This window comes from Triticum urartu, chromosome 2A (assembly GCF_056163025.1).
Source record: "Triticum urartu cultivar PI428250 chromosome 2A, HENAU_Tu73, whole genome shotgun sequence".
In the NCBI taxonomy this organism is placed as follows: Eukaryota; Viridiplantae; Streptophyta; class Magnoliopsida; order Poales; family Poaceae; genus Triticum; species Triticum urartu.
Genome location: NC_141874.1, coordinates 234,040,445 through 234,112,085, shown reverse-complemented (window position 1 = coordinate 234,112,085; position 71,641 = coordinate 234,040,445). Strand labels below are relative to the sequence as shown.

The 71,641-nt window shown below is 48.7% G+C and overlaps 2 protein-coding genes and 1 pseudogene across 3 annotated transcripts; 2 read left to right on the top strand and 1 right to left on the bottom strand.

Moving 5' to 3' along the window:
- The first annotated feature begins 41,959 nt into the window (after positions 1 to 41,959).
- On the top strand, positions 41,960 to 43,743 carry LOC147984676 (ribosomal RNA small subunit methyltransferase, mitochondrial-like). The gene is made up of 2 exons (XM_087543687.1): positions 41,960 to 42,400; positions 42,490 to 43,743. Exons 1-2 carry the CDS (start codon positions 41,960 to 41,962, stop codon positions 43,201 to 43,203), a joined length of 1,155 nt encoding a protein of 384 aa, XP_087399813.1. The 3' UTR covers positions 43,204 to 43,743.
- A 2,222-nt stretch (positions 43,744 to 45,965) lies between these two features.
- LOC125537070 (uncharacterized) lies at positions 45,966 to 58,150 on the top strand (annotated as a pseudogene). Its single transcript, XR_015615396.1, has 6 exons — positions 45,966 to 46,064; positions 46,540 to 46,618; positions 47,684 to 47,971; positions 48,049 to 48,353; positions 56,880 to 57,021; positions 57,086 to 58,150. The product of XR_015615396.1 is annotated as an uncharacterized LOC125537070 (transcript).
- Positions 58,151 to 58,751: 601 nt separating this feature from the next.
- Positions 58,752 to 59,911, bottom strand: LOC125537069 (uncharacterized). The gene has a single exon (XM_048700361.2). The coding sequence runs from the start codon at positions 59,869 to 59,871 to the stop codon at positions 59,011 to 59,013; it is 861 nt and encodes a 286-aa protein (XP_048556318.2). The 5' UTR covers positions 59,872 to 59,911; the 3' UTR covers positions 58,752 to 59,010.
- Positions 59,912 to 71,641: the final 11,730 nt, after the last annotated feature.

The window sequence follows — 71,641 nt, the reverse complement described above, 5'->3', positions numbered from 1 at the left end:
AGCATGATATCAATGAGTCTCTCAAAGCCATGAGAATTTCCATTTATGAGTGCAAGGAAAGAACCGCTAGGATGCGTGCTTCCAAAGATGCCTTTATTAAAGCGTGTTCTTCCAATATCTATGAAAATCAAGATGAAGATCTAAAAGTATTGATGTGTCCCCTATTAAATCTTTGTTTTGCAATATGAATCCTGATGAAACTGAATATGATCTTCCTTTACCTAGAAGGCGTTCTAAAAATTCGGAGTATTTAGATCTTAATGATGAAATTGATGAAAGTGGGATTGAAAGAAATACAAATCTAGATGTTGTTAAACCCACTATATTGGATTTCAAGGAATTTAATTATGAAAGTTGCTCTTTAATTGATTGTATTTCCTTGTTGCAATCCGTGCTAAATTCTCCACATGCTTATAGTCAAAATAAAGCCTTCACCGAACATATTGTTGATGCCTTGATGCAATTTTATGAAGAAAAACTTGAGTTGAAAGTTTCTATCCCTAGAAAACTCTATGATGAGTGGGAACCAACTATTAAAATTAAAATTAAAGATCATGAGTTTTATGCTTTGTGTGATTTGGGTGCTAGTGTCTCTACTATTCCCAAGACTTTGTGTGATTTACTAGATTTCTGTGATTTTGTTGATTGCTCTCTAAACTTGCATCTTGCGGATTCCACTATTAAGAAACCTATGGGAAGGATTAATGATGTTCTTATTGTTGCAAATACGAATTATGTGCCTGTAGATTTCATTGTTCTTGATATAGATTGCAATCCTTCATGCCCTATTATTCTTGGTAGACCTTTCCTTAGAACGGTTGGTGCGATTATTGATATGAAGGAAGGGAATATTAGATTTAAATTTCCATTAAAAAGGGCATGGAACACTTTCCAAGAAAGAAAATAAAATTACCATATAAAACTATCATGAGAGCCACTTATGGATTGCCTACCAAAGATGGCAATACCTAGATCTATCCTCACTTTTATGCCTAGCTAGGGGCGTTAAACGATAGCGCTTGTTGGGAGGCAACCAATTTTATTTTTATTCCTTGCTTTTTGCTCCTGATTAGTAATAAATAAATTATTTAGCCTCTGTTTTGGTTGTGTTTTTTGTATTTAATTAGTGTTTGTGCCAAGTAGAACCGTTGGGAAGACTTGGGGAAAGTCTTGTTGAACTTGCTGTAAAAAACAGAAACTTTAGCGCTCACGAGAACTGCTGTCATTTTTATTTGAAGAGTGCTATTTAGTTAATTATTTTTGCAGATGATTAATAGATAAATTCCTCACGTCCAGCAAGTTATTTTTTTGGGGGTTCCATATTTTGCGCTAGCTACAGATTACTATAGACTGTTCTGTTTTTGACAGATTCTGTTTTTCGTGTGTTGTTTACTTATTTTGATGAATCTATGGCTAGTAAAATAGTTTATAATCCATAGAGAAGTTGGAATACAGTAGGTTTAACACCAATATAAATAAAGAATGAGTTAATTACAGTACCTTGAAGTGGTCTTTTGTTTTCTTTCGCTAACGGAGCTCGCGAGTAGCAATCGCTTTGTGCAGGTACGAGAGACTTGAGCGTGGCCTCCTACTGGATTGATACCTTGGTTCTCAAAAAATGAGGGAAATACTTACGCTACCCTGCTGCATCATCCCTTCCTCTTCGGGGAAAATCAACGCAAGCTCAAGACGTAGCAGTACATAACGAGATCGAACTAAATAATGGAATGTGGTGTTTTGTCAATATGCATCCTGATGCATATTGAGCTCCACTTAACTTGTAGTGTTGTTTGTGCACTTTGCCATGCCATGCCTCATTAAACCAGACATGCATCATACTTAATTGTGCATCATGCCATGTTCATGTGGTGGTTGTTTACCATGTTCTTTGTTTCTTTCTGGTGTTGCTTCTTCGGGTTAGTTCCGATAACGTCGCGTTTGTGAGGATCCGTTCGACTACGTCCGTTTGTCTTCTTCATGGAATCGTTCTTCTTCCTTGCGGGATCTCAGGCAAGATGACCATACCCTCGAAATCACTTCTATCTTTGCTTGCTAGTTGTTCGCTCTTTTTCTATGCCGCGATACCTGCCACTTGCTATATCATGCCTCCCATATTGCCATGTCAAGCCTCTAACCCACCTTTTCCTAGCAAACCGTTGTTTGGCTATGTTACCGCTTTTGCTCAGCCCCTCTTATAGCGTTTCTAGTTGCAGGTGAAGATGAAGTTTGTTCCATGTTGGAACATGGATATGTTGGGATATCACAATATCTATTATTTTAATTAATGCATCTATACACTTGGTAAAGGGTGGAAGACCCGGCCTTATGCCTGGTGTTTTGTTCCACTCTTGCCGCCCTAGTTTCCGTCATACCGGTGTTATGTTCCTTGATTTTGTGTTCCTTACGTGGTTGGGTGTTATGGGAACCCCTTGACAGTTCGCTTTGAATAAAACTCCTCCAGCAAGGCTCAACCTTGGTTTTACCATTTGCCTCACCACCACCTACCCTTCCCTCGGGTCATCTTTATTTTAACCCCCCCCCCGGGGGGGGCAGTGCTTGTCTAAGTATTGGTCCGAACCGGGCAGCCTGTGGGGACACCTCGGGGCAACTCGAGGGCTGGTTTTACTCATAGCTTGACCTATCTGGTGTTACCCTGAGAACGAGATATGTGCAGCTCCTATCGGGACTGTCGGCACATCGGGCGGCTTTGCTGGTCTTGTTTACCATTGTCGAAATGTCTTTTAACCGGGATTCCGAGTCTGATCGGGTCTTCCTGGGAGAAGGAATATCCTTCGTTGACTGTGAGAGCTTGTGATGGGCTAAGTTGGGACACCCCTGCAGGGTTTTGAACTTTCGAAAGCCATGCCCGCGGTTATGGGCAGATGGGAATTTGTTAATGTCTGGTTGTAGAGAACTTGACACTTAACTTAATTAAAATGAATCAACCGCGTGTGTTGCCGTGATGGTCTCTTCTCGGCGGGGTCCGGGAAGTGAACACGGTTCTTGTGTTATCCTTGAACGTAGGTTGTTTCAGGATCACTTCTTGATCACTTATAGTTTCTAGACCGCTGCGTTGCTTCTCTTCTCGCTCTTATTTGCGTATGTTAGCCACCATATATGCTTAGTGCTACAGCTCCACCTCACTACCCTTTCCTACCCATAAGCTTAAATAGTTTTGATCTCGCGGGTGTGAGATTGCTGAGTCCTCGTGACTCACGGATACTTCCAAACAGTTGCAGGTGCCGATGATACCAGTGCAGATGATGCAACCGAGCTCAAGTGGGAGTTCGATGAAGATCTTGTTCGTTCTGTTGTTTCGTTTCCTGTTGATCAGTAGTGGAGCCCAGTTGGAACGATCGGGGATCTAGCTTTTGGGGTTGTCTTTCTTTTGGTTCTGTAGTCGGACCTTGATTGTATTCTGGATGATGTATGCTATATATTTGTATTGTGTGAAGTGGCGATTGTAAGCCAACTCTTTATCCCTTTCTTTTTCAATACATGGGATGCATAAATATTACCCCTCTTGCGACATGCCTACCATGCGGTTATGCCTCTAAGTCGTGCCCCGACACGTGGGAGATATAGCCGCATCGTGGGTGTTACATTGTCGCAGTAGACCACCGTGGCACGGTCAATAAGGCAAGAGAGCTCCTGAAGCAGCTGGCGAAGCCACGAACACTTGGCGACGGTGTTGGCCACCGCACGATACTCAGCCTCAGCACTGGAACGAGAGACCGTAGCTGCCGCTTGGATGACCACGAGATAAGTGAGAGTCCAAGGTAGACACAATATCTCGAAGTGGAGCGATGAGTGTCAGGGCAGCCCGCCCAGTCTGCATCGGAGTAGGCGGTGAGGGCGGTGTTGGCAGAGGCATGAAGCATGACGCCAAGATCCATAGTGCCACAGATATAGCGGAGAATCCGCTTGACAGCAGCCCAGTGAACGTCTCGAGGAGCATGCATATGAAGACACACCTGCTGCACGTCATACTGAATCTCCGGGTGAGTCGGAGTGAGGTACTGGAAAGCACCGACGATAGACCGATAGAAAGCAGCATCCGAAGCAGGAGAACCATCCGTGGCAGAAAGCTTGGCCTTCGTATCAACAGGCGTGGCTTGTAGTTAAGCATGCCGGCGCGCTCCAGGAGCTCGTGAGCGTACTTCCACTAATGAAGGAAGAAGCCATCCGGACGGCACACCACCTCGACACAGAGGAAGTAGTGCAAAGGACCCAGGTCCTTAATGGCGAACTCAGCGCGAAGACGAGCCGTGAGCTGACTGAGAAGACCAGCCGTACATGCCGTCAGGATGATGTCGTCGACATAGAGCAGCAAGTAGGCCGTGTCAGAGCCCTGATGATAGACGAAGAGCGAGGCGTCTGAGCGGGTAGAGCGGAACCCAAGCTGGTGGAGAAACGTCGCGATGCGCTGGTGCTACCTCTTGAGCACTGCGTTGGTTTTCCCTTGAAGAGCAAAGGGTGATGCAGCAAAGTAGCGTAAGTATTTCCCTCATTTTTTGAGAACCAAGGTATCAATCCAGTAGGAGGCCACACGCAAGTCCCTCGTACCTACACAAACAAATAAGAACCTCACAACCAATGCGATAAAGGGGTTGTCAATCCCTTCACAGTCACTTACGAGAGTGAGATCTGATAGAGATAATAATAATAAGATAAATATTTTTGGTATTTTTATGATAAAGATTGAAAGTAAAGGTTGCAAAGTAAAGTAGATTGGAAACTTATATGATAAAAGATAGACCTGGGGGCCATAGGTTTCACTAGTGGCTTCTCTCAAGATAGCATAAGTATTACGGTGGGTGAACAAATTACTGTCGAGCAATTGATAGAAAAGCAAATAATTATGAGAATATCTAGGCATGATCATGTATATAGGCATCACGTCCGTGACAAATAGACCGACTCTTGGCTGCATCTACTACTATTACTCCACACATCGACCGCTATCCAGCATGCATCTAGAGTATTAAGTTCATAAGAACAGAGTAACGCATTAGGCAATATGACATGATGTAGAGGGAGAAACTCAAGAAATATGATATAAACCCCATCTTTTTGTCCTCGATAGCAACAATACAATACGTGTCGTTTCCCTTTCTGTCACTGGGATCGAGCACCACAAGATTGAACCCAAAGCTCAGCACTTCTCCCATTGCAAGAAAGATCAATCTAGTAGGCCAAACCAAACTGATAATTCAAAGAGACTTGCAAAGATAAACCAATCATACATAAAAGATTTCAGAGAAGAATCAAATATTGTTCATAGATAGACCTGATCATAAACCCACAATTCATCGGATCTCAACAAACACACCGCAAAAAGACTTACATCGAATAGATCTCCAAGAAGATCGAGGACAACTTTGTATTAAGATCCAAAGAGAGAGAAGAAGCCATCTAGCTAATAACTCTGGACCCGAAGGTCTGAAGTAAGCTACTCACACATCACCGAAGAGGCCATGGAGTTGATGTAGAGGCCCTTCGTGATCGATGCCCCCTCCGACGGAGCTCCGGAAAAGGCCCCAAGATGGGATCTCTTGGGTACAGAAGGCTGTGGCGGTGGAAATAGGGTTTTGTGGTGCTCCTGGATGTTTTGGGGGTATATGAATATATATAGGAGTAAGAAGTAGGTCGGTTGAGCCACAAGGGGCCCACGAGTGGGGAGGGCGTGCCCCCCTGCCTCGTGGACTCATCGTTTGTTTCTTGACGTCCACTCCAAGTCCTCTGGATCACGTTTGTTCCAAAAATAACTCTCCCAAAGGTTTCATTCCGTTTGGATTCCGTTTGATATTCCTTTTTTGTGAAACACTGAAATAGGCAAAAAAATAGCAATTTGCACTGGGCCTTGGGTTAGTAGGCTAGTCCCAAAAATAATATAAAAGTGTAAAATAAAGCCCATTAACATCCAAAACAGATAATATAATAGCACGGAACAATCAAAAATTATAGATACGTTGGAGACGTATCAAGCATCCCCAAGCTTAATTCTTGCTCGTCCTCGAGTAGGTAAATGATAAAAACAGAATTTTTGATGTGGAATGCTACCTAGCATAATTCTCAATGTAATTCTCTTTATTGTGGCATGAATATTCAGATCTGAGAGATTCAAGACAAAAGTCTAATATTGACATAGAAATAATAATACTTCAAGCATACTAACTAAGCAATTATGTCTTCTCAAAATAACATGACCAAAGAAAGTTATCCCTAAAAAATCATATAGTCTGGCTATTCTCTATCTTCACCACACAAAGTATTTAAATCATGCACAACCCCGATGAAAAGCCAAGCAATGGTTTCATACTTTTGATGTTCTCAAAATTTTTCAATCTTCACGCAATACATGAGCGTGAGCCATGGACATAGCACTATATGTGGAATAGAATGGTGGTTGTGGAGAAGACAAAAAGGAGAAGATAGTCTCACATCAACTAGGCATATCAATGGGCTATGGAGATGCCCATCAATAGATATCAATGTGAGTGAGTAGGGATTGCCATGCAACGGATGCACTAGAGCTATAAGTGTATGAAAGCTCAAAAAGAAAATAAGTGGGTGTGCATCCAACTTGCTCGCTCACAAAGACCTAGGGCATTTTGAGGAAGCCCATCATTGGAATATACAGGCCAAGTTTTATAATGTAAGATTCCCACTAGTATATGAAAGTGATAACATAAGAGACTCTCTATCATGAAGATCATGGTGCTATTTTGAAGCACAAGTGTGGAAAAAGGATAGTAACATTGTCCCTTCTCTGTTTTTCTCTCATCATTTTTTTTATTTGGGCCTTCTTCTCTTTTTTTGGCCTCTTTTTTTATTTTTCGTCCGGAGTCTCATCCCGACTTGTGGGGGAATCATAGTCTCCATCATCCTTTCCTCACTTGGGACAATGCTCTAATAATGATGATCATCACGCTTTATTTACTTACAACTCAAGAATTACAACTCAATTCTTAGAACAAAATATGACTCTACGTGAATGCCTCCGGCGGTGTACCGGGATATGCAATGACTCATGAGTGACATGTATGAAAGAATTATGAATGGTGGCTTTGCCACAAATACGATGTCAACTACATGATCATGCAAAGCAATATGACAATGATGAAGCGTGTCATAAACGGAATGGTGGAAAGTTGCCTGGCAATATATCTCAGAATGGCTATGGAAATGCCATAATAGGTAGCTATGGTGTTTGTTTTGAGGAAGGTATATGGTGGGTTTATGGTACCGGCGAAAGTTGCGCGGTACTAGAGAGGCTAGCAATGGTGGAAGGGTGAGAGTGTGTATAATCCATGGACTCAACATTAGTCATAAAGAACTCACATACTTATTGCAAAAATCTATTAGTTATCGAAACAAAGTACTACGCGCATGCTCCTAGGGGGATAGATTGGTAGGAAAAGACCATCGCTCGTCCCTGACCGCCACTCATAAGGAAGACAATCAATAAATAAATCATGCTCCGACTTCATCACATAACGGTTCACCATACGTGCATGATACGGGAATCACAAACTTTAGAACAAGTATTTATAAAATTCACAACTACTCAACTAGCATGACTCTAATATCACCATCTCCATATCTCAAGACAAACATCAAGCATCAAACTTCTCATAGTACTCAATGCACTTTTTATGATAGTTTTTATTATACCGATCTTGGATGCCTATCATATTAGGACTAAATTCATAACCAAAGAAAATTACCATGATGTTCTAAAGGACTCTCAAAATAATATAAGTGAAGCATGAGAGATCAATAATTTATATAAAATAAAACCACCACCGTGCTCTAAAAGATATAAGCTAAGCACTAGAGCAAAATTATCTAGCTCAAAAGATATAAGTGAAGCACATAGAGTATTCTAATAAATTCCAATTCATGTGTGTCTCTCCCAAAAGGTGTGTACAGAAAGGATGATTGTGGTAAACTAAAAAGCAAAGACTCAAATCATACAAGACGCTCCAAGTAAAACACATATCATGTGGTGAATAAAAATATAGCTCCAAGTAAAGTTATCGATGGACGAAGATGAAAGAGGGGATGCCTTCCAGGGCATCCCCAAGCTTTGGCTTTTGGTTGTCCTTTGATTTTACTTTGGGGTGCCTTGGGCATCCCCAACCTTAGGCTCTTGCCACTCCTTGTTCCATAATCCATCAAATCTGTACCCAAAACTTGAAAACTTCACAACACAAAACTTAAAAGAAAATCTTGTGAGCTCCGTTAGTAAAGGAAAACAAACCACCACTTCAAGGTACTGTAATGAACTCATTTTTTACATATATTGGTGTTAGACCTACTATATTCCAACTTCTCTATGGTTCATACACTCAAAAACTAGCCATAGATTCATCAAAATAAGGAAACAACACACAAAAAACAGAATCTGTCAAAAACAGAACAGCCTGTAGTAATCTGTAGGTTTCAAATACTTCTGGAACCACAAAAATTCTAAAATAAATTGCTAGACGTGAGTAATTTATCTATGAATCATCTGTAAAAATAATTAACTAAATAGCACTCTCCAGTAAAAAAAATGGCAGCAAATCTCCAGAGCGCTAAAGTTTCTGTTTTTTACAGCAAGATCGCAAAGACTTTCCCCAAGTCTTCCCAAAGGTTCTACTTGGCACAAACACTAATTAAAAGCATAAAACCACATCTAAACAGAGGCTAGACAAATTATTTATTACTAAACAGAACCAAAAACCAAGGAACAAAAATAAAATTGGGTTGCCTCCCAACAAGCGCTATCGTTTAACGCCCCTAGCTAGGCATACAAGCAAGGATAGATCTGAAGGAAATATGCCCTAGAGGCAATAATAAAGTTATTATTTATTTCCTTATATCATGATAAATGTTTATTATTCATGCTAGAATTGTATTAACCGGAAACATAATACTTGTGTGAATACATAGACAAACAAAGTGTCACTAGTATACATCTATTTGACTAGCTCGTTAATCGAAGATGGTTATGTTTCCTAACCATAGACATGAGTTGTCATTTGATTAACGGGATCACATAATTAGGAGTATGATGTGATTGACATGACCCATTCCATTAGCTTAGCACCCTATCGTTTAGTATGTTGCTATTGCTTTCTTCATGACTTATACATGTTCCTATGACTATGAGATTATGCAACTCCCGTTTACCGGAGGAACACTTTGTGTGCTACCAAATGTCACAATGTAACGGGGTGATTATAAAGGTGCTCTACAGGTGTCTCCAAAGGTACATGTTGGGTTGGCGTATTTCGAGATTAGGATTTGTCACTCCGATTGTCGGAGAGGTATCTCTGGGCCCTCTCGGTAATGCACATCACTTAAGCCTTGCAAGCAATGCAACTAATAAGTTAGTTGAAAGATGATGTATTACAGAACGAGTAAAGAGACTTGCCGGTAATGAGATTGAACTAGGTATTGAGATACCGACGATCGAATCTCGGGCAAGTAACATACCGATGACAAAGGGAACAAATGTATGTTGTTATGCGGTCTGACCGATAAAGATCTTCATAGAATATGTAGGAGCCAATATGAGCATCCAGGTTCCGCTATTGGTTATTGACCGGAGACGTGTCTCGGTCATGTCTACATTGTTCTCGAACCCGTAGGGTCCGCACGCTTAACGTTACGATGACAGTTTCATCATGAGTTTATATATTTTGATGTACCGAAGGTTGTTCGGAGTCCCGGATGTGATCACGGACTTGACGAGGAGTCTCGAAATGGTAGAGACATAAAGATCGATATATTGGACGACTATATTTGGACACCGGAAAGGTTCCGGGTGAGATTGGGACAATACTGGATCACCGGGAGGTTATCGGAACCCCCCGGGAGGTATATGGGCCTTATTGGGCCTTAGTGGAAAGGAGGGGAAAGGAGCAAGGGAGGGGGCGCCCCCCAAGCCCAATCCGAATTGGGAGGGGGGCCGGCCCCCCCTTTCCTTCCTCCCTCCTTCCTCTTCCTTCCCTCTCCTACTCCTAATAGGAAAAAGCGGAGTCCTACTCCCTGTGGGAGTTGGACTCCCCCCTAGGGCGCGCCACCCTCCTTGGTCGGCCCCCTCCTCCACTCCTTTATATACGGGGGCAGGGGGGCACCCCATAGACACAATAGTTGATCATTGATCTCTTAGCCGTGTGCGGTGCCCCCCTCCACCATAGTCCGCGATAATATTGTAGCGGTGCTTAGGCGAAGCCCTGCGACGGTAAAACATCAAGATCGTCACCACGCCGTCGTGCTGACGGAACTCATCCCCGACACTTTCCTGGATCGGAGTCTGGGGATCGTCATCGAGCTGAACGTGTGCTAGAACTCGGAGGTGTCGTAGTTTCGGTGCTTGATCGGTCGGGCCATGAAGACGTATGATTACATCAACCGCGTTGTGCTAACGCTTCCGCTTCCGGTCTACGAGGGTACGTAGACAACACTCTCCCCTCTCGTTGCTATGCATCACCATGATCTTGCGTGTGCGTAGGAATTTTTTTGAAATTACTACGTTCCCCAACAGTGGCATCCGAGCCTAGGTTTTATGCATTGATGTTATATGCACGAGTAGAACACAAGTGAGTTGTGGGCGATATAAGTCATACTTCTTACCAACATGTCATACTTTGGTTCAGCGGTATTGTTGGATGAAGCGGCCCGGACCGACATTATGCGTACGCTTAGCGAGACTGGTTCTACCGACGTGCTTTGCACACAGGTGGCTGGCGGGTGTCAGTTTCTCCAACTTTAGTTGAACCGAGTGTGGCTACGCCCGGTCCTTGCGAAGGTTAAAACAGCACCAACTTGACAAACTATCGTTGTGGTTTTGATGCATAGGTAAGAACGGTTCTTGCTAAGCCCGTAGCAGCCACGTAAAACTTGCAACAACAAAGTAGAGGATGTCTAACTTGTTTTCGCAGGGCATGTTGTGATGTGATATGATCAAGACATGATGCTAAATTTTATTGTATGAGATGATCATGTTTTGTAACCGAGTTATCGGCAACTGGCAGGATCCGTATGGTTGTCGCTTTATTGTATGTAATTCAATCGCGTTGTAATGCTTTACTTTATCACTAAGCGGTAGCGATAGTCGTGGAAGCATAAGATTGGTGAGACGACAACGATGCTACGATGGAGATCAAGGTGTCGCGTCGGTGACGATGGTGATCATGACGATGCTTCGGAGATGGAGATCACAAGCACAAGATGATGATGGCCATATCATATCACTTATATTGATTGCATGTGATGTTTATCTTTTATGCATCTTATCTTGCTTTGATTGACGGTAGCATTATAAGATGATCTCTCACTAAATTTCAAGATAAAAGTGTTCTCCCTGAGTATGCACCGTTGCCAAAGTTCGTCGTGCCCAGACACCACGTGATGACCGGGTGTGATAAGCTCTACGTCCATCTACAACGGGTGCAAGCCAGTTTTGCACACGCAGAATACTCAGGTTAAACTTGACGAGCCTAGCATATGCAGATATGGCCTCGGAACACTGAGACCGAAAGGTCGAGCATGAATCATATAGTAGATATGATCAACATAGTGATGTTCACCATTGAAAACTACTCCATTTCACGTGATGATCGGTTATGGTTTAGTTGATTTGGATCACGTGATCACTTAGAAGATTAGAGGGATATCTTTCTAAGTGGGAGTTCTTAAGTAATATGATTAATTGAACTTAAATTTATCATGAACTTAGTACCTGATAGTATCTTGCTTGTTTATGTTTGATTGTAGATAGATGGCCCGTGCTATTGTTCCGTTGAATTTTAATGCGTTCCTTGAGAAAGCAAAGTTGAAAGATGATGGTAGCAATTATACGTACTAGGTCCGTAACTTGAGGATTATCCTCATTGCTGCACAGAAGAATTACGTCCTGGAAGCACCGCTGGGTGCCAGGCCTGCTGCTGGAGCAACACCAGATGTTATGAACGTCTGGCAGAGCAAAGCTGATGACTACTTGATAGTTCAGTGTGCCATGCTTTACGGCTTAGAATCGGGACTTCAACGACATTTTGAACATCATGGAGCATATGAGATGTTGCAGGAGTTAAAGTTAATATTTCAAGCAAATGCCCGAATTGAGAGATATGAAGTCTCCAATAAGTTCTATAGCTGCAAGATGGAGGAGAATAGTTCTGTCAGTGAAAATATACTCAGAATGTCTGGGTACCACAACCACTTGACTCAACAGGGAGTTAATCTTCCTGATGATAGTGTCATTGACAGAGTTCTTCAATCACTGCCACCAAGCTACAAAAGCTTCGTGATGAACTATAATATGCAAGGGATGGATAAGACAATTCCCGAGCTCTTCACGATGCTAAAAGCTACGGAGGTAGAAATCAAGAAGGAGCATCAAGTGTTGATGGTTAACAAGATCACTAGTTTCAAGAAAAAGGGCAAAGGGAAGAAGGGGGAACTTCAAGAAGAACAGCAAGCAAGTTGCTGCTCAGGAGAAGAAACCCAAGTCTGGACCTAAGCCTGAAACTGAGTGCTTCTACTGCAAGCAGACTGGTCACTGGAAGCGGAACTGCCCCAAGTATTTGGCGGATAAGAAGGATGGCAAAGTGAACAAAGGTATATGTGATATACATGTTATTGATGTGTACCTTACTAGAGCTCGTAGTAGCACCTGGGTATTTGATACTGGTTCTGTTGCTAATATTTGCAACTCGAAACAGGGACTACGGATTAAGCGAACACTGGTGAAGGACGAGGTGACGACGCGCGTGGGAAATGGTTCCAAAGTCGATGTGATCGTGGTCGGCACGCTACCTCTACATCTACCATCGGGATTAGTATTAGACCTAAATAATTGTTATTTGGTGCTAGCGTTGAGCATGAACATTATATCTGGATCTTGTTTGATGCGAGACGGTTATTCATTTAAATCAGAGAATAATGGTTGTTCTATTTATATGAGTAATATATTTTATGGTCATGCATCCTTGAAGAGTGGTCTATTTTTGATGAATCTCGATAGTAGTGATACACATATTCATAATGTTGAAGCCAAAAGATGCAGAGTTGATAATGATAGTGCAACTTATTTGTGGCACTGCCGTTTAGGTCATATCGGTGTAAATGCATGAAGAAACTCCATACTGATGGACTTTTGGAACCACTTGATTATGAATCACTTGGTACTTGCGAACCGTGCCTCATGGGCAAGATGACTAAAACGCCGTTCTCCGGAACTATGGAGAGAGCAACAGATTTGTTGGAAATCATACATACAGATGTATGTGGTCCAATGAATGTTGAAGCTCGTGGCGGATATCGTTATTTTCTCACCTTCACAGATGATTTAAGCATATATGGGTATATCTACTTAATGAAACATAAGTCTGAAACATTTGAAAAGTTCAAAGAATTTCAGAGTGAAGTTGAAAATCATCGTAACAAGAAAATAAAGTTTCTACGATCTGATCGTGGAGGAGAATATTTGAGTTACGAGTTTGGTTTACATTTGAAACAATGCGGAATAGTTTTGCAACTCACGCCACCCGGAACACCACAGCGTAATGGTGTGTCCGAACGTCGTAATCGTACTTTACTTGATATGGTGCAATCTATGATGTCTCTTACAGATTTACCGCTATCGTTTTGGGGTTATGCTTTAGAGACGGCCGCATTCACGTTAAATAGGGCACCATTAAAATCCGTTGAGACGACGCCTTATGAACTATGGTTTGGCAAGAAACCAAAGTTGTCGTTTTTGAAAGTTTGGGGCTGCGATGCTTATGTGAAAAAGCTTCAACCTGATAAGCTCGAACCCAAATCGGAGAAATGTGTCTTCATAGGATACCCGAAGGAGACTGTTGGGTACACCTTCTATCACAAATCCGAAGGCAAGACATTTGTTGCTAAGAATGGATCCTTTCTAGAGAAGGAGTTTCTCTCGAAAGAAGTGAGTGGGAGGAAAGTAGAACTTGATGAGGTAACTGTACCTTCTCCATTATTGGAAAGTAGTACATCACAGAAAACCGGTTTCTGTGACACCTACACCAATTAGTGAGGAAGCTAATGATGATGATCATGAAACTTCAGAACAAGTTACTACTGAACCTCGTAGATCAACCAGAGTAAGATCCGCACCAGAGTGGTACGGTAATCCTGTTCTCGAAGTCATGCTACTAGATCATGATGAACCTATGAACTATGAAGAAGCGATGGTGAGCGCAGATTCCACAAAATGGCTTGAAGCCATGAAATCTGAGATGGGATCCATGTATGAGAACAAAGTGTGGACTTTGGTTGACTTGCCCAATGATCGGCAAGCAATTGAGAATAAATGGATCTTCAAGAAGAAGACTGACGCTGACAGTAATGTTACTGTCTACAAAGCTTGACTTGTCGCAAAAGGTTTTCGACAAGTTCAAGGGATTGACTACGATGAGACCTTCTCACCCGCAGCGATGCTTAAGTCTATCTGAATCATGTTAGCAATTGCTGCATTTTATGATTATGAAATTTGGCAGATGGATGTCAAAACTGCATTCCTGAATGCATTTCTGGAAGAAGAGTTGTATATGATGCAGCCGGAAGGTTTTGTCGATCCAAAGGGAGCTAACAAAGTGTGCAAGCTCCAGCGATCCATTTATGGACTGGTGCAAGCATCTCGGAGTTGGAATAAACGCTTTGATAGTGTGATCAAAGCATTTGGTTTTATACAGACTTTTGGAGAAGCCTGTATTTAGAAGAAAGTGAGTGGGAGCTCTGTAGCATTTCTGATATTAAATGTGGATGACATATTGCTAATCGGAAATGATATAGAATTTCTGGATAGCATAAAGGGATACTTGAATAAGAGTTTTTCAGTGAAAGACCTCGGTGAAGCTGCTTACATATTGGGCATTAAGATCTATAGAGATAGATCAAGACGCTTAATTGGACTTTCACAAAGCACATACCTTGACAAAGTTTTGAAGAAGTTCAAAATGGATCAAGCAAAGAAAGGATTCTTGCCTGTGTTACAAGGTGTGAAGTTGAGTAAGACTCAATGCCCGACCACAGCAGAAGATAGAGAGAAAATGAAAGATGTTCCCTATGCTTCAGCCATAGGCTCTATCATGTATGCAATGCTGTGTACCAGACCTGATGTGTGCCTTGCTATAAGTCTAGCAGGGAGGTACCAAAGTAATCCAGGAGTGGATCACTGGACAGCGGTCAAGAACATCCTGAAATACCTGAAAAGGACCAAGGATATGTTTCTCGTATATGGAGGTGACAAAGAGCTCATCGTAAATGGTTTCGTTGATGCAAGCTTTGACACTGATCCGGACGATTCTAAATCGCAAACCGGATACGTATTTACATTAAACGGTGGAGCTGCCAGTTGGTGTAGTTCTAAACAAAGCGTCGTGGCGGGATCTACATGTGAAGTGGAATACATAGCTGCTTCGGAAGCAGCAAACGAAGGAGTCTGGATGAAGAAGTTCATATCCGATCTAGGTGTCATACCTAGTGCATCGGGTCCAATGAAAATCTTTTGTGACAATACTGGTGCAATTGCCTTAGCAAAGGAATCCAGATTTCACAAGAGAACCAAGCACATCAAGAGACGCTTCAATTCCATCCGGGATCTAGACCAGGTGGGAGACATAGAGATTTGCAAGATACATACGGATCTGAATGTAGCAGACCCATTGACTAAGCCTCTTCCACGAGAAAAACATGATCAGCACCAAGGCTCCATGGGTGTTAGAATCATTACTGTGTAATCTAGATTATTGACTCTAGTGCAAGTGGGAGACTAAAGGAAATATGCCCTAGAGGCAATAATAAAGTTATTATTTATTTCCTTATATCATGATAAATGTTTAATATTCATGCTAGAATTGTATTAACCGGAAACATAATACTTGTGTGAATACATAGACAAACAAAGTGTCACTAGTATACATCTACTTGACTAGCTCGTTAATCGAAGATGGTTATGTTTCCTAACCATAGACATGAGTTGTCATTTGATTAACGGGATCGCATCATTAGGAGAATGATGTGATTGGCATGACCCATTCCATTAGCTTAGCACCCTATCGTTTAGTATGTTGCTATTGCTTTCTTCATGACTTATACATGTTCCTATGACTATGAGATTATGCAACTCCCGTTTACCGGAGGAACACTTTGTGTGCTACCAAACGTCACAATGTAACTGGGTGATTATAAAGGTGCTCTACAGGTGTCTCCAAAGGTACATGTTGGGTTGGAATATTTCGAGATTAGGATTTGTCACTCCGATTGTCGGAGAGGTATCTCTGGGCCCTCTCGGTAATGCACATCACTTAAGCCTTGCAAGCAATGCAACTAATAAGTTAGTTGCAAGATGATGTGTTACAGAACGAGTAAAGAGACTTGCCGGTAACGAGATTGAACTAGGTATTGAGATACCGACGATCGAATCTCGGGCAAGTAACATACCGATGACAAAGGGAACAAACGTATGTTGTTATGCGGTCTGACCGATAAAGATCTTCGTAGAATATGTAGGAGCCAATATGAGCATCCAGGTTCTGCTATTGGTTATTGACCGGAGACGTGTCTCGGTCATGTCTATATTGTTCTCGAACCCGTAGGGTCCGCACGCTTAACGTTACGATGACAGTTTCATTATGAGTTTATATATTTTGATGTACCGAAGGTTGTTCGGAGTCCCGGATGTGATCACGGACTTGACGAGGAGTCTCGAAATGGTAGAGGCATAAAGATTGATATATTGGACGACTATATTTGGACACCAGAAAGGTTCCGGGTGAGATTGGGACAATACTGGATCACCGGGAAGTTATCGGAACCCCCCAGGAGGTATACGGGCCTTATTGGGCCTTAGTGGAAAGGAGGGGAAAGGAGCAAGGGAGGGGGCGCCCCCCCCCAAGCCCAATCCGAGTTGGGAGGGGGGCTGGGCCCCCCTTTCCTTCCTCCCTCCTTCCTCTTCCTTCCCTCTCCTACTCCTAATAGGAAAAAGGGGACTCCTACTCCCTGTGGGAGTTGGACACCCCCCTAGGGCGCGCCACCCTCCTTGGTCGGCCCCCTCCTCCACTCCTTTATATACGGGGGCAGGGGGCACCCCATAGACACAACAGTTGATCATTGATCTCTTAGCCGTGTGCGGTGCCCCCCTCCACCATAGTCCTCGATAATATTGTAGCGGTGCTTAGACGAAGCCCTGCGACGATAAAACATCAAGATCGTCACCACGCTGTCGTGCTGACGGAACTCATCCCCGACATTTTGCTGGATCGGAGTCCGGGGATCGTCATCGAGCTGAACATGTGCTAGAACTCGGAGGTGCCGTAGTTTCGGTGCTTGATCGGTCGGGCCGTGAAGACGTACGACTACATCAACCGCGTTGTGCTAACGCTTCCACTTCCGGTCTACGAGGGTACGTAGACAACACTCTCCCCTCTCGTTGCTATGCATCACCATGATCTTGCGTGTGTGTAGGAATTTTTTTGAAATTACTACGTTCCCCAACAAGATCTAGGTATTACCATATTTGGTATTGGGAAACAAAAGAGAAAATTTCTTTTCTATAGCATTTATCTTTTTATTTTGAGAGAGGACGTGGCCATTAATGGTGGAAGAAAGATTAAACATGTTACGGAAATTTGTATCTAAACTAGCTCTCATTTCTTTGATCCCCCTCAAGAAAACCTTCCTCAAAAATAGAATCTAGAACTTGTTTGAACGAAGAGGGTAAACCAATATAAAAGCTTTTCAGGTATATCTCAATTTGATATTGGGGCACATAACTAGCCTGGATCCTTAATAGCCTATCCCAAGCATCTTTCAAAGATTCATCAAATAAATAACGAAAAATTCTGAGATCATCTTCATCAAAATTATTCAAACTCTCATTGATAACCCCGGTAGGTCTTTCCATAGCATCATTATTTATGAGCTTAGAGAGGACAGAGGGACTATCCAGAGTAAAACCCGGGAGAGGACCCTTAGCCCTTTTTGAATCGGCCATGGCACAAGAGAAATAAATGGGGAAAAGGCGAATAAAACGGCAAGGTTGAAGTGGGGGAGAGGAAAATGAGAGGCAAATGACAAATAATGTAATGCGAGGGATAAGAGTTTGTGATGGGTACTTCGTATGTCTTGACTTGTGTGTAGTGTCCCTGGCAACGGCGCCAGAAATCCTTCTTGCTACCTCTTGAGCACTGCGTTGGTTTTCCCTTGAAGAGCAAAGGGTGATGCAGCAAAGTAGCGTAAGTATTTCCCTCAGTTTTTGAGAACCAAGGTATCAATCCAGTAGGAGGCCACACGCAAGTCCCTCGTACCTACACAAACAAATAAGAACCTCGCAACCAATGTGATAAAGGGGTTGTCAATCCCTTCACGGTCACTTACGAGAGTGAGATCTGATAGAGATAATAATAATAAGATAAATATTTTTGGTATTTTTATGAGAAAGATTGAAAGTAAAGATTGCAAAGTAAAGTAGATTGGAAACTTATATGATAAAAGATAGACCTGGGGCTCGTAGGTTTCACTAGTGGCTTCTCTCAAGATAGCATAAGTATTACGGTGGGTGAACAAATTACTGTCGAGCAATTGATAGAAAAGCGAATAATTATGAGAATATCTAGGCATGATCATGTATATAGGCATCATGTCCGTGACAAGTAGACCGACTCCTGCCTGCATCTACTACTATTACTCCACACATCGACCGCTATCCACCATGCATCTAGAGTATTAAGTTCATGAGAATAGAGTAACGCATTAGGCAAGATGATATGATGTAGAGGGATAAAATCAAGGAATATGATATAAACCCCATCTTTTTATCCTCGATGGCAACAATACAATACGTGTCGTTTCCCTTTCTGTCACTGGGATCGAGCACCGCAAGATCGAACCCAAAGCTAAGCACTTCTCCCATTGCAAGAAAGATCAATCTAGTAGGCCAAACCAAACTGATAATTCGAAGAGACTTGCAAAGATAAACCAATCATACATAAAATATTTCAGAGAAGAATCAAATATTGTTCATAGATAGTGTCGAATTTCGGGTTCCGGCAGACCCTTGAGGTTCGAACACTGGGGTGCGCGCAGAGATTTCACCTCCTACCTACCTGCACCCCTCCGCCTCGCTAGGATCTAAGCAATGGAAAGAACAACACGAATGACACATGGTTTATACTGGTTCGGGCCACCGTTGTGGTGTAATACCCTACTCCAGTGTGTGGTGTGGTGGATTGCCTCTTGAACTGATGATGATGAACAATACAAGGGAGAACAGCCTCGCGAGGGTCTGCTCTTGGCTGGGGCGATGAACTGCTGGGAGGAGTTCAGTCACCCTTCTCTCTCTCTCCTTCCTTCTCTTTTCCTTCTCTCGTCTTTTTCCTCTTCCCCCGTCTCTCTCTCGTTCTGTGGGTGGTTGGTCCTATTTATAGAGGCCCTGGTCCTCTTCCCAAATATCAAGCGGGAAGGGAGCCAACAATGGTGGGCTAATTTGAAGGGGGGCAGCTAGTACCAGCTATCCTGACAAAAGTAGTCTTCGCCTGCACAAAGCTCTAGTGGTGACGCCGTCTTGGGCCCCACAATGACCTCCGTCTTGCAGTCCTCCTGGTCTTGGTCTTGTTGCACCGAAATGGCAACCTTTGCCTGATGCCTCGGTACTCCGCGGCTGCGCTTGCTCCCTTTGCACCAAAGAGGAGAGGAGGACACTGCGCGGACTGGCACCCGCCTGGCGCCTTTGGTCGTCATGGCTTGCGTCACGGGCACCTCGTGAGGTACCCCGCCTTGCTCTCTCCGCCTCCTCATGAGCCAGCCTGATGAGGCCGTGCCTGAGGAAGCTCCGCGTCGTCCGCCCCGCGAGGCTTGGCCCCTCGCGAGGGTCTTGGGTCTGTGTTGGTGAAGATGGGCCATGCTGGGCCCCCCTTTGAGCCACGCCGCAGGCCGCAGGCAGGCAAGTCTGGGGACCCCCATTCCCAGAACGCCGACAGTAGCCCCCGGGCCCAAGGCGCGCCCGGACCTGGCCGTGCAGGGAGGCGGAAGGGCAAGAGCGAAGCGCCGCGGGCCCTAACAGCCTGCGGCCTTGGGCGCCGCGTGGCGGTTGATTGGACGTGGGCGTCTCCATTTCCCCATGGCGCCTCAGCAACTGCACGGATTGGACAAGTCCCTGCATGCAAAGCGGGTCATGATTACCTGCGATCGTGGAGGTCGACGGTTGGCCTTCACCGGCTATAAGTACGGAACGGCGTGCGCCCTTCCAGTTCATCCCCCCTTGCTTCTCCTTCTTCTTCATGGCCCCGTCGAGGAGGTTCTCGGCCGCAGAGAAGGGGATGGCTCACCAGGTTGAGCCTGCATCTCCCCCGCCTAAGCGCGGCCGAGGGCGCCCTCGCAAACATCCTGTGGCCACCACGGCAGCTCCCCGCGGCCGTGGAGACGATTTCCAGCGCGGCGACGGGCGGATCACTGCGGTCGGGGGGCGCGGTCCGGTCGCGCGTCCCCCTAGGCCGCGCTTTCACGCTGCAGAGGTGCTACCGGAGTTCGTTGTGTGGTCGGCGGAGCCGACTAGCACCCGGCTTCCGCTTCCTCGCTTCCTCCTCGGCGAGCTCCCGGCCGGCGCTCCGGGCGGCCTCTGGCTTCAGGCCGACGGCTGCTGCAGCCAGGCCTCATGGGCTTCACTGGAGGTCTCCGCAGCCGGGAGCCTGGCCCTGGCCTGCGGTTGGCAGACGTTTGCCCGCGCGCGTGGCCTGAGCCGTCGTTGCACCCTGCACTTCAAGTTTGACGGTGATGCCACCCTCTACGTGAGGGTGTTTGGGGAAGATGGTCGCCGCGCAGGGTGCTGCCCCGAGGACGACGACCGCGGCCGGGAGCCTAGCTCCGGCGACAATGGAGAAGACAGCGCTCGCGTGACTGGCGGCGCTCAGGGTTCCCCAAGCTTCTCCGGTTCTTCTTCAGGTGGCGACTCTTCCAGCGGTGGCCGCGGTCAGCCTCCACGCCGTCGCATCTGCTTGGGGGGTGGTAGCGTGTCCGCCCGTCGTCGTGCCCCGGTGAAGCGCGAGAGGGAGTCTGCCTGAGCCCCGGAGGCAGCTCGAGTCTTCCCTGCAGGCCGGTGTGAGGCGAGCTGCGCCTGATCTGTTCTTTCTTTTCCTTTTTTCATGCGTAAAAAAGACAGTAGTGTGGAGCCCCGCGGGGGCGTGTTTGGGTTATTGCTGTTAATCATCGTTTTGCTTCCGTTATCATGCCTTCCGGCTACGTGCCCGCGTGTGGATAGTTCCTGGCCCCAGCCGTAGGGGGGGCGACCGACCCAGGCCCTGTGTTCGTGTCTCGATGCCCGTGGGGCACGGACTGGAGGGGTGCTCCTGTAATGGACCCAGGTCGCGAATCCTTTGAACGACTAGGACGGGAACACTCACGAGGGCGCTCGGCAGTCCCCCCCCCCCTCGTGAGGCCTTGCATAAGAGAAATCGAGGCAGGAGAGTGAAAAGTCGAAGAACCACAAGCCAAAGACGGCAACAACTTCAATAAAACTTCGAATGAGAAGGAACAAGCCAACTGCGGAAAGCAAATGAAAAGCCGCGTCCGGCACCTAATCTAGTCTTCGACGTCTTCTCACCAGCGCGGAGCTAAGTGCTGCCACTGGGCGTGGGAGGGAGCCCCAGGGCCTGAGGCCGGCGCTCCTGAGACTTCGGGGCGTGTACAGCCCCAACTCATTATTACGTGAGAGTGTCACGGGCGGCGAGCTTCACAGGTGTTGGCCTTCTTCACAGGCTCCCGGCCTTTTCCAAAACGCGACAGCTTCACAGGCATTCGCCTTCTTCACAGGCTCTGGGCCTTTTCCAAAACGCGACAGCTTCACAGGCATTCGCCTTCTTCACAGGCTCTGGGCCTTTTCCAAAATGCGACAGCTTCACAGGCATTCGCCTTCTTCACAGGCTCTGGGCCTTTTCCCAAACGCGACAGCTTCACAGGCATTCGCCTTCTTCACAGGCTCTGGGCCTTTTTAGGGGTAGAACCTCCGGAGGTGCTGGATGTTCCATGCATTCTGGACCGGCACCCCCTCCTGAGTCTCCAAGCGCGCGGAGCCGGGCCTGGAAACATGAACAACTTTGAACGGGCCCTCCCACATGGGAGAGAGCTTGTGCAGCCCCTCCCTGGAGAGAACCCGCCTGAGCACGAGGTCTCCTACCTCGAGAGTTTTGGGGCGGATGTTGCGGCAGTGATATCGCCGCAGTGCCTGTTGGTACCTTGCCGCTCGCAGTGCGGCTTCTCGACGACGTTCCTCCCCCAGCACGAGGTCCATCCCCTGCATGGCGTCCTGCTGCGCCTCGTCGAACGCCAGGACCCGCGCGGAGCGACATCTGACCTCGTGAGGGAGGACCGCTTCGGCTCCGTAGACCAGGAAGAACGGGGTCTCTCCAGTCGGCTTGGTCGTGGTTGTGCGGATGGACCACAACACGGACTGAAGCTCGTCGTACCAACCTCTGCCGCAGGCCTCCAGCTTCTTCTTGAACGTCCTGGTCTTGAGGCCCCTCAGGACCTCTGCGTTGGCTCGCTCGGCCTGGCCGTTGCTTCGGGGGTGCGCCACCGAAGCGTAGCATATCTGTGTTCCAAGGTTAGCACAGTATGTTTTGAAGAGGTTACTGGTGAACTGCGAACCGTTGTCCGTGATGATGCGGTTCGGCACCCCGAACCGGCTCACGATGCCCTTGATGAACTTGACCGCGGAACCTGCGGGAATGGTGCGGACAGCCTCTACTTTAGCCCACTTGGTGAACTTGTCCACGACGACGTAGAGGTAGCGGTAGCCCCCAGGCGCCCGAGGAAACGGGCCCAAGATGTCCAGCCCCCAGACTGCGAACGGCCACGAAAGGGGTATGACGAGACGACCTTGATGGGGTGATGTAACACCCCGGATATAACTTTCCCTAATTGTACTCCAACTCTTGCCATTTCCGGCATTAAGCTATATTTATTTCTCGGGTTCGGGTCTTTGTCTCCGTGTGTTGTTTTCATTGTCATGCATCTCATATCATGTCATCATGTGCATTGCATTTGCATACGTGTTCATCTCATGCATTCGAGCTTTTTCCCCGTTGTCCGTTTTGCATTCCGACGCTTCGTTCTCCTCCGGTGGTCATTTCTAGCTTTCTTTCGTGTGTGGGGATTAAACATTTCCGGATTGGACCGAAACTTGCCATGCGGCCTTGGTTTACTACCGGTAGACCGCCTGTCAAGTTTCGTATCATTTGGACTTTGTTTGATACTCCAACGGTTAACCGAGGGACCGAAAAGGCCTCGTGTGTGTTGCAGCACAACACCCCTCCAATTTGGCCCAAAACCCACCAAACTCTGCTCCATGTCCTAGAGCGTTCGATCACGATCACGCGGCCGAAAACCGCACCTCATTTGGACTCTCCTAGCTCCACTTATGCCTATAAATAGGCCCCCCCCATTTTCGGATCTCTCTCCCCCTCTCGAAACCCTAAAAATCCCTCTCCGCCGCCGCCGGACGTGTCCGGACGAGCCGGACAACGTCTGGATTCCGCCGCCGCCACCCAGCGCCCGCCACGTGGCACTCGTCGCCACCTCGCCGCCGCGGGCCCGAGAGCCCATCGCCGGCCCGCTCCCGCGCCCGACCGGGCCACTCGCCGCCCGGTCTCCCTCGTCGCCGCGCCGCCCGGTCTCCCTCGTCGCCGGCCGCCACCCGCCTCCTCGCCGCCGTCCGCCGCGAGCCGCCACCTCACGCGGCCGCCGCCTCGCCCGGCCCCGCCTCGGGTCACCGCCGCCACAACGCCGCTGAGCCGCCCGTCGCCTCCACGCCGCCCCATCTCCGGCGACCGGGCCGGATCCGGCCGCCCCCTCACCGGCCCCGGCCTCTCCCCTCCATCTCCGGTGACCTAGGAGATTCCGGCGAGCTTCGGTGAACAGTACCTGCTACAGTGCCGCGCCAGATCCAGATCCAAAAAACCCTGACGGTTGACTTTTTCCCTCTCCCCCCTAAACTTTTATGCATACTTTGACCTGCCGTAACTTTGCATCCGTAGCTCCGATTTGGACATATAGTACATCAAAATGTTCGCCTCGACGAGTACATCATTTCATTCCATTGCATCATTTTCATTTGAGCTCATCTTGATGACCAAAATGCTGTTAGAAGGAGGCTTCGTGAGTTAATTGTCAGATCTGCTAGTTCATCTTAGACTTTTGTCATTTTTGCCATTATTATTGTGTGCATGATATGCCTGTGAGTCCTTCATATGTTTTGTTAAGCATTTTGTTTTATTTCCAGAGGTGCAACCCATGCATTTTTAGGATGTGTGTGGTGACTTGTGCAAGCTTGCAAAGTGAGGCACCCGGGAAATCTGTTTTCAGAGACTTAGTAGTTTTCACTAAGTCTGGGATTATTTAGTTCATGATGCCATATGTTCAGCTTGTTTCCTAGTGATCCGTGCCTCTTTTGAGGATGATCAGTAAAGGAGTTTTGTTAATCATGTTATTCTCTATCCATCCATATCTTTGTTTGCAATTATGGTGCAGCTTAGCTTGAGTCAATCGAGCTCTACTTTTTCTTCGTGGTGAATCTGGGCAGATCGTCAACTCGTTTGCGATTTTGCCGATGTTATTGTAGTTGATCTGTGCATGCTATGCCATTGTTCTTGCCATGTCTAGCTAGCATTTTGTGCCTTATTAATGGATGTATGATTGCCTTGCCATGACTTGCACCATGGTGAGTGCATCGAGTTCGTTTACATGCCTTCGTGAGTTATATTTCAGCATGTCTCAGTTTTCACCAAGTCTGAAGACTGATTGTGTTTTAGCTATGTTCGTGTGCCCGTTAGTATATTTTGTGAACCCTTTTGGCCCCAGGTCACTTTCGATCTTTTGTTAAGCTTGTTGAGTAGCTCCGTGCCATGTTCTTACTTGTCTTAATCAGGTCATGTATCATGTTGTTTTGCTGCTCAGAAGAGGGCTTCGTGATCTGAAATTTCAGACAAGTGTTAATTTCACTAAGTCTGGAATCTGTTTTGCTTTTGCATTTTTGCCATGCTTGTTTGAACCCCATAATGGATGAATTGGCCGTGGCTCAGTGCTAGTATTTTGTTAAGCATCTTATGTGCATCCCTTCCATGTATTTTGTTGTCATGTTTGGTGGCTGTAGCATGTTCATTTCATTGCATTTAGATGCCTACTTGCTGTAAATCGCAGACCGATATCATTTTGAAACGCTTGCCATTTCCAAACCGTAACTCCGATTCCGGTGATCTTTATATCGTTTTCAAGCGATTTCATCTCATCTTTCCAGTGGCACCCTTGGAATTCCAAGTTGAGGCCAGGTTCATGCATTTCCTGTAATATCTTGCATTTTGCATCCCGCATCGCATCCCGCATAGCATATCATCATTTCATCATATTGCTTGGTCATGCACGTGGTTGATCGTATACTTGTTGCTTGTTTGTCTTGTTGGGTAGAGCCGGGAGACGAGTTCGCTACCGAGGAGACCGTTGAGTTTGCTTGTGAGGATCCAGTCAACTCTGACAACTGTGCAGGCAAGATGATCATACCCTCGAAATCACTACTATCTTTGCTATGCTAGTTTGCTCGCTCTTGCTATGCCAATGCTACGATGCCTACCATTTGCTTGTCAGCCTCCCAATTGCCATGTTGAACCTCTAACCCACCATGTCCTAGCAAACCGTTGTTTGGCTATGTTACCGCTTTGCTCAGCCCCTCTTATAGCGTTGCTAGTTGCAGGTGAAGATTGGAGCCGTTCCTTGTTGGGACATTTATTTACTTGTTGGGATATCATTATATTGCTATGTTATCTTAATGCATCTATATACTTGGTAAAGGGTGAAAGGCTCGGCCTCTCGCCTAGTGTTTTGTTCCACTCTTGCCGTCCTAGTTTCCGTCATATCGGTGTTATGTTCCCGGATTTTTGCGTTCCTTACGCGGTTGGGTTATAATGGGAACCCCTTGATATTTCGCCTTGATTAAAGCTTGTCCAGCAATGCCCAACCTTGGTTTTACCATTTGTCACCTAGCCTTTTCTTTCCCTTGGGTTCTGCAGACTCAAGGGTCATCTTATTTTTAACCCCCCGGGCCAGTGCTCCCTCTGAGTGTTGGTCCGAACCGGGCAGCCTGCGGGGCCACCTCGGGGAAACTTGAGGGTTGGTTTTACTCGTAGCTTGACCTATCTGAGTGTGCCCTGAGAAAGAGATATGTGCAGCTCCTATCGGGATTTGTCGGCACATTCGGGCGGTGTTGCTGGTCTTGTTTTAACCTGTCGAAGTGTCTTGAGTTACCGAGATACCGAGTCTGATCGGAACGTCTTGGGAGGAGGTCTATTCCTTCGTTGACCGTGAGAGCTTGTCTTGGGCTAAGTTGGGACTCCCCTGCAGGGATTGAACTTTCGAAAGCCGTGCCCGCGGTTATGGGTGGATGGGAATTTGTTAATGTCCGGTTGTAGATAACTTAAACCTTATTTAATTAAAATAAATCAACTGAGTGTGTTGCCGTGATGGCCTCTTCTCGGCGGGTCCGGGAAGTGGACACGGTGTTGGAGTAATGCTTGCGCAGGTTGTTCCTCTAGATTCTCGCTCGCGCTTTGCCTCCTCTTCTCGCTCTCTTTCGCGTATAAGTTAGCCACCATATATGCTAGTCGCTTGATGCAGCTCCACTTATATAAGCCTTACCCTTCCTATAAGCTTAAATAGTGTTGATTGCGAGGGTGCGAGATTGCTGAGTCCCTGTGGCTCACAGATACTATAACTCCAGATGCAGGTCCAGGTGATTCCGCTCCAGGTGACGAGTACGAGCTCAAGTGGGAGTTCGACGAGGACTCTCAGCGTTACTACATGTCTTTTCCTGATGATCAGTAGTGGTGCCTAGTTGGGGTTCGATTCAGGGCCTTGTCGCATGTTGGGTTATTTTCCATTTTGGCGCCGTAGTCGGGCCATGAGTGTTTGTATGATGCATGTTATTTATGTACTTTGATGTGACGTGGCGAGTGTAAGCCAACTATGTATCTCCCCCTTTTATTATATATGTTACACGGGATGTTGTAATGATTGCCTGACTTGCGACATTGCTTTCAATGCGGTTATATCTCTAAGTCGTGCCTCGACACGTGGGAGCTATAGCCGCATCGAGGGCGTTACAAGTTGGTAATCAGAGCCTTCCCCGACCTTAGGAGCCCCATTGCTTGATCGTTTTTAGCAGCCGAGTTGTGTCTAGAAAAATGTTTTGAGTCTTTAGGAATTATATATCGGAGAGCTTAGGAATTCTTTTTACTTCCCAGTCTCCTCATCGCTCTGGTAAGGCATCCTGACGTAGAGTTTTGACTCTTCTCTTCTCAAATTTCACTAAAAAAAATTTAGGATCACGCGAGTATTATGGAATCGTTCCGATGGCTTATGATGAGAACACTGACTTGGTGCCTCCTGTTAGGGGTTTAGTGGAAGTGTCCCGGGGAGTTGAGCTCTGAGGTGTTGTCAGATCTGCTAGTTCATCTTAGACTTTTGTCATTTTTGCCATTATTATTGTGTGCATGATATGCCTGTGAGTCCTTCATATGTTTTGTTAAGCATTTTGTTTTATTTCCAGAGGTGCAACCCATGCATTTTTAGGATGTGTGTGGTGACTTGTGCAAGCTTGCAAAGTGAGGCACCCGGGAAATCTGTTTTCAGAGACTTAGTAGTTTTCACTAAGTCTGGGATTATTTAGTTCATGATGCCATATGTTCAGCTTGTTTCCTAGTGATCCGTGCCTCTTTTGAGGATGATCAGTAAAGGAGTTTTGTTAATCATGTTATTCTCTATCCATCCATATCTTTGTTTGCAATTATGGTGCAGCTTAGCTTGAGTCAATCGAGCTCTACTTTTTCTTCGTGGTGAATCTGGGCAGATCGTCAACTCGTTTGCGATTTTGCCGATGTTATTGTAGTTGATCTGTGCATGCTATGCCATTGTTCTTGCCATGTCTAGCTAGCATTTTGTGCCTTATTAATGGATGTATGATTGCCTTGCCATGACTTGCACCATGGTGAGTGCATCGAGTTCGTTTACATGCCTTCGTGAGTTATATTTCAGCATGTCTCAGTTTTCACCAAGTCTGAAGACTGATTGTGTTTTAGCTATGTTCGTGTGCCCGTTAGTATATTTTGTGAACCCTTTTGGCCCCAGGTCACTTTCGATCTTTTGTTAAGCTTGTTGAGTAGCTCCGTGCCATGTTCTTACTTGTCTTAATCAGGTCATGTATCATGTTGTTTTGCTGCTCAGAAGAGGGCTTCGTGATCTGAAATTTCAGACAAGTGTTAATTTCACTAAGTCTGGAATCTGTTTTGCTTTTGCATTTTTGCCATGCTTGTTTGAACCCCATAATGGATGAATTGGCCGTGGCTCAGTGCTAGTATTTTGTTAAGCATCTTATGTGCATCCCTTCCATGTATTTTGTTGTCATGTTTGGTGGCTGTAGCATGTTCATTTCATTGCATTTAGATGCCTACTTGCTGTAAATCGCAGACCGATATCATTTTGAAACGCTTGCCATTTCCAAACCGTAACTCCGATTCCGGTGATCTTTATATCGTTTTCAAGCGATTTCATCTCATCTTTCCAGTGGCACCCTTGGAATTCCAAGTTGAGGCCAGGTTCATGCATTTCCTGTAATATCTTGCATTTTGCATCCCGCATCGCATCCCGCATAGCATATCATCATTTCATCATATTGCTTGGTCATGCACGTGGTTGATCGTATACTTGTTGCTTGTTTGTCTTGTTGGGTAGAGCCGGGAGACGAGTTCGCTACCGAGGAGACCGTTGAGTTTGCTTGTGAGGATCCAGTCAACTCTGACAACTGTGCAGGCAAGATGATCATACCCTCGAAATCACTACTATCTTTGCTATGCTAGTTTGCTCGCTCTTGCTATGCCAATGCTACGATGCCTACCATTTGCTTGTCAGCCTCCCAATTGCCATGTTGAACCTCTAACCCACCATGTCCTAGCAAACCGTTGTTTGGCTATGTTACCGCTTTGCTCAGCCCCTCTTATAGCGTTGCTAGTTGCAGGTGAAGATTGGAGCCGTTCCTTGTTGGGACATTTATTTACTTGTTGGGATATCATTATATTGCTATGTTATCTTAATGCATCTATATACTTGGTAAAGGGTGAAAGGCTCGGCCTCTCGCCTAGTGTTTTGTTCCACTCTTGCCGTCCTAGTTTCCGTCATATCGGTGTTATGTTCCCGGATTTTTGCGTTCCTTACGCGGTTGGGTTATAATGGGAACCCCTTGATATTTCGCCTTGATTAAAGCTTGTCCAGCAATGCCCAACCTTGGTTTTACCATTTGTCACCTAGCCTTTTCTTTCCCTTGGGTTCTGCAGACTCAAGGGTCATCTTATTTTTAACCCCCCGGGCCAGTGCTCCCTCTGAGTGTTGGTCCGAACCGGGCAGCCTGCGGGGCCACCTCGGGGAAACTTGAGGGTTGGTTTTACTCGTAGCTTGACCTATCTGAGTGTGCCCTGAGAAAGAGATATGTGCAGCTCCTATCGGGATTTGTCGGCACATTCGGGCGGTGTTGCTGGTCTTGTTTTAACCTGTCGAAGTGTCTTGAGTTACCGAGATACCGAGTCTGATCGGAACGTCTTGGGAGGAGGTCTATTCCTTCGTTGACCGTGAGAGCTTGTCTTGGGCTAAGTTGGGACTCCCCTGCAGGGATTGAACTTTCGAAAGCCGTGCCCGCGGTTATGGGTGGATGGGAATTTGTTAATGTCCGGTTGTAGATAACTTAAACCTTATTTAATTAAAATAAATCAACTGAGTGTGTTGCCGTGATGGCCTCTTCTCGGCGGGTCCGGGAAGTGGACACGGTGTTGGAGTAATGCTTGCGCAGGTTGTTCCTCTAGATTCTCGCTCGCGCTTTGCCTCCTCTTCTCGCTCTCTTTCGCGTATAAGTTAGCCACCATATATGCTAGTCGCTTGATGCAGCTCCACTTATATAAGCCTTACCCTTCCTATAAGCTTAAATAGTGTTGATTGCGAGGGTGCGAGATTGCTGAGTCCCTGTGGCTCACAGATACTATAACTCCAGATGCAGGTCCAGGTGATTCCGCTCCAGGTGACGAGTACGAGCTCAAGTGGGAGTTCGACGAGGACTCTCAGCGTTACTACATGTCTTTTCCTGATGATCAGTAGTGGTGCCTAGTTGGGGTTCGATTCAGGGCCTTGTCGCATGTTGGGTTATTTTCCATTTTGGCGCCGTAGTCGGGCCATGAGTGTTTGTATGATGCATGTTATTTATGTACTTTGATGTGACGTGGCGAGTGTAAGCCAACTATGTATCTCCCCCTTTTATTATATATGTTACACGGGATGTTGTAATGATTGCCTGACTTGCGACATTGCTTTCAATGCGGTTATATCTCTAAGTCGTGCCTCGACACGTGGGAGCTATAGCCGCATCGAGGGCGTTACAAGTTGGTAATCAGAGCCTTCCCCGACCTTAGGAGCCCCATTGCTTGATCGTTTTTAGCAGCCGAGTTGTGTCTAGAAAAATGTTTTGAGTCTTTAGGAATTATATATCGGAGAGCTTAGGAATTCTTTTTACTTCCCAGTCTCCTCATCGCTCTGGTAAGGCATCCTGACGTAGAGTTTTGACTCTTCTCTTCTCAAATTTCACTAAAAAAAATTTAGGATCACGCGAGTATTATGGAATCGTTCCGATGGCTTATGATGAGAACACTGACTTGGTGCCTCCTGTTAGGGGTTTAGTGGAAGTGTCCCGGGGAGTTGAGCTCTGAGGTGTTGTCAGATCTGCTAGTTCATCTTAGACTTTTGTCATTTTTGCCATTATTATTGTGTGCATGATATGCCTGTGAGTCCTTCATATGTTTTGTTAAGCATTTTGTTTTATTTCCAGAGGTGCAACCCATGCATTTTTAGGATGTGTGTGGTGACTTGTGCAAGCTTGCAAAGTGAGGCACCCGGGAAATCTGTTTTCAGAGACTTAGTAGTTTTCACTAAGTCTGGGATTATTTAGTTCATGATGCCATAGGTTCAGCTTGTTTCCTAGTGATCCGTGCCTCTTTTGAGGATGATCAGTAAAGGAGTTTTGTTAATCATGTTATTCTCTATCCATCCATATCTTTGTTTGCAATTATGGTGCAGCTTAGCTTGAGTCAATCGAGCTCTACTTTTTCTTCGTGGTGAATCTGGGCAGATCTTCAACTCGTTTGCGATTTTGCCGATGTTATTGTAGTTGATCTGTGCATGCTATGCCATTGTTCTTGCCATGTCTAGCTAGCATTTTGTGCCTTATTAATGGATGTATGATTGCCTTGCCATGACTTGCACCATGGTGAGTGCATCGAGTTCGTTTACATGCCTTCGTGAGTTATATTTCAGCATGTCTCAGTTTTCACCAAGTCTGAAGACTGATTGTGTTTTAGCTATGTTCGTGTGCCCGTTAGTATATTTTGTGAACCCTTTTGGCCCCAGGTCACTTTCAGTCTTTTGTTAAGCTTGTTGAGTAGCTCCGTGCCATGTTCTTACTTGTCTTAATCAGGTCATGTATCATGTTGTTTTGCTGCTCAGAAGAGGGCTTCGTGATCTGAAATTTCAGACAAGTGTTAATTTCACTAAGTCTGGAATCTGTTTTGCTTTTGCATTTTTGCCATGCTTGTTTGAACCCCATAATGGATGAATTGGCCGTGGCTCAGTGCTAGTATTTTGTTAAGCATCTTATGTGCATCCCTTCCATGTATTTTGTTGTCATGTTTGGTGGCTGTAGCATGTTCATTTCATTGCATTTAGATGCCTACTTGCTGTAAATCGCAGATCGATATCATTTTGAAACGCTTGCCATTTCCAAACCGTAACTCCGATTCCGGTGATCTTTATATCGTTTTCAAGCGATTTCATCTCATCTTTCCAGTGGCACCCTTGGAATTCCAAGTTGAGGCCAGGTTCATGCATTTCCTGTAATATCTTGCATTTTGCATCCCGCATCGCATCCCGCATAGCATATCATCATTTCATCATATTGCTTGGTCATGCACGTGGTTGATCGTATACTTGTTGCTTGTTTGTCTTGTTGGGTAGAGCCGGGAGACGAGTTCGCTACCGAGGAGACCGTTGAGTTTGCTTGTGAGGATCCAGTCAACTCTGACAACTGTGCAGGCAAGATGATCATACCCTCGAAATCACTACTATCTTTGCTATGCTAGTTTGCTCGCTCTTGCTATGCCAATGCTACGATGCCTACCATTTGCTTGTCAGCCTCCCAATTGCCATGTTGAACCTCTAACCCACCATGTCCTAGCAAACCGTTGTTTGGCTATGTTACCGCTTTGCTCAGCCCCTCTTATAGCGTTGCTAGTTGCAGGTGAAGATTGGAGCCGTTCCTTGTTGGGACATTTATTTACTTGTTGGGATATCATTATATTGCTATGTTATCTTAATGCATCTATATACTTGGTAAAGGGTGAAAGGCTCGGCCTCTCGCCTAGTGTTTTGTTCCACTCTTGCCGTCCTAGTTTCCGTCATATCGGTGTTATGTTCCCGGATTTTTGCGTTCCTTACGCGGTTGGGTTATAATGGGAACCCCTTGATATTTGGCCTTGATTAAAGCTTGTCCAGCAATGCCCAACCTTGGTTTTACCATTTGTCACCTAGCCTTTTCTTTCCCTTGGGTTCTGCAGACTCAAGGGTCATCTTATTTTTAACCCCCCGGGCTAGTGCTCCCTCTGAGTGTTGGTCCAAACCGGGCAGCCTGCGGGGCCACCTCGGGGAAACTTGAGGGTTGGTTTTACTCGTAGCTTGACCTATCTGAGTGTGCCCTGAGAAAGAGATATGTGCAGCTCCTATCGGGATTTGTCGGCACATTCGGGCGGTGTTGCTGGTCTTGTTTTAACCTATCGAAGTGTCTTGAGTTACCGAGATACCGAGTCTGATCGGAACGTCTTGGGAGGAGGTCTATTCCTTCGTTGACCGTGAGAGCTTGTCATGGGCTAAGTTGGGACTCCCCTGCAGGGATTGAACTTTCGAAAGCCGTGCCCGCGGTTATGGGCGGATGGGAATTTGTTAATGTCCGGTTGTAGATAACTTAAACCTTAATTAATTAAAATGAATCAACTGAGTGTGTTGCCGTGATGGCCTCTTCTCGGCGGGTCCGGGAAGTGGACACGGTGTTGGAGTAATGCTTGCGCAGGTTGTTCTTCTAGATTCTCGCTCGCGCTTTGCCTCCTCTTCTCACTCTCTTTCGCGTATAAGTTAGCCACCATATATGCTAGTCGCTTGATGCAGCTCCACTTATATAAGCCTTACCCTTTCTATAAGCTTAAATAGTCTTGATCGCGAGGGTGCGAGATTGCTGAGTCCCTGTGGCTCACAGATACTATAACTCCAGATGCAGGTCCAGGTGATTCCGCTCCAGGTGACGAGTACGAGCTCAAGTGGGAGTTCGACGAGGACTCTCAGCGTTACTACGTGTCTTTTCCTGATGATCAGTAGTGGTGCCTAGTTGGGGTTCGATTCAGGGCCTTGTCGCATGTTGGGTTATTTTCCATTTTGGCGCCGTAGTCGGGCCATGAGTGTTTGTATGATGCATGTTATTTATGTACTTTGATGTGACGTGGCGAGTGTAAGCCAACTATGTATCTCCCCCTTTTATTATATATGTTACATGGGATGTTGTAATGATTGCCTGACTTGCGACATTGCTTTCAATGCGGTTATATCTCTAAGTCGTGCCTCGACACGTGGGAGCTATAGCCGCATCGAGGGCGTTACAGGTGACCCTGAAAATAGTGCCATAGCTTGCGCGAGGCCACCAGTAGCGTGAGGAGGAGCTTATGAGGCATGGGGTACCATGCCCTCGCGTCCCGCAACACCATGCTGACGAAGTACACCGGGTGCTCAACGAGGTTGGCTGCGTCAGTGCTGGTGGCACCCTCCGGAGTCCATGGCGCCTCCTGAGGCGATGAGGCCTCTGGAGGCTGGCCATCTGGGAGAGGGGCCTCTTCTGCCTCCGGTGCACTCCTCTGCGGCGGCTGATCCTCCTCAGCCGCGTTGGCGGTTTCTGTGGGCCTTCCTTGTTCCTGTTTTGCCTTGTCCCGGGCTGCTGCTGTGGTTTTGATTCGACGCTCCTCCCTAACCGCCACCAGGGCTGCGCTGGCGGAGTAGGGAGTGGCGGCGAGGTAAAGCACCAGGGGCTCTTGAGGGCGCGGAGCCACCATGACCGGAGGGCTAGTCAGGTATCTCTTGAGATCTTGGAAAGCCTTGTCGGCCTCTTTGGTCCATTCAAAGGGCCCCTTTTTCTTCATTAGCTAGAAGAAGGGCAGCGCTCGCTCCCCCAACTTGGAGATGAAGCGCCCTAGCACGGTCACGCGCCCAGTGAGCTTCTGCATTTCTCTGAGGGTCTTCGGCGGGCTCATGTCCTCGACCGCCTTGACCTTCTCCGGGTTAGCCTCGATGCCTCGGTAGGACACGAGGAAACCCAAGAGCTTGCCCGAGGGGACTCCGAACACACACTTCTCTGGGTTGAGCCGCAGGTTCACTGCGTTGAGGCTCGCGAAGGTTTCCTCCAGGTCTTGTATCAGGGTCCTGGCCTCCCGAGACTTCACCACAATGTCATCAATGTAAGCCTCAACATTCTTCCCGAGTTGCGGGCCCAGAGTGATGTGCATCAGCCGCTGAAAGGTCACCCCTGTGTTACGCAGCCCAAATGGCATGCATGTGTAGCAGTACACCCCACATGGGGTTAGGAAGGCTGTCTTTTCGACGTCTTCTACCGCCATCTTGATCTGGTGATACCCAGAGAAGGCATCCAGGAAGCATAGCAGGTCACATTCTGCGGTGGAATCGACGATTTGGTCGATGAGGGGGAGCGGGAACGGATCTTGCGGGCATGCCTTGTTGAGGTTGGTGAAGTCGACACACATGCGCTCCTTCCCTCCCTTCTTTGGCACAACGACAGGGTTGGCCAACCAACCCGGGTATCGGACCTCGCGAATGACCCCAGCGGCTTCTAGTTTGCGGGTCTCTTGGACGATGAAGGCCTGCTTTTCTGTGGACTGCCGCCTTGCCTTCTGCTTCACGGGACGCACGTTGGGGCACACGTTGAGGTGATGCTCGATTACGCTCCTAGGGATCCCCACCAACTGGTCAGGCTCCCAAGCGAATACCTTCTTGTTCGTGCGCAGGAACTTGACCAGGGCCTCCTCCTGCTCGGGTTCGAGGTTGGCGCCTATGGTGAAAGTGGCGTTGGTGGACCCGTCCTCATCGACGGGTATCTGCTTGGTTTCTGCCTTGTCTTGGGTGAACAACTGTTTCTTCTTGGCGGGTGCAGCCCCCTTGGGCTCGGGGGTCTCCAAGCCGGCGGGCTGTGCCGACGCCGCAGTCTTGAAGGCGAGCTTGAGTACCCGCAGCGCGTCTCCGGTGTCCCCGTGCACGGTGAGGACACCGCTGCTCTCGGGCATCTTCATGAGGTTGTACGCCGGGTGCGTCGCGGCCATGAACTGGGCCAGCGCTGGGTAGCCGAGGATGGCATTGTAGGGGAGGCCGATGGGGGCGATGTCGAAGTCGACCAGCTCCGTGCGGAAGTTGTTGTAGGTGCCGAAGGTTACTGGGAGCCGGATCTGTCCCAAGGAGCTGGATGATCCGCCCCTAATGCCAGAGAAGGGCCGGCTGGGTTGCAGCCGTTCCAGGGGTATGGAGAGGAGGTTGAAGGCCTCGACCGAGAGCACGCTGAGGCCCGCACCGCCATCGATGAGAGTTCTGGTGACGGCCACCTGGCAGATGGTGGGTGTGCACAGCATGGGAAGCGCACCCGAGCAGGCCGAGTTGGAGGGGTGGTCCTTCGAGCTGAAGGTCAGGCCGGCCTTGAACGCCGCCTGGTCCGGGAGAGCCACCTGCCGCGTGGAAGCGGCGCTGACCCGGCGGATGAACGGCTTGACGTGGTTACTTGTAGGCGGCGCCTGCGAGCCGCCCAGGAGGGCCGCGACGACCGGGGGTGTTGGTGTAGCGCGATGGGCGGGGAAGAAGCTGCGGGGCTCTTCCCAAGAGGCCCCGGAGGTTTCCGGCAGTTGGAGCAGCCATGGGCGCAGAGCACTGGTGAGGGCCATGGGGAGCCAGTTGGCCATGACCCTATCGTCACCTCCAACTTCGAGGGGGGCCTCCTCGCTCGCCGGCAAGAAGGCCAGCGGATCTGTCGCGCCGCCGTAGCGCGGCGGCGTCGTTGGCCTGAACTTGTCCGACCATCGTACCCGTTGCAGGGCTGGGGCCAGGGCTCGGAGCCCCCTGGCCCCCGTGCTGGCGCCGGGGGCCAGAGCGGGCGACGCGCTACTCATCGCGAGGTAGGCTGTGGCGGTGGCGGAAGAGAAAACTCCGGTGCACACCCTACCTGGCGCGCCAAATGTCGGATTTCGGGTTCCGGCAGACCCTTGAGGTTCGAACACTGGGGTGCGCGCAAAGATTTCGCCTCCTACCTACCTGCACCCCTCCGCCTTGCTAGGATCTAAGCAATGGAAAGAACAAGACGAATGACACAGGGTTTATACTGGTTCGGGCCACCGTTGTGGTGTAATACCCTACTCCAGTGTGTGGTGTGGTGGATTGCCTCTTGGGCTGATGATGATGAACAATACAAGGGAGAACAGCCTTGCGAGGGTCTGCTCTTGGCTGGGGCGATGAACTGCTGGGAGGAGTTCAGTCACCCTTCTCTCTCTCTCCTTCCTTCTCTTTTCCTTCTCTCGTCTTTTTCCTCTTCCCCCGTCTCTCTCTCGTTCTGTGGGTGGTTGGTCCTATTTATAGAGGCCCTGGTCCTCTTCCCAAATATCAAGCGGGAAGGGAGCCAACAATGGCAGGCTAATTTGAAGGGGGACAGCTAGTACCAGCTATCCTGACAAAAGTAGTCTTCGCCTGCACAAAGCTCTGGTGGTGACACCGTCTTGGGCTCAACAATGACCTCCGTCTTGCAGTCCTCCTGGTCTTGGTCTTGTTGCACTGAAATGGCAACCTTTGCCTGATGCCTCGGTACTCCGCGGCTGCGCTTACTCCCTTTGCACCAAAGAGGAGAGGAGGACGCTGCGCGGGCTGGCACCCGCCTGGCGCCTTTGGTCGTCATGGCTTGCGTCACGGGCACCTCATGAGGTACCCCGCATTGCTCTCTCTGCCTCCTCGCGAGCCAGCCTGATGAGGCCGTGCCTGAGGAAGCTCCGCGTCGTCCGCCCCGCGAGGCTTGGCCCCTCGCGAGGGTCTTGGGTCTGTGTTGGTGAAGATGGGCCGTGCTGGGCCCCCTTTGAGCCACGCCGCAGGCCGCAGGCAGGCAAGTCTGGGGACCCCCGTTCCCAGAACGCCGACAGATAGACTTGATCATAAACCCACAATTCATCGGATCTCGACAAACACACCGCAAAAAGAGTTACATCGAATAGATCTCCAAGAAGATCGAGGAGAACTTTGTATTGAGATACAAAGAGAGAGAAGAAGCCATCTAGCTAATAATTATGGACCCGAAGGTCTGAAGTAAGCTACTCAAACATCACCGGAGAGGCCATGGAGTTGATGTAGAGGCCCTCCGTGATCGATGCCCCCTCCGACGGAGCTCCGGAAAAGGCCCCAAGATGGGATCTCTTGGGTACAGAAGGTTGCGGCGGTGGAAATAGGGTTTCGTGGTGCTCCTCGATGTTTTGGGGGTATATGAATATATATAGGAGGAAGAAGTAGGTCGGTTGAGCCACGAGGGGCCCACGAGGGGGGAGGGCGTGTCCCCCTGCCTCGCGGACTCCTCGTTTGTTTCTTGACGTCCACTCCAAGTCCTCTGGATCACATTTGTTCCAAAAATAACTCTCCTGAAGGTTTCATTCCGTTTGGATTCCGTTTGATATTCCTTTTCTGTGAAACACTGAAATAGGCAAAAAACAGCAATTTGCACTGGGCTTTGGGTTAGTAGGTTAGTCCCAAAAATAATATAAAAGTGTAAAATAAAGCCCATTAACATCCAAAGCAGATAATATAATAGCATGGAACAATCAAAAATTATAGATACGTTGGAGACGTATAAGTTGGTACCAAGCGCGCGGAGCCTGCTTGAGTCCGTACAAGGACCGCGAAAGCAGGCACACGTGGTCGGGAAGCGTCAGGTTAACAAACCCGGTGGGCTGCTGGCAGAAGACCTGCTCCTCGAGGTGACTATGGAGAAAGGCGTTGGAGACGTCCATCTGGTGCACCGGCCAAGCACGGGAGACCACAAGGTGGAGAACCGTGCGTATCGTGTCGGGCTTGACGACTGGAGCGAAGGTGTCGGTGAAGTCGATGCCAGCACGCTGTCGGAAGCCACGAACAACCCAGAGCACTTTGTATAGATCAAGTGTACCATCAGGACGGAGCTTGTGTTTAAAGACCCACTTACCGGTAATCACGTTGGCGTGCCGGGGACGGGGAACAAGCTGCCACGTCCGGTTGAGCAACAGGGCGTCAAACTCCTCTTGCATCACAGCCATCCAGAGCGGGTCATGAAGAGCGGCTCGAACGGAGGACGGCGACGGCTCAGAGGTGGACGCCGCATGGACGTAGTTGTCCGAGGCGTAGCGCGAGCTCGGGCGAAAAACGCCCGTACGGGTGCGGGTGACCGGACCGGCCACAGGCGCCGGGGGGACCGTGGGCGCCGGGGGCGTCGAGGGGGCCACCAGCGCCGCGGCTGGAGGAGGCGCGGCATGCGGGGGCGCGCCTCAAAGCCAGGGGCGGGCCAAGAGAGGCACGCGAGCGCCCTGGGAGATGCGTCGAGGAGCCCGCGTCACTGGTGACGGGAGGAACAGCCGGGGGTACCTGGTGAAACGGAAACACATGCTCATCAAAGTAAACGTGCCGGGAAGTGAACACACGGTGGGAGACGGGATCATAGCACCGATATCCCTTGGAGTTGGAGGGGTAGCCGATGAAGATGCAAGCAACAGAACGAGGTGCAAGTTTGTGAGGAGCGGAGTCGGCAGTGCTAGGATAGCAAAGGCACCCAAAAATACGCAAGCCATCATAAGTGGGGGCGTACCAAAGAGAAGATGGTGAGGTGCATAGTTCCATCGTGGGCGGCAAGGGCGAAGGTTAAGGAGAAGAGAAGCAGTAGCGAGTGCGTCCGGCCAGAAGCAAGGCGACACGTTAGGATGGAACAGGAGCGTGCGAACGCAGTCGTTCAGAGTGCGAAGGACGCGTTCGGCTCGACTGTTCTGCTAGGAAGTATACGGGCATGTGAGACGAAAAAATTTCCATGATGCGATAGAAAAGTGCGGAAAGCAAGATTGTCAAACTCTTTTCCATTGTCAGTCTGAAGAGTAAGGATGAAACACCCAAACTGCGTGCTGACATAGGAGTAAAAAGCCCTCAAAGTGGAGAGTGCATCCCACTTTCTGCGCAAAGGAAAAGTCCACACATAATGAGAATAATCATCAAGGATAACCAGATAATATAAATAGCCCGAATTACTAGAAACCGGAGAGGTCCACACATCGCTATGAATCAACTGAAAAGGAAAAGAAGCTATGGTGGTGGAGTTATTAAACGGGAGGCGAACATGTTTGCCGACACGAGAGGCATGACAAGTGTGATCCTCTATCTTATGCCAACTGAAACTGAAACTTAAACTCCTAAGAATATAACAAAGTGTGACGGGGTTGGGATGACCCAAACAACCATGCCAGAGATCGACGCCGATGGAGAGAGCAACCGATGCGGTGGTGGAGGTGGACGGCGGATGCACCGGATAGAGCTCGTCGAGGCTGTCATATCGGTGAAGCACCATCCAGGTTCGAGCGTCCTTGACACAAAACCCAAGCTCGTCAAATTAAACAGTAACAGAATTTTCACGAGTTAAACGACGAACGGAAATAAGGTTCTTAATAAGATGAGGTGACACAAATATATTAGACAAAGTAATAGGCATGGAATTAGAAGGAAAAGAAGTGTGCCTGGCATGTGTGATAGGGAGTGTGGAACCGTCGCCGACAATGATGCGGTGGTCGGTGGTGACGGGAATGAAGGAGGCAAGATTATTAGGATGAGCAAACATGTGAGCCGTAGCCCCGGTGTCCATGTACCAATCATCACCTCCGGTATAGTTGTTCGTCGTGGGAGCGGCATGCAGCGCAGGAAGAAGCACCGGGTCCCAGGTGCCGGCGGCAGGGCCGGCAAGGGGGACGGAGACTCCATGGGGAGGCCGTAGCCACCGCTCGGCAGCGGCGGTGGGTACTCTCCAGGCGGTATGGGAAGCGGCCCTAGCTACGAATGCGGTGCCGGGTAGGCTGGATGGCCCGCCGGAACAACCTGCTGGCCCGCTGACAGATACTGCAGGTGCTGGGTGCCGTCTGGCTGTTGTCCAGCGAGTGAGTGCTGGTCTGCTGACGACCCGCACCAGTACGCGGGAGCCCCATACACGGGCGGGTCGAACGTGCCGCGCAACAGCAAAGGGTCGACGGGCAGAATCGGTGCTGACGGCGGGACGACGACGGACTGGCCGGAGAGCGCTGACCGTGGGGCGGCGACGTACGCCAGCGAGGACAGCGAAACCGAGCCATGTGGCAAGTCGAAACGGGATAGCGGGGCCGCGCCGTAGAGCGCTGGTGACGGCGACGGCGACGGCGGACGGGCCAGTTAACACCATCGCTGGTCCGACGGCGGCGGCTGGGCAGCAACAGGAGGCGTGCAGGAGGCTGGTGGCGCAACTCGAATCGGACGCGAGCGGGACGAGTGCTTTCCGCGGAGACGCGCACGTACGCGGCAAACGGAGCTAACCAGGCACACCAGAAAGGATCCGGCGAGACGTAGTTGACTAGCAAAGCTAGCTAGCCTTGACTTGATGGATTTGCTAGCTATGCAAGACACGCACACGAGAACAGGCGGCTTGGGTGCGCGGCTCGCGGCGACGTGGTAGGCGACTGGCGATGTGGACGCGGCAGGCGGCTCGGGCGTGACTTGGCGCGCTGCACACCAACACCGAAGCGAGCGATGGAAGCGAGCGGGTCAGGCGTGACTTGGCGTACGGAGGTAGCAGCGAGCGGGATCGGCAGGCTAGTGAACGGCTCGGGCGTGGGAGGTAGAAGCTAGCGGGTGCAGGCGGGCGGGCGCGATCGGCAGGCTAGCGTGCGGGTGAAGGAGAGAGGTGCAACACGCGCGGGGCTGGCGGGGAGAGCAAGTAGCGGCGGCCGGCGCGGGAGTGTATGGGCGGCGGCGCGGAGGAGGCGGCAACGGAAGACTAGGGATAAAATCTAAAAACTAATATCATGTATGATTGCACGATGTATTGCTCTTCGTGCATAGACATGTATATATGATGTATAAATGTGGGCCATGAATCTCAACTATATATGAACTAGAAAACGAGCCCAATACATAATATGCTCATAACATATATACTCAACAGGCACAGGCGATGGCGGTGTGATGCAATGGGCGGGCATGCGGCGGCGCGACTGGAGGAAGAAGATGCAGGTGGGGAAAAACTGAAGGGCAATTGACGATTGGCACGGGACCAATCTTACGTCAGGTGGAGGTGATTTGCATCTTCACGTATTGCATTTACATCATTTGGATTAGGCGATATAATTTATTTTTCATTTACATTATTATCTGTTGGGTGCAGGTTTTGGGGTTTCAAAGATGTAAAAGTTAATTATCTTTTAATCTATGTAGAAATCTTCTATCTATACTAATATGAAAAGACCCAAAGGCCATCGAACTAAGTCAATCCAACAACCTATACTGCTTTAATGGCGAGCGTTAAACGTGTTTAACATGCAATTAATATCATACCGAATATTGCACTAATCACAAGATTAACACATAAATAATAGCATACCTAATATCCGTGTGCAATTAATATATTTTTTAAATATTAACTTGCGTTGCACATGCACATTACTAGTTGAAGATGGTTTTCTAACCACTTTTATGGGAAAAGTTCTGTATGAGGGCTATTGGAATTGCTCTCACACAAAAGGCAAAAGCCGAGAGATGTTGTTCGACTTCGTACTCTAGAGCGAACCGAGCCAAACCGGATATGAACCGCGCCGTCTCGAACTCTCGAGCCCGCCTCGCCGCCTTCTCCTCGTCGTCCTCCTTCTCCTCGTCGTCACTGGCGTCGGAGGCGTGGGATGGGCGCTTCCGGCTACACAAGCCGCGGGGGCAGCACCTGCTCACCAACCCACGCGTCCTCAACGCCATCGCGCGCCACGCCGCGCTCCGTCCGGGCGACGCCGTACTCGAGGTCGGCCCCGGCACCGGCAACCTCACAGCCCGCCTCCTCGCCTCCCCGGTCGACCGCGTCACCGCCGTCGAGATCGACCCGCGCATGGTCGACGCAGTCACGTCCCGTTTCGGGGCACTCGACCTGGCGCACAAGCTCACGGTCTGTCTCTGCCGGCGCCCACCACCTGCTCGATCAAATGCCTAAAGTCAAATGACGAATGGAATTTTCTTTCTCCATTGCCATGCCAGGTGATCCAGGGGGATGCCATGGAGACCGAATTCCCAGAGTTCAACGTTTGCGTGGCTAACATCCCCTACGGGATCTCCTCGCCGCTCATCGCGAAGCTGCTGTTCGGGACGTACCACTTCCGGACAGCAACGCTCCTGCTGCAGAAGGAGTTCGCGCGGCGGCTCGTGGCCATACCAGGCGACTCGGAGTATAACCGCCTGGCGGCCAACGTTGGCATGGTAGCTGACGTGAAGCTGCTCATGGACGTGAGCAAGAGGGACTTCGTTCCCATGCCCAGGGTAGACTCCTCCCTCGTCGAGATCCGGCCGAGGGCGGCTCCGCCTGAGGTCGACCTCGCCGAGTGGCTGGGCTTCACGCGGGAGTGCTTCGGGCAGAAGAACAAGACCCTCGGTGCCATCTTCAAGCAGAAAAGGAAGATCCTGGATCTTCTCAAGCGGTCTCAGAGAAGCAAGAGATGCACAAGCGATGCCCCTGGCATCATCCTCGGTGTTCTTGACGGCGACGGTAATGACGAAGCCTGCAGCGACGAAGACGGCGACAGCAGCGATCGAGCAGCTGGTTTCAGCACGGAAGAGGCCGAGGCTTTCAAGGAAAGGATTGCCGGTGCTTTAGAGTCCACCGAACTCGCTGGGAAGAGGCCGTCCAAGATGTCAAACGACGAGCTTCTTTATTTGCTCAGGCTATTCAACGAGCGAGGGATATGGTTTCAGTAGCACTTGTCAGCGCATCGGATCTTTGATTGTTCACGATGCAAATGACCGCCGCACACAACTGACCCATGTCCATGGAAGCACAGAAGCGAATTTGCCAGTCCATGTATGTTTAGCAGCTGTCTAGCGTACGCTGAGTTGGTTCAGAGTTGCAAAGAGTTTCTTTGAAATTTGGCAACCTTAAGCCGAAGATCTCACACATGTGCTATTCATGAAATGCTTATGATGAAACAGTATTACTAGGATTCACACATACACAATCGTATTGATAGGATTGCAGTTCACAAATGCGATGTTCATATTACTAGAACTCACAGAAAATTACTGGTAGACAGGACATAACATTAAGCAAATCCTGCAGAATTATGTATGTTTCGACTGTTCAACAGACTGACAATCGATCCTAAAAAAAAAACAGACTGACAATCATGATTTATGAACAACCACCACCATAGGATCAGGGTGCTACTCTAGACCAAACCGAACCAGAACAGGTGATGCAATCTTTAAACGCTTTCCTCCCTGTGGCTAGTCCAATGGAAAGATCTTTCAAAATGAAAATGCAGATAACATCTGTACAGAGATTCAACACCTGCAAGCAGCCAGTAGATACACTTTTACTTGATGGCAGGAAAGAGTGCTGCATTTTCTCCTGGATGCAAAGAGTGTTGCTATGCTACCTTCATCATGGCATAAAAATTTGAATCACCTTTTACTGGACCATATTAAAAGAAATATTAAACGTGGGACAAAACAAGTCATCTGTTACGGGATCATACAATGATGTAGGGGGGTAAGTATGGAGAGGCTAGATCTCAGCTATTGGGAAGTTGTAAACACACCAAGATGTACGAGTTCAGGCCCTTCGCGGAGGAAGTAACAGCCCTACGTCTCGGTGCCCGGAGGCGGTCGATTGGATTACTGGCGTGTGAATAACTGGGGTGCGAACCCTTCATACTGAGGAGGGGGGTGGCTTATATAGAGTTCGCCGGCCCCCTCCTGCCCTCAGTAATGCAGGGTTTAAGGTACATTTAAGGTTGGGCGTGACTGGTAACGCCCCTAATAAAGTGCTATGATGACCATAAAGACTACTTAACAGCTGACCGTTTGCCTGCGGAGTGACTGTGGGTCTCCTGGCGGTCGAGTGGTTGGCTTCATGGTCGAGTGATAGCTTTCTGGTCGAGTGTCTTGAGCCCGTCGAGTGGGATACCTTTTAAGTCGATTGAAAGGTGACTTCTCCTAGGGATGTCCTAGGGTAGGACTCTTTGGTCAGGTCCGTGTCCCTACCCTAGGTACATGTCTTCATCATTAGCCCCCGAATGGATCGAGGTTAGAGTGGGGAAAGAGTTGGAGATCTTTCCGACTGGTTCTTCGGGCTACGTGAGCGCCTCGTTTTCGGTCAATCGTCACGGATGACGTTGCCAACCTTTTTCAGTCGCCTTGATCCATTCTAGGCCTTTCGTCGAGTGAATTTCTTTGCTTGTGACATACCGAGCGCCGGCGCGATCAGGGTCTTCTGTTTTGACAAGTTGTTTTGTGGCCCGCGGATGTCGCGGGATTCGGATTTTGGGAAGTGCGCGGGACGGGAGCGGCCGCAGTAATCGGAAGCGATAAAGCGGAAGCTCCTCGATCCCCGCGTCGCCTTTTTCGCCACGTACTGCGCGCGCATCTGCTGCGGGATTTGACTGGATGGCTGGGCCTACCAGTCAGCCACTCGGAAGCGGTCCCTTATAAATCGCCGGCTCGGGGTTTCCCAACAGTGCGCTCTCTTCTCCTCCTTTCTTCTTCCTCTCTCCCTTCGCAAGTCCTTCCGCCACCTCCGTTCTCGCCCTAACGCAGCAGGCTCGTGCGAGACCTCGCCGGCGACGGTGACGAAGGGCAAGACCTCCGCTCTGGAGCGCGCGAAGAAGGCGGCGGCGCAGGGGAAGGGAAGAAGATCGGCTCGGGGCGGATCCTCCTCTTGGACCGCTCTGCCCAAAGGTTGGATTCAGGGTGACTGGATGTCGTCGGTGCTCCGTCAAGAGGATCTCGACGACATGGTCGAGGGGGGAGTCATCCCCCACCAAGCCGCGCGTCTTCCGGGGGGAGAGATCGAACCTCAACCCCGTGACGGTGAGTGCGTGCTCCTAGCCACCCACATCGACCGAGGGTTTTCTCTGCCGCCCCATCCCTTTTTCCGGAGTTTTCTGAACTTCTTCGGAGCGCAGCTCCATCACTTCACTCCCAACTCCATCGTCTACCTCGCCGCTTACATTTCTATGTGCGAGGCCTTCTTGGGTTGCCGCCCCCACTGGGGACTCTTCAAGCACATCTTTACCTGTCGCTCTCAATCGGTCAAGAAGGCCAAGTCGAGTGACGAGAGGACGCAGGTGATCCAGCTGTGCGGGGGTCTGGCGATCCAGGCGAGGGGGAAGAGTTGTTTTCCTTCCATCACTTTCCCGGAGTCGGTCCGCGGTTGGCAGGCAACCTGGTTCTACTGTCAAGACCAGGCGACCCCAGGGCAGTCGACTGGACTTCCTCCATTCTCTCTCGACCGAGCTGAAAAGCCTGCTTCTCTGAAAGTGTCGCCGGAGGAAAGGGCCCAGGTCAAAGTGTTGGCGGGTCGAGTGGTTGAGCTCGTCCGTGAGGGTGTGACTGGCATGGACCTGCTGGAGGTCTTTCTCCGGAGGCGTATCCAACCGCTCCAGGCCCGTGACCATCCGATGTGGCTGTACGCGGGCCTTGACGACACCACTCGGGTCCACCCGGAGGAGGTCACCGACGAGATGCTGGAGGGGTGGTTGTCAAGCATTACGGGGAACAAAGACAACCCCCGAGGAGCCAGGAGGGTGGTTCCACTCGACAATTCGTATGAGGTGGACCAGGTATGTCTTTATGTTCCCGACTGAAATCTTGTTTTCTGCATTGGTCTTCTTTGAGTTGGTCGATTGACTTTCGTCTTGTCTATTGTCTTCCAGGCGACCACCGAGATGTACTCGACGCCCAACGGGGCTCAGGAGCCAACTGAGGAAGGGGAGGCGAGCGGAGGTGAGAGTGGGGACGACCAAGGCGAGTGGGAGTCCAACGGGGAAGGAGAGGGAGACGACGATGTCGACTCCAGCGAAGAGGAGGAGGAGGAGGTCGAGCGCAGTCGTCGAAACGCCCTCGGACCTCTTCTCCTACGCCGATTGGGAAGGTTCCCAAGCACCCACACACGACGCTGTCCAAGCCGCCCAAGGCTCTGCCCAAGATGAAGATAGCTGTCCCTACCATTTCCGGGTAATAATAAAACTTGCTTTCCTTCGTCGACCATGGACAGATCCTTGGTCGATTCATTGAGCCAACTGACTGACTTTCGAGATTTGCAGCGCTGCTACTTCTGAGGTCTCCACCAAGGACGGTGACCAAGAGATGGAGGATGCTGTTACCTCCAACCCTGGTACGGTTACTGACGTTCTTCTTTGAGTCGACTGATCATTTATTGCAACCCTGGTCGATTGAACCTTTCCTTTGTAGCCCCTCCTCATGTTATCGACCTCCCGGATGACGATGACAACGGTCCATTGAGAGTGAGGAGGCACAAGAGGGCGTCGGCTGACAAGACCCCCCAATCCGCTCCGGCGTCCGAGGCCGAGGCTCGGGATGGTGGTGACACCACTCGGGCTTCAGTGACCTTCGCCGTTCCTCTGGCGAGTGCGCGGCCCTCGTCGTCGACTGCGGATCCGTCTTCGCTTTTTGCCACATACCCCGTCCCTGAGGACCAAGCGGCTGCTGCAAAGGAGGCTATACGCCAGGCGGGGATCATGATGGAGCAAGTGAAGATGGCTCGGGAGGCCAGCCAAGCAGCCTATGACGCGAGTTCGGCTCTTCAGAGCAACGTCCAGGTCAGTCGACTCAACACTTGGTCTGTTATGATATGCTATTTGGAGAGTCTCTTTTCCGAAGATCTTTGTATCTGTACACCCACTGGGTGTGTCTGCCAATCCTTGGACAAGTGGGGGCACGCTAAGTGCACCCACTGGGTGTAGTCCCCGAGACTACGGTGGACTGTTGGCAGTCGACTGTAGTCTTTACATTGTGTTGCTGTAGCTGTATTTCTTCACTCGGTTTGGTCGGGCCAGATCGAGTGGAACTTTTTTTTTGGTCAAACCAGTGGGGGCACGCTGAGTGCACCCACTGGGTGTAGTCCCCGAGACTACTGTCGAATGTTTTTGATTCGGTTGTGGTCTTAGAAACGTCGTCATTGTCCCTTAGTTACTCGAAAGCAACTTATCTTGGACGTCTGTCGACTGATTTTGCTTTTACAGAAATCCTGCGAACTCGTAGCTCACTATACTGAGTTGGAGAAGTAGAAGATTCAACTGAACCTTGATCTGGAGCTGGCCAGAACAGAGCTGCAGAAGGTCAGAGACGGCGCCGCAAGTAAGACGACTTTGTCGATTGGTTAGTCTTTGGGCTTGAGTACCCTTTTGTTATTTCCGATTCAATCATCATTTCTTCGCAGAAAAACTGAACGAAGCTCTGGCGAAGAAGGATCAGGACTTGGCTGTTGCCCGTAAGGAGGCTGATGACAAGACCGCTCTGGCCGCACAGAAGCTGGCTTCGGTCGACCACTTAGAAGAAGAGAATACCAAGCTGAAGACCGCTCTGAATGAAGCCAATAGGGAGTGTTCACGTTGGAAGAAGGAGAACCTCACCCTGAGCGAGAAGCTGGAAGGCATCGCTCGCAGGAGGGACGACCTGGAGAGCTACTTGGGGAGCCTCGCCAAGAAGTTGTACCTTAAGCTTGAAGGTGCACATTCAGTTCCGACTGGTTTTTTTGTCGACTCAGTCTATGAAAATTGACTTATACTTGGATCGTGTATGCAGAGCTTTGCCAGAATTTTGAAGAGGAGACCAGTCGAGTGGAGCCAAGCTTGGACCCTGTTAACTCTCTTGTGAAGGACGAGGCTGCAATGAACGTGCTCCGTCTGGAGTCTCGTACTGCCAGCGTCGTTGACTATCTGGCTCGGCTGAAAGTGGCGATGTCGCGGATCGACACATCACTCTGGCCTGGGACGACGCTTCAGAACGACCTCGAGTCTCTGATGGCTCGACTTAACGAAGTCCCAGGTCGAGTGGCGGAATGGAAGAAATCTTCTGCTAGATGTGGTGCTGATGTCACTCTGTCTCTGGTCCGCGTCCATTGCAAGGAGGCGCGAGAAGAAAAGTTGGCGGCCATCCAAGTTGCCAATACCAGGAAGCACAGCTTTCAAGACTTCATGGAGACCTTCATCGCTGCTGCCACCCGCATTGCCGACGGGATCGACTTGGATGAGTTCGTCGCCCCTTCCAGTCCTCCTCCCGAGGAGTGAAAAACTTTGAATTTACCTCGGGATGCCGAGTGGATTTGTAACCGTTTAAACTCCGCCGAGCCGAGGGCTCGAGTACTTTGAGGTCTGGGACCTTTTGGGCTTTTTCTGAACTTGATTTCTCATTGGATATCTTCACGGTTTGATTCGTCGAGTGGAACTTGATCTTCACTCGGAATAATCTTGTATTTGCGACGCAGCTCCGAGGGAGAAGGTAGCAGTCGACTCGCGGATTGGGTCGAGTCTTGTACTTAGGCGAGCACTGGGCTGTAGCTAAGCCTCCGAGTGAGAGGTTTACTCTCCACTCGGTAGGATTTTTAAAACACTTAGGCGAGCACTGGGCTGCAGCTAAGCCCCCGAGTGGGAGGTTTGCTCTCCACTCGGTAGGATTTTTTTCAAACTTAGGCGAGTGCCGGACTGCAGCTAAGTCTCTAGGTGAGAGAACTTAGGCGAGTGCTGGACTGCAGCTAAACCCCCGAGTGGGAGGATCGCTCTCCACTCGGTAGGATTTTTTCAAACTTAGGTGAGTGCTGGACCGCAGCTAAGTCTCTAAGTGAGAGAACTTAGGTGAGTGCTGGACTGTAGCTAAGCCTCCGAGTGGGAGGTTTGCTCTACACTCGGTAGGATTTTTTCAAACTTAGGCGAGTGCCGGACTGCAGCTAAGTCTCTAGGTGAGAGAACTTAGGCGAGTGCTGGACTGCAGCTAAGCCCCCGAGTGGGAGGATCGCTCTCCACTCGGTAGGATTTTTTCAAACTTAGGCGAGTGCCGGACCGCAGCTAAGTCTCTAAGTGAGAGAACTTAGGTGAGTGCTGGACTGCAGCTAAGCCTCCGAGTGGGAGGATCGCTCTCCACTCGGTAGGATTTTTTCAAACTTAGGCGAGTGCCGGACAGCAGCTAAGTCTCTAAGTGAGAGAACTTAGGCGAGTGCTGGACTGCAGCTAAGCCCCCGAGTGGGAGGTTTGTCTCCACTCGATAGGATTTTTAAACACTTAGGCGAGCACTGGGCTGCAGCTAAGCCCCCGAGTGGGAGGTTTGCTCTCCACTCAGTAGGATTTTTTCAAACTTAGGCGAGTGCCGGACTGCAGCTAAGTCTCTAGGTGAGAGAACTTAGGCGAGTGCTGGACTGCAGCTAAGCCCCCGAGTGGGAGGATCGCTCTCCACTCGGTAGGATTTTTTCAAACTTAGGCGAGTGCCGGACCGCAGCTAAGTCTCTAAGTGAGAGAACTTAGGTGAGTGCTGGACTGTAGCTAAGCCTCCGAGTGGGAGGATCGCTCTCCACTCGGTAGGATTTTTAAACACTTAGGCGAGCACTGGGCTGCAGCTAAGCCCCCGAGTGGGAGGTTTGCTCTCCACTCGGTAGGATTTTTTTCAATACTTAGGCGAGCACTGGGCTGCAGCTAAGCCCCCGAGTGGGAGGTTTGCTCTCCACTCGGTAGGATTTTTTCAAACTTAGGCGAAACGGATTCGCAGCTAAGTCACCCACTGGGGGATTTCGTATGTAAACAAAAGTGACAACAATTAATGGAACACTCTTGCCTTTGATAAAAACGAACTGCAGGAATTTTTCTTATTACATCTCGTCCAAGGGAGAGCTCAACTGTAAAAGGGGCGGAGTAGTTCCGTATTCCAAGCTCGTGGCTCGTCGATCTGGCGATCAACATTGTAGAGGTGATACGCTCCATTGTGGAGGACTCTGGTGATGATGAAGGGGGCCTTCCCAAGTAGGAGCAAGCTTGTGTGGTTTCTGTTGATCCACTCGGAGGACCAAATCTCCTCCTTGGAAGGCTCGACTCTTCACATTTCGGGCGTGGAATTGACGCAAGTCTTGCTGATAAATGGTCGATCTGATCATGGCCATCTCCCTCTCTTCTTCTAGGAGGTCGACTGCGTCTTGCCGGGCCTGTTTTGCTTCATCTTCGGTGTAAAGCTCGACTCGAGGCGCGTTGTGAAGAAGATCACTTGGCAGAACCGCTTCGGCTCCATAAACCAGAAAGAATGGAGTTCTTCTAGTCGACCGGTTAGGGGTGGTCCTCAATCCCCACAGAACTGACGGAAACTCGTCGACCCAAGCACCTGCCGCGTGCTTGAGATCACGCATCAGCCGAGGCTTCAGTCCTTTGAGAATCAGACCATTTGCTCTTTCAGCTTGTCCATTCGACTGAGGATGCGCGACCGACGCGTAGTCGACTCGTGTGCCTTGAGAGGCGCAAAAAGCTCTGAACTTGTTTGAATCGAAGTTTGATCCATTATCAGTGATGATGCTATGCGGGACCCCATACCTGAATATCAACTCTCTGATGAAACCGATAGCAGTGCTAGCATCAAGATTTTTGATAGGCTTGGCTTCAATCTATTTGGTGAACTTGTCGACTGCCACAAGCACATGCGTGAATCCGCTCCTGCCTGTTCTCAGTGGACCAACCATGTCCAGTCCCCAGACAGCAAAGGGCCAGACGAGTGGAATGGTCTTCAGGGCTGATGCAGGCTTGTGTGACATGTTGGAGTAGAACTGGCAGCCTCCACACTTGTCGACTATCTCTTTTGCCATCTCATTTGCTCTAGGCCAGTAAAATCCCGCTCGGTATGCTTTAGCCACAATGGTCCGAGAGGACGCATGGTGGCCACAGGTCCCCAAGTGGATATCATCAAGGATTATCCGACCTTCTTCTGGTGTTATGCACTTCTGACCGATTCCAGTCGCGCTTTCTCTATACAACTGCCCCTTTATGACTGTGAAGGCCTTGGATCGGCGGACGATCTGTCGAGCCTCTTCCTCGTCTTCTGGAAGCTCTTTCCTTAGGATATACGCGATGTACGGTATCGTCCAGTCGGGAGTGATTGCCAAGACTTCCATGATTAGGTCGACCACAGCAGGAACTTCGACTTCAGTCGGATCTGTGGCACTTTTCGGTTGTGGGGCTTCTTCTATGAAAGGATCCTCCTGGACTGACGGCGAGCGGATGTGCTCCAAAAACACATTGCTGGGAATGGCTTCTCTCTTGGAGCCTATCTTTGCCAGATCATCAGCTGCTTGATTTTTCAGTCGGGGGATGTGATGAAGCTCTAACCCCTCGAATTTTTTTCTAACTTTCTCACTGCATTGCAATAACCAGTCATAGCTGGACTTCTGACGTCCCACTCCTTCATCACCTGATTAACCACCAAATCTGAGTCGCCATAGACCATGAGGCAACGGACGCCGAGTGAAATGGCCATGCGCAACCCATACAAAAGTGCTTCATACTCTGCTTCATTATTGGAGGAATCGAAGTGAATCTGGAGAACATATCTGAGCTTATCTCCTCGGGGGGAGACTAGAACTACCCCAGCACCGGAACCATTGAGCATCTTAGATCCATCGAAGAACATGGTCCAGTGCTCCGAGTGAAATTGAGTCGGAAGTTGCTGTTCAATCCACTCGGCGATGAAATCTGCGATTGCTTGGGACTTGATAGCCTTCTTTGCTTCAAACTTGATATCTAAGGGAAGGAGTTCAATCGCCCACTTGGCCACTCGACCAGTTGCATCTCTGTTATGCAGAATCTTTGACAGTGGGGCGTTGCTGACGACTGTAATGGAGTGGTCAGAGAAGTAATGTGCAACCTTCTTCGTGGTCATGTAAATCCCATATACAAGCTTCTGGTAGTGAGGGTATCTTTGTTTTGAAGGGGTCAAAACTTCGGACAGATAATAGACTGGGCGCTGAACTCTGAAGGCCTTTCCTTCTTCTTCCCGCTCGACCATAAGTACTGTGCTGACAACTTGTCCTGTGGCTGCAATGTAAAGCAGCAGAGGCTCTTTGCTGATTGGGACAGCAAGCACCGGCTGGGTGGAGAGCAGAGCTTTGAGCTCTGCAAATGCTGCGTCAGCTTCTGGAGTCCATTCGAACTTGTCAGACTTCTTCATCAGCCGGTAAAGGGGCAACGCCTTTTCACCGAGACGAGAAATGAATCGACTTAGAGTGGCCAGGCAGCCTGTAAGCTTTTGGACATCGTGCACGCGTACAGGACGCTTCATCCGGAGTATGGTGCCAACTTTTTCAGGATTGGCATCGATCCCCCGTTCGGAAACGAGAAAACCGAGTAACTTTCCACCTGGAACTCCGAACGTGAACTTTGACGGATTGAGCTTAATATCATACCTCCTGAGGTTGGCAAAGGTTTCAGCAAGGTCAGCCCGCAGGTCGGAACCTTTCCGTGACTTGACCATAATATCATCCATGTATGCCTCCACATTCCGACTGATTTGAGTGAGTAGACACTTCTGAATCATTCTCATGAACGTGGCTCCGGCGTTTTTGAGGCCGAACGGCATGGTGACGTAACAGAAGCATCCGAATGGAGTGATGAAAGCTGTTTTGATCTCGTCGGGCTCATACAGACGGATCTGATGGTACCCGGAATAGGCATCTAGAAAAGACAAACGCTCACATCCCGCGGTCGAGTCCACTATCTGGTCGATGCGGGGGAGAGGGAAATGATCTTTCGGGCAGGCCCGATTGATATGTTTGAAATCAATGCACATGCGAAGTGACTTGTCCTTCTTGGGACCATGACGACATTGGTGAGCCACTCGGAGTGGTAAATCTCTCGGATGAACTCCGCTGCTAAGAGCCGAGCCACCTCCTCGCCAATGGCTTTCCTCTTCTGGACGGCGGACCGTCGAAGATGTTCTTTCACAGGCTTGAACTTTGGGTCGACTCGTAGATGGTGCTCAGCCAGCCCCCTGGGAACTCCAGGCATGTCAGAAGGCTTCCATGCAAAGACGTCCCAATTCTCACGGAGGAACTGGATGAGCGCTTCTTCCTATTTGGAGTCGAGCGTCGTCGAGATGTGAATCGGAGCAGCGTCGGGGTTGGTCGGGTGAATGTGAGCTATCTTTGTTTCTCCGGACGACTGAAAAACTGACTCTGAAGCAGGCTTCTTGGCCCGTAGCAATTCACTCGGATCGGCAGTCTTTTGGTACTCCCACTGCCATCTGAGCATCTGCAATTTTTGAGCCTTTCTGAAAGTACTCTTCTGCCTTCTTCCGATTGCCTGTAAGTGATTACCCCTTTAGGGCCAGGCATCTTCAGTTTGAGGTACACGTAACATGGTCGAGCCATGAAGCGTGCGTAAGCTGGCCTGCCCAAAATGGCATGATAAGCACTTTGGAAGTCCACAACCTCGAATGTCAACTTTTCCTTGCGGTAATTCTTTGAATCACCGAAAACCACATCAAGAGCAATCTGGCCGAGTGATTCGGCTTTCTTGTCAGGAATGACTCCGTGGAAGCTCATGTTACTGGTACTCAGTCTGGACATCGGAATGCCCATTCCTTTCAAAGTTTCGGCGTACAGTATGTTCAGGCCACTGCCACCATCCATCAAGACTTTGGTCAGTCGAGTGCCTTCGACAATTGGATTGACCACCAACGCTTGCCTCCCAGGGGTGGCAATGTGTGTAGGGTGATCAGACTGGTCGAACGTGATGGCAGTCTGAGACCACTTCAGATAACTGGGTGTTGCCGGAGCAACCATATTCACCTCACGGTTGATGACTTTCAGTCGACTTTTGCTTTCGACATCAGCAAAAATCATCAGGGTGGAATTGATTTGGGGGTATCCGTCGTCGCTATCTTCCTTGTCCTCGACTCTGTCTGACTCTTTTTCCTTATCCTTGGACTGTTTGCCTTGAAACTGCTAGATTAGGAGCCGGCACTGTCGAGTGGTATGCTTTGGGTAAATAAAATTACCCTCTTCATCTTTCTTGATGTGGATGTGACACGGCAGGTCCAAAACATCGCTTCCATCCTGATCCTTGACTTTCTTGGGCTTCCAGGTGCCCTTGGGTTTTCCCTTGAAGTTTCCCTGGGATACGGCCAGGGCCTCCCCAGGAGCGGCTGGCTCGGCCTTCCGCTTCTGTTTCCGACTGGAATTTCCTCCGGTTTCTTGGGCGACTGCCTTGTGCTTGCCACTCCGAAGTCGGTCCTCGTCTTCACCATTAGCGTACTTGGTGGCAATCTCCATCATCCGATTCAGAGACATCTCTCCAGTTCGACCGAACTTCAGATTCAACTCTCTGTATTTAACGCCTTCCTTGAAGGCACAGACTGCTTGATGGTCTGGCACATTCTCAACCGAGTGATGCAGTGTGATCCACCTCTGGATGTATTCCCTCAGGGTTTCATTCGGCTTCTGCACACAAGACCGCAACTCTGTAAGGCCTGTAGGTCGCTTGCATGTTCCTTCAAAGGTTGTGATAAACACTCGGGAGAGATCCTCCCAAGTGTAAATGATGCTGGGTGCCAACTGATTTAGCCACGCTCTGGCTGAGCCCTCTAACATGAGAGGTAAATGCTTCATGGCCACCTCATCATTGCCACCGCCAATCTGTACAGCCACTCGGTAATCTTCGAGCCAAGTGTCAGGCTTAGATTCATCAGTGAACTTGCTGATTCCAGTCGCCAGCCTGAAATTGGGAGGAATCACTGCGGCTCTGATGGCTCGACTGAAACATTCTGGCCCTGAAGCATGTACTCTGCTGCTGGCGGGCGCATCTCTGTTCTGGCCTTCCCGATGAGCCCTGTTCCTGTCAACCAAGCCTTGAACGAGGACAGATCTCGCGTCAAAGCCTGGGTCTCTGGGGTCGACGGGAACCCTCTGCCCAACGCTACGAGGGCGCCTGTCATCTCGATGTTGAGGCGCATATGACCCACTCCTCGGGGGAGGGGTTGGCACTCGACGTCGATCATCACGATCGGATCGGTGATCATACTGCTCGTTCCTTCCGTACTGATCATGCCGGTCGCCACGTCCCTCACGCCTCGGGGGGTGACCGCGGGCTGTGAGCCGACTGGACTGTATCGGTTGCAACGGATCGACTGTGGATCCTGTTCCGCGACTGAGAAACAGCGGAATTCTGGTTTCCCGCCGCCCGGAGCAACGCTCTGATCTGTAACAAGCCCCTGCCAGCCTCCGACTGGGAGGGCTGAATTGATTCTGCTATACGGGCCGCAGCGGCCAAATTCTGAACTGGGGTTCGATATACCTGCGTCGGCGGGAAGAGCTGGCATCGACTAGACTCGGGAGCCCGCTGACGCGCTCGCTCGTCGAGCGCTCGCTGGAGATTCTCCAGTCGAGTGCGCTCGGCCAAATTAGCCAAACGCGCGTCCTCCAAGGCCCGGGCCTCGGGGGACTCTCCGACGATAGGGGTGCGGAGGGCGTCCGTGTTCCAGCGGCGAAGCTCCTCTCGCTGTGATGACGTGAGAGGTTCGGGGAGATACTCATCGTGGGGATTCGACGGGCCGCCCCCGCCCGCGCCTCCATCGGCGCGAGGGAAACCGGGAGTACTGTGCGTTCCATCGACCGCCAGGATCTCAGCCGCTGGGTCGTTGCTGTCGCACTCGGATGCGGTCTCCGCGAAGCCAATCGACAAGTCGAACAGGCCGCAGAGGGATTCGTCGGGCTCGATTGCCGCGACTTGCGGGGTGGCCGACTGGCGAGCCACGTCATGCCTCACCCACCTCTGAAGTCTCGACCGACCGGAGCGCTTGCGCCGGTGGGAGACAGAGTGGGGAGACGATACGGGGGCCGACCGATACTAGGTCGACGGCTGCCGCAGGAGGACGCCACGAATGAATGCGCGGAAATGCGTCGCACCGCGGACGGGGAGCGCGTCGACGTCGAGTGACGCCTCTTGAAGCCAGGCGGAGTCATCGGCGATGAATGTGAGCACGCCGAGACGGATCTCGCGGCCCTCCACCAAAACTCCGCACGAAACCATGATCAGAGGGATCGGAGAAACCGCAACTTCCCCAATCAGGCGCTAAGATTCCTGCCCCAAGGTGGGCGCCAACTGTCGTGGTTCTAACTCTGACAGTGATGTAGGGGGGTAAGTATGGAGAGGTTAGATCTCAGCTATTGGGAAGTTGTAAACACATCAAGATGTACGAGTTCAGACCCTTCGCGGAGGAAGTAACAACCCTACGTCTCGGTGTCCGGAGGCGGTCGATTGGATTACTGGCGTGTGAATAACTGGGGTGCGAACCCTTCATACTGAGGAGGGGGGTGGTTTATATAGAGTTCGCCGGCCCCCTCCTGCCCTCAGTAATGCAGGGTTTAAGGTACATTTAAGGTTGGGCGTTACTGGTAACGCCCTAATAAAATGCTATGATGACCATAAAGACTACTTAACAGCTGACCGTTTGCCTGCGGAGTAACTGTGGGTCTCCTGGCGGTCGAGTGGTTAGCTTTATGGTCGAGTGTCTTGAGCCCGTCGAGTGAGATACCTTTAAGTCGATTGAAAGGTGACTTCTCTTAGGAATGTCCTAGGGTAGACTTTTTGGTCAGGTCCGTGTCCCTATCCTAGATACATGTCTTCATCATGGCTAACATCCCCTACGGAATCTCCTCGCCGCTCATCGCGAAGCTGCTGTTCGGGACGTACCACTTCCGGACAGCAACGCTCCTGCTGCAGAAGGAGTTCGCGCGGCGGCTCGTGGCCATACCAGGCGACTCGGAGTATAACCGCCTGGCGGCAGAAGGAGTTCGCGCGGCGGCTCGTGGCCATACCAGGCGACTCGGAGTATAACCGCCTGGCGGCCAACGTTGGCATGGTAGCTGACGTGAAGCTGCTCATGGACGTGAGCAAAAGGGACTTCGTTCCCATGCCCAGGGTAGACTCCTCCCTCGTCGAGATCCGGCCGAGGGCGGCTCCGCCTGAGGTCGACCTCGCCGAGTGGCTGGGCTTCACGCGGGAGTGCTTCGGGCAGAAGAACAAGACCCTCGGTGCCATCTTCAAGCAGAAAAGGAAGATCCTGGATCTTCTCAAGCGGTCTCAGAGAAGCGAGAGATGCACAAGCGATGCCCCTGGCATCATCCTCGGTGTTCTTGACGGCGACGGTAATGACGAAGCCTGCAGCGACGAAGACGGCGACAGCAGCTGGTTTCAGCATGGAAGAGGTCGAGGCTTTCAAGGAAAGGATTGCCGGTGCTTTAGAGTCCACCGAACTCGCTGGGAAGAGGCCGTCCAAGATGTCAAACGACGAGCTTCTTTATTTGCTCAGGCTATTCAACGAGCGAGGGATATGGTTTCAGTAGCACTTGTCAGCGCATCGGATCTTTGATTGTTCACGATGCAAATGACCGCCGCACACAACTGACCCATGTCCATGGAAGCACAGAAGCGAATTTGCCAGTTAATGTATGTTTAGCAGCTGTCTAGCGTACGCTGAGTTGGTTCAGAGTTGCAAAGAGTTTCTTTGAAATTTGGCAACCTTAAGCCGAAGATCTCACACATGTGCTATTCATGAAATGCTTATGATGAAACAGTATTACTAGGATTCACACATACACAATCGTATTGATAGGATTGCAGTTCACAAATGCGATGTTCATATTACTAGAACTCACAGAAAATTACTGGTAGACAGGACATAACATTAAGCAAATCCTGCAGAATTATGTATGTTTCGACTGTTCAACAGACTGACAATCGATCCTAAAAAAAAAACAGACTGACAATCATGATTTATGAACAACCACCACCATAGGATCAGGGTGCTACTCTAGACCAAACCGAACCAGAACAGGTGATGCAATCTTTAAACGCTTTCCTCCCTGTGGCTAGTCCAATGGAAAGATCTTTCAAAATGAAAATGCAGATAACATCTGTACAGAGATTCAACACCTGCAAGCAGCCAGTAGATACACTTTTACTTGATGGCAGGAAAGAGTGCTGCATTTTCTCCTGGATGCAAAGAGTGTTGCTATGCTACCTTCATCATGGCATAAAAATTTGAATCACCTTTTACTGGACCATATTAAAAGAAATATTAAACGTGGGACAAAACAAGTCACCTGTTACGGGATCATACAATTCAAAAAAGAAAACAGAGAGAAAGTTATACTTATTAAACAGCTGGATGTCAAAAACCATTTCCCAATTTGTGACATGCCTCCGTTTCCATGATTCCATCACATTGTAATGTACTCCTTCCGTCCCATAATGTAAGACGATTTTTGACATTAGATGAAGGAGTATACGGTTACACATGCACAACTGATGATGAATAAACCTGCTAAAGTATCCTACTACAACACATACCTTTTTTACTGGAATGATTTCATTGCATAACTGAAACTAAAATTATATGGTAAGCCAATCATGTCAAACAACATAATTCAAATTGAGAAATGGCAGTCTAGACTCAAGAGCTGACCAATGAGTAAATACGTCCTATTTCACACTGAATGCATTGCTTTCATTGAGCAAAATGCTTATGGATCATCGTCATAGCTCTGCATTTTTCTTGAGTTAATACATACAGCATGAATTATACATACAATTTTACACGCTAAAATGCTATCACTTTGAAATAAAGCCTACCCTTGCAATTATAAGGAAAGGAAAAGGGCGAAAAAGAGTATAAGAAGGTTTTAGTCCACTACCCTCCACAAACTCCTTATCGGCGAGCGAGATGGGACAGAGGCGAAAGGCTTCACCCCGACGACGGCGACGAGGGGAAGACGTCCTTGACGGCAGACGCGGCGGTAAGGTAGTTGAGAGTGTTGCGGAGCGTGTCCCGCTCCCGTCGCAGCCGCGCGGCGGTGTCCTCAAGCTCGAGCAGCGCCTGCTGCTCCCTGGGCGCGCCCTCGAAGGTGTTGCCCACGTAGAAGGAGAATGGGGTGGGGAAGAGGCCCCGGCGCAGGTCCCCGACCTCCTTCTCGGGCTTGCCGTTGAGGCGGTTGGCGATGCGTATGACGTCGCGCATGAGCGCCTCGACCTCGACGGCGAGCGCCTCAGCGTCCTCCCCAGGGGAGGGCGTCTCCGCGGGCGGGCGGTCCTCGAGCCACTGCACGGCGGCGACGAGGTAAGGCTTGTTGCGGACTATGCGGGCGACGCGGAACCGCTCCTGGCCCTTGCAGATGAGGAAGAAGCGGTCGTCAGCGAGGCGCTCGTGCTTGACGACCTCCCCGACGCAGCCGACGTCGGAGGCTCCGTCGGAGCCGGCGAAGACGACGCCGAAGCGGAGGTCGGTGTCGAGCACGGTGTGCATCATGATACGGTAGCGGAACTCGAAGATATGCAGCGCGTGGGTCGCGTCCGGGAAGAGCACGAGCGGGAGAGGGAACAGAGGGAGCTCCACAAGGCCATCGTCGGGCTCGGACGGGTACTGGTCGGGCGACGGCGACGGCGACGACCCGGGCCCTGACGCGGCGAGGCGGCCTCGGCGGCGGTGGCCAGAGGCGTGGAGGCGAGGCGCTGTGCGGAATGCGTGGGCGGGGGAGAAAGGGTGGCGGGAGGCGGCGAGGTGGGGATGGGGGCGCGGGGAGGGGAGGATTTGGGGGAGGAGAGCCATTGGGGAGCGGAGGGATCTTTTCCCCACGGTGGTGAGGAGGGGAACGTGTGGATTTGGGGGAGGTGATTTTTCAGGGGTTTTGTTGTTATGGCCGGGGAAGAAGGGTGTGGGGTCTACGGGCAGAGACAGGGTTAATATGAGTCTTGTGCGGTGTGGTTATGGCGTAGAGGAGAACACGTGGGGGCTTATCCGTCTGGAGGAGCTCGGGCTCGGAGTGGGACACCGTTTTCTTTTCTTTTTTTGTTCATCTTAGTTTTTCTTTTATTTTGAGAGAAAATGCTTTGACATGGTATTTTTTGGTATAGTTAAGTTCGGCCTGCTAAAGACGGCAATGGGCACCCACTACCCACGAATCCTGCGGTAAAAATCCTATTAGAATAAGAGTTTGGAAAAAATAAATATCCATGATCATATGTATATACATATTAGGGTAAGGGTTTGTATTATTTATTATCCACTCCTCATTTTTATAAACATGTGCTCATATTTAGCAAGCTCGATATTCTCTTAGCGACAAGTGAGATCAAAAAGCATCTACAGTAGGCGCCTCAAACTCTACCATGCGTCCCGGCGGATGACCTGGTTAGTTACCGGTAAAAAAACGACAAAACGGTCACTCGAAACGGGCCTCAAATGTCAAAGCTGATCAACACCCCTCATATTCATCCTAAATATGGGGCAAATATGAGGAGGCCCGAACGCGTCCGCCACGTTCGACTGACGGCACGACCCCCACAAAAAGTGAACCAAATCCCCTTCCGACCTACCCCTTTGCACTTGCTCCTTGGCGCCAGACGTTTGCTAGCTCCACCGTCACCCTTGCACTGGACTGCACCTTGTCCTCTATGAGTTCGACACATTATGATTCAAAAAGAGCCGGGCAGCCATCAATGTTCTGTTTGTGAACGATATAGACCATGACTTATTAATCTTCTCTATGATAAGCAGAGAAGATTAATAGTGACAATCTATATCCTTGGCAAACGGTGCAATGATGACCGAAGCTTATTGCTTCTGGACGACGCGGCTATTTAAGTCGGTCACCTCGCCTTGCCTTGCGCGGCGAGGTGAGACTAAACCCTGAAACCCATTGACCCAATACATGTTGGAAATATGCCCTAGAGGCAATAATAAATTAGTTATTATTATATTTCCTTGTTCATGATAATCGTTTATTATCCATGCTATAATTGTATTGATAGGAAACTCAGATACATGTGTGGATACATAGACAACACCATGTCCCTAGTGAGCCTCTAGTTGACTAGCTCGTTGATCAATAGATGGTTACGTTTCCTGACCATGGACATTGGATGTCGTTGATAACGGGATCACATCATTAGGAGAATGATGTGATGGACAAGACCCAATCCTAAGCCTAGCACAAAGATCGTGTAGTTCGTATGCTAAAGCTTTTATAATGTCAAGTATCATTTCCTTAGACCATGAGATTGTGCAACTCCCGGATACCGTAGGAATGCTTTGGGTGTATCAAACGTCACAACGTAACTGGGTGACTATAAAGGTGCATTACAGGTATCTCCGAAAGTGTCTGTTGGGTTGGCACGAATCAAGACTGGGATTTGTCACTCCGTGTAAGCGGAGAGGTATCTCTTGGCCCACTCGGTAGGACATCATCATATGCGCAATGTGACCAAGGAGTTGATCACGGGATGATGTGTTACGAAACGAGTAAAGAGACTTGCCGGTAACGAGATTGAACTAGGTATTGGATTCCAACGATCGAATCTCGGGCAAGTAACATACCGATAGACAAAGGGAATTGTATACGGGATTGATTGAGTCCTTGACATCGTGGTTCATCCGATGAGATCATCGTGGAACATGTGGGAGCCATCATGGGTATCCAGATCCCGCTGTTGGTTATTGACCGGAGAACGTCTCGGTCATGTCTGCATGTCTCCCGAACCCGTAGGGTCTACACACTTAAGGTTCGATGACGCTAGGGTTATAAAGGTAGCTTGTATGTGGTTACCGAATGTTGTTCGGAGTCCCGGATGAGATCCCGGACGTCACGAGGAGTTCCGGAATGGTCCGGAGGTAAAGATTTATATATAGGAAGTCCTGTTTCGGCCATCGGGACAAGTTTCGGGGTCATCGGTATTGTACCGGGACCACCGGAAGGGTCCCGGGGGCCCACCGGGTGGGACCACCTACCCCGGGGGGCCACATGGGCTGTAGGGGGTGCGCCTTGGCCTACATGGGCCAAGGGCACCAGCCCCAAGAGGCCCATGCGCCTGGGGAAACCCTAAGGAAGAGTCCCAAGGAGGGAAGGCACCTCCTAGGTGCCTTGGGGGGGAGGGAAACCTCCCCTGGCCGCCGCCCCCTATGAGATTGGATCTCCTAGGGCTGGCGCACCCCCCCTTGGGCTCCCTATATATAGTGAGGGTAGGAGGGCCTCTAGATACACCCCTTATGCCTTTGGTGCAGCCCTCCCTCTCTCCCAAGTTCTTCTCCTCTCCCGTGGTGCTTGGCGAAGCCCTGCAGGATTGCCACGCTCCTCCATCACCACCACGCCGTTGTGCTGCTGCTGGATGAAGTCTTCCTCAACCTCTCCCTCTCTCCTTGCTGGATCAAGGCATGGGAGACGTCACCGGGCTGTACGTGTGTTGAACGCGGAGGTGCCGTCCGTTCGGCACTAGGATCATCGGTGATCTGAATCACGACGAGTACGACTCCATCAACCCCGTTCACTTGAACACTTCCGCTTAGCGATCTACAAGGGTATGTAGATGCAGTCTCCTTCCCCTCGTTGCTAGTCTCTCTATAGATAGATCTTGGTGACACGTAGGAAAATTTTGAATTTCTGCTACGTTCCCCAACAATACACATGTGAAAATCTTAAGTACGAGCAATTTATTTGGTGTTTGTAACAGCCCTACCGGCCCAACACGGACTAAAGATCCAAAAAGATCGACGTATATGTGTTTGCATGCATTAGGTGTTTTGGAAATAGGGTTTGTAGTTATAAATGGCGAAATTTAAGGCCCACCCGATCATTGTTCGCAGGAGCATACGTGGACGTTTGAGGGCCCAAATTTGCTAGTTGTGGCTGTAGATGTTCTAAGCTTGGGGGAGCTGATATGTTCATTTTGCATCACTGTTTTTATTATACTTTTTTTCTTTATAGTCGATATTTTGCACATTATAGCTTGATTATAATGCCTTTTCCCCTTCAATTTGCATGAACTACACGGAAAAGGGAATTAGCACAAAGATGAAAACCATGAGCAAAATAATGGCAATGAACAAAGGAATTTTCTGGAGCTCAATAAATTGCCAAAAAAATTACAAGAAAAACTTTAGGAGAAAATACACAGTTAGCCGCATGGGGGCCCACATGCATCGCCTCCCGACGTGACACCCCTTGATCTTAGTTTTTCTTTAATTTTGAGAAAATGCTTTGACATGTTTTCTTTGGCACAATTAAATTCGGCCGGCTAAAAATGGCAATGGGGTAAAAACCGTATTAGGATAAGAGCTTGGGAAAAATAAATATCCACGATCATATTTACCTACTAGGGTAAGGGTTCGTATTATTTATTATCCACTCTTCACTTCATAAACATGTGGTCATATTTGGCAAGTTCGGTATTCTCTTAGCGACAAGTGACATCTAAGAGCATCTACAATCAGGCGCCTCAAACCCTCCCATCCGCCCGGGCGGATGCCCTGGACAGTGAGCGATAAAAAAAGCCACGTCCGACAAATGGCACGCCCCCACAAAAAGTGAACCAAATCCCCTTCTAACCTACTCCTTTTCACTTGCTTCTCCGCGTAGGACGTCTACTATCTCCGTCGTTACCCTTGCACTAGACTGCACCTTGCCCTCTGTGTGTTCAACACGTTGTGATTTAAAAAGAGCCGACAACCATCAATGTTCCATGTGTTAAGGATATAGACCATGACTATTAGTCTTCTCTATGATAAGCAGAGAAGATTAATAGTGAGAGTCTATATCATTTGCAAACGGTGCAATGATGATTGAAGCTTATTTCTTTTGGATGATGTTGTTATTTAAGTTGGTCACCTCGCCTCGCACAGCGAGATGGGACTAAACTCTGAAACTCGCCGACCCAATATGGATGTGAAAATCTTAAGTACGAGTAATTTATTTGGTGTTTGTAACAGCCACGCCAGCCTAACAAGGACTACACATTCAAAATGATCGACATGCATGTATTTGCATGTATTAGGTGTTTTGGAAATAGGGTTTGTAGTTGTAAATGGCAAAATTTGAGGCCCTCCCAGTCACTGTCCGCGGACGTTTGAGGACCCATTCGTAGGTTGCGGCTATAGATGTTCTAAGCCTGGGGGAGCTGATATGTTCATTTGCAACATTGTTTTTCATTATAATTTTTCTTTATAGTCGATATTATCCACATTATAACTCAATTATACATCCTTTTCCCTTCAATTTGCATGCGCTACACGGAGAAGGGAATTAGCACAGAGATGAAAAACATGAGCAAAATAATGGTAGTGAACAAAGGAATCTTCCGGAGCTCAATAAATTGCCAAAAAAATACAAAAAAAACTTTAGGAGAAAAGATACACTTAGTCGTGTGGGACCCACATGCACCGCCTCCCGACGTGACGCCCTCTGCCCTATATTTTCAATCCCCTTGAAAAACTCTAAGGGGGTTTTGTTGGAAATATGCCCTAGAGCCAATAATATTTGTATTATTATATTTTCATATTCATAATTAAAGAGTTTATATTCTATGTTATAACTGCTATGATCCTGGAATATGCGATTTAGTGGAAAACTCATATACACGTCTGCAATGATAAATGGTTAAATAAAAGGTTCCTATTCTTGCCTCTGGGACTAGCTCAAGTGTTGTTTGTGATCACGTTTTCCAGATCTTAGTATATCGTTAAGTGTAACAATAGTCCTAAAACAACATTGAGATTATGAAGTGTTGTTTGTGATCGCGTTTTCCAGATCTTAGTATATCGTTAAGTGTAACGATAGTCCTAAAACAACATTGAGATTATGAAGTTAGAAGAACCATCATATTGGATCGATCCAAACTTGTCCGTTATGAATTGAGTTAATATCTTTTGTATTCAATTGTAATAACATGGAGTGTTAATGTTGATTTTGCTCCTTAGACCATGAGAGTATCATAGTCACTTCTTATCGTACGGTGGATTTTGGTATTACTCAAACGTCACCCGTAAGATGTTGATCATAATGACAACTTGTAGGCTCATCGGAAAGTTTGACAAGGGACTAGATAGCTCGAGAGTGGGGTTTGATCTTCCAAGGACAAAGAGATATTCTTAAGGCCCTCTCGGTGTGACGGCATACAACATCATATTGGCCAGATACAGGTCACTTCGTCATAGGGATGCCGGAACACAATAACGAGAAAGAAGAACAAAACCGGTAACGAGGATAATGGTATAGTGAGCATGTGATGACTTAGGAGGATACCGGTGAATCCCGGGTTTTATGAGGTATCGCGAAGCAAAGGTAACATCACATGATAACCAAAGGTTCAGTCGAGTATCATTCGTGTGCACATAGGGATCAATATGGACGTCCACGGTTCCACTATCGGTCATTGAACGAAGGGGTTTCGTTCATGTCTATGAGTTGCGGAACCTACGGGGTCACAAGATTAAGGCAATCATGATTTGCTGAGTGTTAGTACGACGGGAGTGATGAGAATATATTCATGCTGTTTCATTAATATTCAGAATAGTTTCGAGAGGATCCGGAATCGTTTCGGGGTCACTGAAAGGGTTTCAGAGAGTATCGGGTAATACCAGGTATTACCGATAATTAATATATAGGTGGAAAATGTTTGCAGGGATGTTAAATTATATATAAAAGGGTCTGAAAATATTTAGAACACTTTTATTTTTAATTTAATATCAACAGGCCTAAAAAGGTGGTGGAAGGCAACTTGGGTGTAACACCCCGGATGTAACTTTCCCTATTTGTACTCCAACTCTTGCCGTTTCCGGCGTTAAGTTATATTTATTATCTCGGGTTCGGGTTTTTGTCTCTGTGTGTTGTTGTCGTTGTCATGCATCTCATATCATGTCATCATGTGCATTGCATTTGCATACGTGTTCGTCTCTTGCATTCGAGCATTTTCCCCGTTGTCCGTTTTGCATTCCGGCGCTTCGTTCTCCTCCGGTGGCCATTTCTAGCTTTCTTTCGTGTGTGGGGATTAAATATTTCCGGATTGGACCGAGACTTGCCAAGCGGCCTTGGTTTACTACCGGTAGACCGCCTGTCAAGTTTCGTATCATTTGGACTTCGTTTGATACTCCAATGGTTAACCGAGGGACCGAAAAGGCCTCGTGTGTGTTGCAGCCCAACACCCCTCCAATTTGGCCCAAAACCCACCAAACTCTGCTCCATCATCTAGAACGTTCGATCACGATCGCGTGGCCGAAAACCTCACCTCATTTGGACTCTCCTAGCTCCCTCTATGCCTATTTAAACACCCCCCGATTTTCGGATCTCCTCCTACCTCCGAAACCCTAATTTTCCACCGCGCGCCGCCGGACATTGTCCGCCCGGGGCGGACACACCGCCGCCAGCCAACCGCCTCCTGCCACGTGGTCGCCGCCACCTCGCCGCCGCGGCCCGGGGAGCCCAGAGCCCAGGAGACGCGTATGAGCTCAAGTGGGAGTTCGACGAAGACTCTCAACGTTACTATGTTTCCTTTCCCGATGATCAGTAGTGGTGCCCAGTTGGGGGTGATTGGGACCGTGTCGCATGTCGGGTTCTCTTTTATTTTGGCGCCGTAGTCGAGCCATGAGTGTTTGGATGATGTAATGTTATTTATGTACTTGATTGACGTGGCGAGTGTAAGCCAACTATGTTACCTCCCCTTTATGATTTATATTACATGGGATGTTGTGAAGATTGCCTAACTTGCGACATATGCCTTCAATGCGATTATGCCTCTAAGTCGTGCCTCGACACGTGGGAGATATAGTCACATCGAGGGTGTTACAAGTTGGTAATCAGAGCCATCCCCGACCTTAGGAGCCCCATTGCTTGATCGTTTTTAGCGGCCGAGTTGTGTCTAGAAAAATGTTTTGAGTCTTTTAGGAATTATATATCGGAGAGATTAGGAATTCTTTTTACTTCCTAGTCTCCTCATCGCTCTGGTAAGGCATCCTGACGTAGAGTTTTGACTCTTCTCTTCTCAAATTTCACTAATTTTTTTTAGGATCACGCGGGTATCTTGGAATCGTTCCGATGGTTTTATGATGAGAACATTGTCTTGGTGCCTCCTGTCAGGGGTTTAGTGGAAGTGTCCCGGGGAGTTGAGCTCTGAGGTGTTGTCATCATAATTTTATCGTTGCAGTTCTGGAATACCTGAGTTTAGTACGCCGACATTGAAAATCTCTTTTATGCAGTTCGTTGGTGAGATAACCTCGACGCCACCCAGTACTGGGGCGGGAGTTCGGGAGTATCGCCATAACTTGTATAACGGATGCTTTTCGAAGGTTGAGGTAGATGGTTTCCGAAGGTTTCTTGGTTATGTGTTGAAGGATGGATACAGCTGGATGTAGGATTTGCTAGTTTGGGTGAGATATTATGCTTCCCCTGTATCCCCAACACCTGATTGCATAACCGGAAAGGTTTGGGAGTTTCATAGGTGGGAATTCTAGTAGCTCTAGTTCTTCTTCCACGGATATTGGTTTGAGATGGGGATTTCATACCGATTATTCGTTCTTGATCCGTACCTCGTTGATTTATTTCTCTACCTTAATTCTACATGGCTTCTGAAAGTGCAACTATCCCTAGGTGGTTTTGGTAATTCATAACAACATATAGCTCATTGAGCTAATGCTATTCCAAGATGACTATTTCAGGAAAGCTCAATGATTGGCATGGCATGGATGTGAAAGTGGAACCCTCAAAATGCTAAGGACAAAGGATTGGCTCAAGCTCAAAAGCTCAAGACTCTTCATTTTATATTTTAGTGATCCAAGATCACATTGAGTCTTTAGGAAAAGCCAATACTATCAAGGAGGGATGAGGTGTTGCTTAATGAGCCTTTTGCTTCATGTGCTTAGTGATATGCTCCAAAACCCTCAACTACTTTCCCATATCCACATATGACCTAAACCCTAAGCCAAACTCGGTCCTACCGATTCTTTCTATCCGGCGCCACCGAGTTTCACTTGTCATAAGCCACTGCCAAACCCTAGCAATTCGGTTCTACCGATAGGGATCTCGGTCTCACCGAGATGGGATTGCAAACTCTCTGTTTCCCTTTCGTAACTTTTCGGTCTCACCGAAAGAGCGAATCGGTCCCACCGAGATTGCAATGTAAACTCTTTGTTTCCCTTTTGTAACTTTTCGGTCTCACCGAAAGAGCAAATCGGTCCCATCGAGTTTGCCTGACCAACTCTCTGGTTAGCTTATTACCAAACTCGGTCTCACCGAGTTTGTGTAATCGGTCTCACCGAGATTACGTTATGCCCAAACCCTAACCATATCGGTCCTACCGAGTTGCATGTCAGTCCCACCGAAAATCTCTAACGGTCACTAGGTTTACCTTTTCGGTCCGACCGAGTTTGTTGATTCGGTCCCACCGAGATTGGAAAACTGTGTGTAACGGTTGGATTTTGTGTGGAGGCTATATATACCCCTCCACCTCCTCTTCATTCATGGAGAGAGACATCAGAACACATACACAATTCCAACTCATATGTTCTGAGAGAGAACCACCTACTCATGTGTTGAGACCAAGATATTCCATTCCTACCATATGAATCTTGATCTCTAGCCTTCCCCAAGTTGCTTTCCACTCAAATCTTCTTTCCACAAAATCCAAATCCTATGAGAGAGAGTTGAGTGTTGGGGAGACTATCATTTGAAGCACAAGAGCAAGGAGTTCATCATCAACACACCATTTGTTACTTCTTGGAGAGTGGTGTCTCCTAGATTGGCTAGGTGTCACTTGGGAGCCTCCGACAAGATTGTGGAGTTGAACCAAGGAGTTTGTAAGGGCAAGGAGATTGCCTACTTCGTGAAGATCTACCGCTAGTGAGGCAAGTCCTTCGTGGGCGATGGCCATGGTGGGATAGACAAGGTTGCTACTTCGTGGACCCTTTGTGGGTGGAGCCCTCCGTGGACTCGCGCGACCGTTACCCTTCGTGGGTTGAAGTCTCCATCAACGTGGATGTAGGATAGCACCACCTATCCGAACCACGGGAAAAACATCCGTGTCTCCAATTGCGTTTGAATTCTCCAAACCCTTCCCTTTACATTCTTGCAAGTTGCATGCTTCACTTTCCGCTGCCAATATACTCTTTGCATGCTTGCTTGAATTGTGTGATGATTGCTTGACTTGTCCTACAATAGCTAAAATCTGCCAAGAACTAAAATTGGGAAAAGGTTAAGTTTTCATTTGGTCAAGTAGTCTAATCACCCCCCTCTAGACATACTTTCGATCCTACAAGTGGTATCAGAGCTTTGGTCTCCATTTGCTTTGATCTCCATAGCTTTTGGTGGTCATAGCCTTGGTTTCACAACCTAGGAGAGTATGGCGTCTAGCGAGGGAAATTATCACCATAGAGGTCCTTACTTTGATGGTACTAATTTTGCTAGTTGGAAGCATAAAATGAAAATGCATATTCTTGGACATAACCCCGCCGTTTGGGCTATTTTGTGTGTTGGTTTGCAAGGTGACTTATTTGATGGGAAAGAACCAAACCGTGAAGCTACCGCAGATGAGTTGAAGATGTTGCAATACAATGCTCAAGCTTGTGATATTCTCTTCAATGGATTGTGCCCCGAAGAATTCAACAAAATCAGCCGTCTTGAGAATGCAAAGGAAATTTGGGACACTTTGATTGATATGCACGAAGGTACTGACTCTGTCAAGGAATCCAAGTTGGATGTGCTTCAAAGTCAACTTGACAAGTTCAAAATGAAGGATGGTGAAGGTGTCGCTGAAATGTACTCTAGGCTTGCTCTCATCACAAATGAGATTGCCGGCTTAGGAAGTGAAGAGATGACTAATAGATTCATCATCAAGAAGATTCTAAGAGCCTTGGATGGAAAATATGATACCGTGTGCACATTGATCCAAATGATGCCCAATTACAAAGATCTCAAGCCAACGGAGGTGATTGGAAGAATTGTTGCTCATGAGATGTCACTTAAGGATAAAGAGGAACTTCACAACAAATCAAGTGGTGCCTACAAAGCCTCATGTGAAGCCCCTACATCATCAAGTGAGAAACAAAACTTCAATGAAGAATTGAACTTAATGGTGAAGAACTTCAACAAGTTCTACAAGAGTAGAAGCAAAGATAGAAGCTTCAAGTCAAGGTCCTACAATGACAAAAGATCTTCTAGTCGAGAGCGAAACTGCTACAGTTGTGGAAGACCCGGACACTATTCCAATGAGTGTACGGCTCCCTACAAGAGAAGAGAAGATTCTCCAAAAACAAGAAGCAAAGAATCACCACCAAGAGAGAGAAGGAGTAGAGATGATCGTTATGAACGAAGATACTCACGGAGAAGCAAGGATTCGGAAAGGAAGGAAAAATCATCAAGGAGCTACACAAAACGAAGACATCAAGCTCATGTTGGTGAATGGGTATCCGGCTCCGACTCCCACAGCCACTCCGAGAGAAGTTATCACTCCGACTCCGAAGATACTCAAGATGAAGGTGTTGCCGGTCTAGCACTTGTGTCAACCAACTCCTACGACATATTTGACTCACCAAATGAAGGAATTGGAAGATGCTTCATGGCCAAAGGTCCTAAGGTAACACACCTCGAGTATGTTGATTTCAATAGTGATGAAGATGACTTGTTAGGTGATGATTTGCTTGTTGACAACTCTAGTGATGAATACTATGATGAAACGTCAATTGATCATGCTAATCAAGATAAAACGAATGACAATGATAAGGAGAAGATTGAGGCTCTAACTAAAGAACTAAACACTCTTAAGTTAGCTCATGAAACTATCTTCGAAGATCATCGAGAACTTTTAAGAGCTCATGAGAAATTACGCTTTGAAAAGCTCAATCTTGAGTAAGAGCATGAGTTCTTAAAAGCAATCAATGATGATCTCCGCAAGAAAAGTTCTTCTTACATTGCCAAGCATTTACTCTTATCCACTTACATGCCTCAAGTCAAGTCTAGTAACAAGAACAAGAAAGATTCTTCCTCTAGCAGTAACAATGATCATGCTAAATCCAATATTGTTGCTTCTAGTAGTTCTCTTGATTCCACTAATGATTCTCTTAGCCAAGTTACCCTTGAGCAAGAAAATAGCTTATTGAAGGGAATTATAGAGAAAGGAGTGTACAAAAGCCTTGCCGGGAGTAAGTAATTCGAGGAAATTGTGCGCAAGCAAGGAATGCACCGGAAGAATCAAGGTGTTGGTTTTGAACGAAAGTTCAATGCCAATGGAGTTGAGTGGGAAGAAGATCAATACCCCAAGACAAAGTTTGTTCCTCAACAAGAGAAGTATGATACTTCTTTCAAGGGGACACAAGCTCAAGATGATCTTCCACCACAAGACTACAAGCAAAAAGGCAAGGACAAGCTTCAAGAGGAAATTGATGCATTTGAAGAAGCTCCTAAGACCTTAGTCAAGTGGATTCCCAAGACTACTTCAAGTTCCACTTCATCAAGTACGACTACAACTCCAAGGATTCCCATCAAGATGGTGTGGATCCAAAAGAAGAAGAACTAGAGAGTTCTTGAGGGTGACTCCGCCAACATACTTCACTCTTATCATTT

Excerpts from the sequence above, each read along its gene's own strand:
- LOC147984676 (XM_087543687.1), top strand. The coding sequence starts at position 41,960 with ATGAGGGCTATTGGAATTGCTCTCACACAAAAGGCAAAAGCCGAGAGA. Across the intron at positions 42,401-42,489 it reads ACCTGGCGCACAAGCTCACG|GTGATCCAGGGGGATGCCAT; the intron begins GTCTGTCTCTGC and ends TTGCCATGCCAG.
- LOC125537069 (XM_048700361.2), bottom strand. The coding sequence starts at position 59,871 with ATGGCTCTCCTCCCCCAAATCCTCCCCTCCCCGCGCCCCCATCCCCAC.